The 72,089-nt window shown below is 34.1% G+C and overlaps 5 protein-coding genes, 1 long non-coding RNA gene and 1 other non-coding gene across 12 annotated transcripts in view; 4 read left to right on the forward strand and 3 right to left on the reverse strand.

Moving 5' to 3' along the window:
• The first annotated feature begins 2,355 nt into the window (after window positions 1-2,355).
• LOC105176060 (polygalacturonase-like) lies at window positions 2,356-4,123 on the forward strand. Its single transcript, XM_011098739.3, has 4 exons — window positions 2,356-2,504; window positions 2,603-2,917; window positions 3,006-3,524; window positions 3,627-4,123. Exons 1-4 carry the CDS (start codon window positions 2,379-2,381, stop codon window positions 3,870-3,872), a joined length of 1,206 nt encoding a protein of 401 aa, XP_011097041.2. The 5' UTR covers window positions 2,356-2,378; the 3' UTR covers window positions 3,873-4,123.
• Window positions 4,124-19,735: 15,612 nt separating this feature from the next.
• On the forward strand, window positions 19,736-22,202 carry LOC105176081 (transcription factor MYB114-like). Its single transcript, XM_011098780.2, has 3 exons — window positions 19,736-19,859; window positions 19,961-20,090; window positions 21,632-22,202. Exons 1-3 carry the CDS (start codon window positions 19,736-19,738, stop codon window positions 22,101-22,103), a joined length of 726 nt encoding a protein of 241 aa, XP_011097082.1. The 3' UTR covers window positions 22,104-22,202.
• Window positions 22,203-26,647: 4,445 nt separating this feature from the next.
• On the reverse strand, window positions 26,648-38,086 carry RUG1 (Regulator of chromosome condensation (RCC1) family protein). 5 transcript variants are annotated; one of them, XM_020698584.2, is made up of 15 exons: window positions 37,583-38,086; window positions 36,096-36,172; window positions 33,100-33,178; window positions 32,959-33,018; window positions 32,498-32,599; window positions 32,273-32,366; window positions 31,515-31,557; window positions 31,350-31,395; window positions 31,210-31,256; window positions 31,002-31,104; window positions 30,223-30,277; window positions 30,006-30,072; window positions 29,778-29,814; window positions 29,362-29,441; window positions 26,648-27,122 (listed from the first exon to the last, which is right to left on the reverse strand). In XM_020698584.2, the coding sequence occupies exons 1-15, from the start codon at window positions 37,899-37,901 to the stop codon at window positions 27,000-27,002; spliced, it is 1,332 nt and encodes a 443-aa protein (XP_020554243.1). In that variant the 5' UTR covers window positions 37,902-38,086; the 3' UTR covers window positions 26,648-26,999. The 5 variants fall into 5 exon arrangements, with proteins under 5 accessions (XP_020554243.1, XP_011097040.1, XP_020554242.1 ...); XM_011098738.3 differs by having other exon boundaries at window positions 26,648-27,333; XM_020698583.2 differs by having other exon boundaries at window positions 30,223-30,280.
• Window positions 38,087-49,478: 11,392 nt separating this feature from the next.
• Window positions 49,479-56,120, forward strand: LOC105176058 (protein ARV 2). 2 transcript variants are annotated; one of them, XM_088877273.1, is made up of 11 exons: window positions 49,479-49,780; window positions 51,663-51,818; window positions 51,910-51,957; window positions 52,064-52,153; window positions 52,260-52,305; window positions 52,407-52,498; window positions 52,604-52,698; window positions 53,470-53,607; window positions 53,825-53,891; window positions 54,080-54,155; window positions 55,386-56,120. In XM_088877273.1, exons 2-11 carry the CDS (start codon window positions 51,684-51,686, stop codon window positions 55,487-55,489), a joined length of 891 nt encoding a protein of 296 aa, XP_088733399.1. In that variant the 5' UTR covers window positions 49,479-49,780; window positions 51,663-51,683; the 3' UTR covers window positions 55,490-56,120. The 2 variants fall into 2 exon arrangements, with proteins under 2 accessions (XP_088733399.1, XP_088733400.1); XM_088877274.1 differs by lacking the exon at window positions 53,470-53,607 and having other exon boundaries at window positions 52,416-52,498.
• Window positions 56,121-61,951: 5,831 nt separating this feature from the next.
• LOC148784547 (uncharacterized) lies at window positions 61,952-63,622 on the reverse strand. Its single transcript, XR_016063569.1, has 2 exons — window positions 62,551-63,622; window positions 61,952-62,215 (listed from the first exon to the last, which is right to left on the reverse strand). It is a non-coding gene; the product is annotated as an uncharacterized LOC148784547 (long non-coding RNA).
• Window positions 63,623-64,175: 553 nt separating this feature from the next.
• TRNAM-CAU (transfer RNA methionine (anticodon CAU)) lies at window positions 64,176-64,263 on the forward strand. Its single transcript is given in 2 exon segments — window positions 64,176-64,213; window positions 64,228-64,263. It is a non-coding gene; the product is annotated as a tRNA-Met (tRNA).
• Window positions 64,264-71,972: 7,709 nt separating this feature from the next.
• The window catches only part of LOC148784549 (auxin-responsive protein SAUR32-like), a 720-nt gene continuing 603 nt past the window's right edge, over window positions 71,973-72,089 (reverse strand). The window contains exon 1 of the mRNA XM_088877275.1: window positions 71,973-72,089. This exon is cut by the window's right edge and continues 603 nt beyond it. The gene's annotated coding sequence lies outside the window, so the exon portion shown is untranslated.

Genomic DNA, 72,089 nt, shown 5'->3' on the forward strand with positions numbered 1-72,089 from the left:
CCTATTTTAATTTATTTAAAAATAAAACTCAATCAACTAAATTAGGGCCATTAGCTAAGGGTTGACTTCTAACTAAGGAATGGAGGAGGTGCTTGAAAAATTGACATGACCGAGTTGCACTTTCAAAACATGCAACTCGGCCAAATATGGTGCCCCCTCCTATATGGTATGATTGATTTATAGCATTTAGAAGAGATCTTGACTTGTGGCATTGAGTCGATTATATATATACACATTTCTACTCTCTCATATAAGCAAAATATAAAGATATTCATATACACCATACCTCACACAACTCAACCTACAACAAGCCAATTCGTCCTATCTTCCTCTCTCTCCCACTTGTTCTCCTGCTATATTTGATATAGTATCAAGCGTAGAGTTATAGAGAATCTTGATAGATACAAAATTAAAAGTATCGTAGTTATTATTATTGTCTTGAATATTAATTTATGTATTATCAAAACTTTTATATAAACATATGAAGAATTGTAGTGTATAATTATTGTTATTGTTCTTATTATTATTTTTGTCGCGGTTGAACGAGATCTATATGGTCTATATACGTATAAGGCCAAACTCGATTCCCAAACTGCAATCATTTTTTTATTAGTCCAAGACCAACCCAATCCATCCTTGACCCGCCAATTGAGGTATGGATTGGATTGGCATGATTGGTCGGCGCGTTCAGCAATTTTATTAAACAACCCTACCTATAATTAGTTCAAGGTCATGGTTGCAAGCCACCAGATGCATAGGTGTTTATCTTTCTTTATGTGTGTAGATTGTGATTAATTATTTCATAATTTTTAGTTATATTGATGTAAATATAATAATTGAGCCAATATATTACTCAGTTGCTTAATTTAGTGAAATATTAATATAATCATGTACCACTTATATCTAAATAAATATAATTCAATAGATAATTATTAGAAGAATCTAATTAATAGTCTTATATTGTAAATTAGACTAGGGGTATAAATGAGTGGAGCTCGAATGAATTTGCTCGATTGACAAGCACACAGTATTTTGCATCTAACAAAAATATGTTCCTAATTTTCTTCAACTACCATATAATGTAAAGAATAAGTAACTAACATAGCATAAAAATATATAATTATAATAGTAATTGATTATAAAATACAAATCATATATTTACATTAAATTAATCTAATATTATGAATATACAACTTCATATTATTTTCTAATATGTCTACTACTAGTTTAGTGGTAACATAATTAGTAAATATATTGAGAGTTTACATAAAATTATCCAAGTGCGTACACATAATCTTGGTACAAATAAATACTCCAAAATAAATATATAAAATATCAATTGATATTAAAATATAACAACAAATTCAAATGTATAATATATATATTAGATAGTAATTTAGACAAAAATACATAAAATACTAAATTACTGATTATGCTTATTTTATATAGATATTGAAATACCAAACTTTTATGATGATCTAAAGTTAAAATATGAGATCGGCTTGAATATAATTCTAATATATTATAAATATTTGTTTATTAACCTAATATACTATTATAGTGTAGTTAAATATATAATAGTATTTAAAAATTAAGAAAAAAGTAAAAAAAGACTCACGAGCCGGCTCTTAAAATTTTGAATAAAAATACATTGGCATGAGCTCGGCTAATAAAGAAGCAGGAGGCTCGAGCTTGAAATGTTCGAGCTCTAGTTGAGCTTTATACGAGCCAGTTTGCCAAGCCTGGGAGCAGGTGTGGCTCATTTTCCACCCCATAAATTAGATATATAGAATTAGATTCATATCTATTTTGCATATCAGGCAAAACTTAGGCATAAAAAAAATAAATAATTAAAGAAACCTAATACATTTCATGTTACCCAAACTTTTATAATTAAAAAAATAAATTAGATACTAATTAATAATAATAATAATAATAAATTTCTATAATATAGTATAATATGAAAATAGATATAAATTAATCTATATTAGTTTATGTTAGATTCCTACAAAAAGCTAAGTTTGTTCAAAATTAACATATGATATAACACTAGCCTTAAGTCAGTATATGCAATTAAATAAATTTTTATTTTATTATAGGACTTTAATTTATATATATATATATATATATATATAACAGTAAAATATTAGGCAATGTAAAAACTTTATTCATAGAATTGTTAGTTACATGTGTTCAAAGATGGTGCTTTGTAGGTACGACAAACTTGTTCAAAATAAAGTAATCTCTATTCCTGAAAAATAGTCATGATCAGTAACCGGTGGCTCTGAATGGTCTACTATTACTATAAATTCATAATTGATGTATGCAAAGAACTCAATTATTAACTATATCAACATCAATAAAAACTATAGAAGGCAATGGCAATAAACTTCATTACAATTCTCTTCTTTTTGTCTTTGTTGGCAATAAATGTTAATGCTCAGGGGCCAATGACATATGATATCACAAAGTATGGTGCAAAATCTGGTGGAGATATCAGTCAGGTTTAACCAATATTATCTACCTCATTTATGTGTTCAGTTGATTCCGCTTGTTTTTATGTAAATATATTTGTTGAAAAAAATACCCATTTGCATGTTAGGCTCTAATGGACGCTTGGAAGGAGGCATGCAATTCAACTTCCCCAAGCACAATAGTGATACCACAAGGAACCTGGTCTCTTAGTCAAGTGAAATTATTAGGCCCCAATAAGGCCCCTCTCGAGCTTCAAGTCCAAGGAACCTTGCAAGCCAATCCTAATCCCGGTCAATTGCCTAATAAAGAAGGTGAATGGATTACTATCAATTATGTCAATTATTTCACCCTATCAGGTGGTGGAGTTTTTGATGGTCAAGGACAAGAAGCCTGGAAGCAAAACGACTGCCACAAAAATAGAAATTGTGCCAAGCTTCCCATGGTAAGACCTACCTCCTTATATATCCTCAATTATTTCAAGTAGAATAGGTATACAAATTAACAACCCATAATCACATGCATTTGTGCAGAATCTTAGCTTCAATTTCGTCAACAACTCCATAATTCGTGATGTGACCACAAAAGATAGCAAGAATTTCCACGTGAATTGTATATCGAGCCATAATGTCACATTCCTCCGATTCACAGTTTCAGCCCCTGGAGATAGCCCAAACACTGATGGTATCCATCTGGGTCGTGACACGATGATCAATATCAAAGATTCCATCATAAAAACAGGAGATGATTGTGTCTCAATTGGAGACGAGTCCAAAGAAATTCACATCCAAAATGTAACTTGTGGTCCAGGACACGGTATTAGCGTTGGAAGCCTTGGTGGGTATGCAGAAGAAAAGGATGTGCAGGGGATATATGTGACAAACTGCACCTTCATTGGCACACAAAATGGCGTCAGGGTGAAGACATGGCCCTCTGCCCCAGCAACATTGACTGTCAGTGATTTGCATTTTGAAGATTTAATCATGGATAATGTTAGCAGTCCCATTATCATTGATCAAGAATATTGTCCACACAATCTTTGCAAAAAAGATGTAAGTTTCTCAATTTGTGATCCAAATTTTCTAACCCTTCATTTTAAAATAATTTAGACTCTTAGTATACTGATTATATTTTATTTGTTGATTATTTTACAGAGACCATCATCTATCAAGATCAGTAACGTCAGCATTAAGAACGTACGGGGCACGACAAATACTGCAGAGGCGGTGACGTTTATTTGCAGTGGTCTTAAGCCATGCGAGAATGTAGAGGTGGGTGACATTGATCTTACATATAATGGAAATCAAGGTCCTATCACCACCAAATGTGCCAATGTCAAACCCAAATTTGTCGGCAAGCAGAATCCACCAGTGTGTGCCACTACTGCCAAGTCTGCTTAATTTGTTTCTTGCACATCAATTTCATATATTTTTTTAGTTGGGATTAAAATTTTGGTTTTAATTAGCCTTTTAAAGATTAACTACGATTCGTTAGGGCCTTAGGCCTAAGAGATGTGACCCTCATTTTTTTTGCCCTTGGCATGATCAAGGACGTAAAAGTAAAAATTGAATAGTTCTTTAAGCTGTGAGTTCCGTAGATGCATCTTTTCTATTAAGTAAATTATTGATGTACAATAAATATGTGTGACAAACTGAAAGTAATATTAAATTTTTTGATGATTAAAATATTAGGCACCAACTTAAACAGTATAATTATGGTGATCAAATTGTGAGTTTCAGTTATTCAAATAGTTTATCAACATTGCGTCCCTAATTGCATTATTAATAAAGCAATTATCCATAATTGGTAATCAAGAAATTATACTAATGTACCCACTATATTTTCAGAATACTCATATGGCAACATCAACTAGTAATCTTTTTTCTTTTAAAAAAAAAAAACAAGTATAGTGTCTATTTGTACAATAAATAAAGTGAAAGCTTTCTTTTGGTGTCTCACTTAATCTGTACTATAAATTAAGGGAAAGCGTCTCTTTAGTATCTTCCTTATTTTTGGTCTTTTCCTTTTTGTTTTTTCTTTTCTTTTGAATAACCTAACTTCCATGTATCCCTAATTATATACAAGTGGTAAAAATAATTTTTTTAAATAACTAGTTATTTTAGGTAATTTTTTCTCTTTTTCCTACTCTAAATATTCTCATTCAAAATTATTTATTTTTTATCGTAATTATTTTTCCTAAAACTATATTTTTTTATTAAATGATATTTAATTATTATATTTTTTGTCATGCATCGAATGTGCCTTATACATACAAAATAAGGATCAGATAGTACAATGATTTCATCAAAAGAAGGCAGAAAAAAAAACAAGATATGTGATCTGCTGCCGTTAGGGCAAAAATATTAGCAGCTCGATTGGCTTCCGTATCATTAAAAGTGCCAATAATCGCAAAGCAAAGATATTAGAACCTCGAAAGTTTTGTCTTTTCTACATAAAAGAAAGAAGCAGAAGTTTAGAGTTTGTTTCAATTATCAGTTTCTTAATATTTTGAAATATGCCACCATAAGGCCATTCCGTAAAGTGCAACATTCAGCAATATTATTTGTGTTCATGCTTATGACTGCTGAAAATGCAATAACAAACCCAAACTAGGAATCAAGAATGATTCCAACACAACCCGAAGGTCCCGGATTTCCAAGGGAAATCCCATCAATATGAAAGGGAGTTGATCGATCTGGTGGAAGCGCAAAACATAAAAGAAACAAAAGACGTTCAAGGGGTGTATCCTTGAACGTTCTTGGGCTATCGGTGTATCAAACCAGAAATAAGAAAGTAAAGATCCACGTCATAGGCTATGGAGAAAACGAAAAGTAATATTTAAACGACAAACATTACTCTGCTCATTTTCTTTAATTAAGTACATGCATTGAACTCCTTTCCAACGTGCGTCCACGTAAGATTCTAACATAGGAGCCATCTAATATTCCCACACCACCACCAGGAATGTGAAATTTGTCCTCGTGCTAGCAAGAAATAAATCTAGAAAGAGAGATTGAAAAACTACACTACTGCTGAGTATATTTCTCCGCTCTATCTAATTCTTGACTTGGTTGTAAATGAAGAAGAACATGAGAGATAGGAGACAATGATGAACAAAAAACAGCCCCTTAGGGGAGCAAGAATTCGGCTAACTAGTATCAAATAGGGTTATGGAAAAAGTTCGCATTAAAATGGGAGTAAAGGAAGGATTACCTACTCAAGTAGGTCACTTCCTTATCTCTACCCACTTCCTATGACTCCTCCACTATTCCTCACGGTCAAAATGATCAGCCCCAATCAAACCTTTGCAACCATTTTTACTCTCCATATAAGGTAGGTTGACCTAGACAACATCAACATGGGCTGCGCTTGGTGCATTTAGATGGACTAGATTAATTTGTCCAAAAAATTAAATTGAGCCCAATAACAAACTGTCGGACTTTTTATTCAATCTAATTAAATAAAATACCAGATAAAAAAAGCCCAAAATGCACTTAATTAATTAAATGGGAAAAGGAAGATTTGATCCCCTAGGTTTGGGGTAGTTCTCACTTTCGGTTCTTTAATTTTTAGACCAACAAATTTAGACCCGCAACTTTCGTAAAAATGATATATTTAGTCCAATTTCATTTCTATTTTTATCCTAACTCCATGCTCATTCCAAATGGTATCAGAGTTTAGGCTTATTGAAGAAATACTTGTTTATATTACATATTGATATATTGACTACTATGGATGAGACTTTCAAAGTATAGAATCGAACAAAGGTTCAAGTCACAATGACAATAGTGAATATTTTCAAATTTTGGAAATATATAGAAGGAATTTTCTTATGAAAATTCTTAAAAAGAGTTGACAATAGTTCGATGATAGAATGCCATTTATCACTCAATTACATGCTTAATTCAAGTATTTTAGAACTAGTTCATAGCATTGATAATTGAATTATGCATCTTTTGTGTGAATGATTGATATCAACCCCTTTTGAAGGAAAGAGAGCCAAAAATCCTCAAATGGAGCTGAAAATTATCAAGGAAAGTTGGGACAGAAATAGACTTTAACATTTGTTAGGGCGTGATCACGCCCTATTCTATCTGCAAGGTTGTTTGATGGGAGAAACCAATTTAGAAAGTTTCTAGAGAATATTTATTTGTTAATTGCTGGAAAAAACTCAAAGGGACAAAAAAAAGAAAAAGAAGGCCCAATTGCTGCAGATGAAAAGGGGAAGAAGGGAGAAAGAGCCATTCATCGTTTTGGAGCTTGGGAGTAAGGAATCAAAGGACGTCGGTGTCCTTATCAATCAATTTTTCCATATTTTTAGCTTATGTTTTCGTTTTGGATTTTTAATTTTGCTACGAACATGTTGTGTAGCTAAACCTATTTTCTAATTCAAAGAAAAAGTTGAATCTAATCGCTATGTTTTGAGATCTTAATTCGTATCTAATTTCGCCAAGTATTACTTACATCTTATAGAATATTACAATTCATAGATCTGACAATTCGATATTAATTATTCTACGGCTATCCATGAATTAGTGATCCGTAATTGTCATGAATGAATGGTATGAGTAGCAAGAAAATTTATTGTGTGCTTCACATGATGTATTTGTAGGGACAAGAAAACTAGGTTAGACGATTACAACTATCTCAATTGTTTGGTCTAGCTTCAACTGTTTTCACTAATGCAAATGTTATTATTGAATTGAGATGAAACACTATCGTGCCCAGTTATGAGATAATAAGTTTTGATTTAGATGCTTGAATCAAATCAATTACAATAGAAAAAAGGAATTTATTATGGCTATCCTAATAGATTTCGAGGTTGAATGCTTGATTGTGAAATTAATTTTGTGCAATCAATGATCAACATAATGATTGGGTGAAACACTTCCTTGGGTTAGAATCCTTCCTATGGATTTCTTGCTAATAATTTACTTTTGCGTTTTATTATACTTCTATTAATTATTATTCAAATTTCCTCATTTGGTTACCGCAACTTGACTAAGAAATTAAGTCGTAGTTCCCTAGGGAACCGACTTGGTTCGACTGCTGCTATAGTTATAAAATCAGTAATTAATTTTGATTGTCTTGACAATCGATCATCCGAAAAGGATTGACTCAAGTCTTCTAGACCAAAAGAGAAAAGCGATGGAGATTCCGAAGTCAAAGATCCAAGAGGATCTAATCCTTGACGGCATGAAATCCATGAAATAATGGAGGTATGAAGGGTAGATTTCCATGTTTATAAAAGTTAACATAATCCTTTACCCAACTTGGGATTGTGGATTTGGTCAATGTCCAAACTAATGAAATCATTCTAGCAGTACCATCGTCCGGGGGAAATACAGGTTCAAATGATCCTCTACTAGATCATCCAATGAGAGAAAGTATAGATTTTTATACCAACGCCACCCCGATGTTTGTGGGAGACATATGGATTTCCACACCAACAGCCACCCCGACATTTGTGGGAATCGAATTAAGAGAAAATCCAAGATGGAATTCTATAAGAGTGCCGAAAAATATACCTTAGGCAAGGACAATGCTCCAGCCCTTACATCCTTTTGGTATTATACTCAACATTGATGTTATTGACTTCTGAAACATCAAGAAGTTGATTGACGAATGGTAACTATGAATACAGCAGCGACTACGTTCAAACTCAACAAGGAAAACTTCGTACGACTATCGGACTTAAGATTGGAGGGTCTGTAAAGATCATATGACATAGTACCCCTAAAAACACCAAAGCAAGTATCCTAGTTGGAGAGTCCAAAAGTGAAATTGCTGAAAGACTAGGAAGGCTCATCAAGGTACATTTTATAAGAGATAGATACTTTGAAGGAAACAAAGCTGAAAAGGCTAAAGAGTACTCACAATCTCTTTTTGGCCTCAAATTAAGGAATATTTGTGAAATAGATGAATATATATCTACTTGTTTTGCATGTATTTTTTCTATAATGTAGTACCAATAGAAGTAGCTTCCCCTATGTTCTTTGCAAAGATCTGTAGTCCATGGTAGGAATGTTGATCCAATCATACAAAGCAGCCAAAGGACAATTGGATTCATTATCAAGGAGAATGTCTTTCCTCAAAGACGAACTAGAGGATTGGTGTTATCAAACATCCATCCAAAAGAACATGAAGAGACCGAGAGGTAGATCAAAAGAACCTTTCTCTATTCCGATAATAATGATTTTCCAATAATTATAGGAGAATCGAGCGAGCCAAGGAAGAGGAAGAATCAGAATAGTGACTCCTACCCTGGGAGTGTCCAAATCAAAGGCCAAATCATACATATCTGGATAGAAAACAGGACCAACAAGGGTTTCATCTCAAAGATCTGGACGAACAAAAGCTAGATCCAAGGAAAGAACCACCACAAAAGAACCTTCATATGAGCCCATTCTAAAGCGAATGAAAGTTTCAGGAACTGTAATTGCTGGACATACGGAGTGAAAGGACATATGTCTCCAGACTGCTCGTAGAAATATAGTGGATTATTATAATCCATGGACAACACCATATGCAGTTTACTATAGCGATTTGGATGACCTTCTTTCAGACAGAAGCATCTATAAGGAGTAAATAGAGATTGATTCAATATGATATTCAATCGAGTCAAAATAATTATAACTAAGGGGATAGGCTTCAAACCTCTAAAAGCCTGTTAGAATTCTTTCCAAGAATGACAGTGTTAAACAAACCATGATAGGATCATACGTCAAGACTCTAATCTCAACTCGTACGATGGATTCAGAAGTGGAGGAATTGGAAGATCCTCAACCAAATAGGGCTGAGCCAAAGAGAAAAATCACTTAATCTACAAAATAAATTCAGGTGAGTTTGGTAATCCCATGGAATTTACTCGTAATGTGATGGAAATGCAATTTATAAATAAGGACAAAATTTTTGAAGAATTAAGTAAGCTAAGAGAAGAAGTAGTTGTTAGTATGAAATGGATCCACATAGGAACTATTGTAATAGTAACACAACAACTTTTAAGGAATGAATTGATTTAGAAATACATTTATCAATAATGGATAAAAGAATCAATAGTTTAAGAGATGGATGTTTTGGAACAATGTTAGAAAATTTGTATACAGGAAAATTAATATTTGATATTCACCCTAAAATTGCATACAACCTAGCTAACCAAGATTCCAATCATGTCTTAACCCTTCATCGAAAAGAAAATAAGTTGTTAAAAGCTTTAACTCATCAGACAATTAGTGATTTATAATGTAAAATTTAGTTTACCTAAAGTGCAACCTGTTGTTGGTAAATACAAAGGCATGCTAGAAATAGCAGGGCATGAGATTGTGGTTGCAGATGTTGGAGGGCATGAGAATGGGAGTATGACTTTGAGATTAACCTTTCTCGAAAATCATAAATCATGGGAAAGAAAAGGTAACAGTATGGAATACTGTTTAGATGTTGTTACCATAAGAATTGAATGACTAGTCCATTTTCTATATACATATCGACAGGTATGTTATATAAGCAATATAAGTCGGATTATTTTGCAATTTATATTTATTCAGGATTAGGAATTTGTTACTCGTTATTGCGGGAAAGGGTTTTTCACAAGAAAATCCTAGTACTTATTATAGGAATTCGAGAAGCAAAAATCATGATGGGAGGAGCATTTGTTACACTTTAGTTCAAGGTAAAAACGCTTTCGATGTACTTTAATGATACGGGAGCAAATATTTTGCTAAGTAATGAGTTTATCTAGACCTTTGCAAAATATGTACAGGATAATCATAGAAATCTGTTGATTTTTACTACTAACTGTGGTAGTAAGATACATGTTTTGTGAAACGATTATGCATTTAACAAGATAATGGCCATAATATTTTGTAGCAAACAGGTTGATTATGATGCCAAATTAACTCATCCTAAAATGCAAAATAATAGAAAACTTGGTAAGGTTCTTTTATCTTTCAATCATAAAGCAGTGGACTAAATGGGAGAACGACCCTATTTAATGGGATGAAATGTATAGTTAAACTTTTAATTAATTGAGCCCAATCAAATATAAATAATCCAACTAATTATTTCTAGGCCATTTTTAATTAATGACTTCAAATTAAATCTGTGGGAGTGTTTGCAAGCGCTTCATAAAAGCATTTTTCAGCTTCTAACTTCAAAACATCAGTTTTAAAGTGTTTGTGGTACCAATTTCTACTTCTAAAACGGCTAAGAAAAGCGCTTTTAGACCAAAAGTTTGAAGCACCTTGGGGGTGCTATTAGCTGCTTTGGCTTTCGGTTTTAAATAAATCCAATTTTATTTTTGACTACCTTATCCTTATTATAATAATCTTATTTCAACTTTATCGTTTTAATTTATTTTTAAAATTATATATTTTAAGTGGATATCGGAGTTTTTAAATAATTTAATTTTATTAATAATTAAATTTACACATTTAATATTTTAAGTTTTTATATTTTATGTGCTATATTATCTAATTATGTTATTTTGTTCACATATTATTATTTGATTAATTGATATAATATTATTTTTTATACTCGTGCAAGTTTGGGTATTGTGTGTGAATCAAAAATTATATTACTTAGTGGGAGAATTATTAAAATTTTAACATATTTTTTTAATACTCTTAAAAATATAAATACAAAATACTAATTGAAATAAATGTTTTGTGATTTTTCCATAGTGACAAACAACAAGTGAAATACTAAGCGAAAATCATTAATCGAGTTTATTTTAGAAGTTATTTTTCTCCAAATACTATTTAATTTAGCTTTTATCTACTTTTCACATTTTTTTTAAACATTATCCACTTTTGATTCTGCCACAACTTTTAATTTTTTCTACAAAAAACACTTTTTTTAAAAGCAGAAGTTTTTGCAAACACTCCCTATCTACTAATTAGTTAATTAATCCAAACCACTAATTAATTAGCCCAAGTCTCTTAAATAAATTCAATTAATTTAAAGGCCAATTCCAAAATTTAATTAATCTAGTCAATTAAATTTTGGATCATCCATCTAATGAACAAGTCCACACAAATAATCCTATCAAGTCTCCAAGAATTTAATATAATCCAATTAAATTAATTCTCCTCTTTCAAAATTGATTCTAAATTAATTCTATCACTTCCCAGTGATTTGTATGTGACTCTTTAGGTTCATCATCTACTGGACTTACACTTGTGTATGATGCAATTAATTAAGTTTAATTTAATTAATTATTTTTTATTAACAAATAATTAAAAATAGTTTGTTACCACGGACAGCCATCTATCAACGACACTAGAGACTACGTGAATAGTGGTGTAAACATTTAGTCTCTAAGTTCTATATAGGTATGGTCCTACTGCCCCAACTTCCATCCCTAGCTTAGGGCATAGAATTAGGCATCTATTCTTCATAATTGAGATCTGTTTACTCTACTGAAAGTCATAGAAATTCCCTTCCCAATCAATCAATTGCTATGGACATAGATTTAGAAAGTTTAAAACATTTCAGAGGACATTAGAGATCTCGTTGTTATTTTAAATTTAAAATTAATAAAATATAATAGATGCATTTGATTCAAGAAATTTGTTGGCGGGATACTTTGCTCTATTTCTAATAACACAGGGGGGTAAATTATTGATTTAGTTTTCACAGGAGGGTAAATCGCTCAGTTCCCTTAACATAGAGAAGTAAATTACATTAAACCCCTTGTATTTTGAATAGTATAAAGGAATTTATCACTATGAAAGTTATGCAGTTAACTCCTGCCAAGGCAATATGAGATTAGTCACATGATATGTACTCTTATAAAACGAACATAACTTGTCTTTTTGAACTATATGAGAGACTTTTTTCCCTCAAACAATTCCTAACTATTTTTCCTCATTTAAGGGGACGACTAGTGAAATTATGTTATATCACCCATTGAGTTGTGATGCTTAGACTAGGAAGTCTCAGAGGAAGTTTTTTGGTGGTGAAGTTCTTGTCTATCCTCGATAACAATCCAAAACTTGTTTGTGGTCATCTTTTAGCCAATTACTTGATCTCTACATTATCCAATGCTCTATCCTATGTCCTCCTTGTTGCAACTGGTTCTTTGAATCTTCCTCTGGTACAACCACTGAATCCTTAGCTATGGCAGTTCGTAGTCGGGGTTGGGGCTCTTCCCAAAGATGTGGTGGTCATGGTCGAGGCTCCAGTGCTTCTACTAACTTTTGTTACTACACCGACTGTGGTCTACAAGGGATTGCATCTTAAGTCTATGCTCTTGTACAGACGACCCTCCAGTCATATTGGCTCCGAAAAAAGCCTTCGCCGCAGCATATCTAATATGCCAGTACAGAATTGCATAAACTTCTTTCACGCAAAGATTATCGAGGCAACATCGTCCAGCCTATCGTACTACTTTTGTATCTCATTGATCATGAAAGTAAGTATGACTCCATGGACCTTGCGATTGTGAACTCGGAGAGAGATGATAGTGTCTTGAATGTGGTCATTATAAGTCGTATCTAGTATAGTCGGAATATGTAGTGAGGGCAATGGATTCCCAAGTAAAATCTGTCACCTGTTAGTATATGATAGTTAGGTCTCCTATGTGCTCTGAGATTATTTAAGTTATATGGATGACCACAATGATTGATCGAATAAGAAATGATTTCCTATGTCGATCATAAGAGTAAATGCGTCTCACGCTTTGAGCATAACTATCTAGTTTAGGGTGGGAACCGACCTCCAATTCCATGCCCTATTATTAGACTGAGCAACAGTTGATGGAAGGACCATACTGTATGGTAGTCGGGAGTCTAAATATTCCCACTAATATTTACCTAATCTCTAGTCTCATAGATTATTGGTAGATAGTCACCCATGGTGACGAACATTTCTGATTAATGATTAATTAATTTAATTAATTAATTATGTTGGACACAAGCCCAAATTTAGTAGAGAGCGAACTTAAAGACTTACACAAATCCTTATAGAAGTGGTAGAATTAATTTAAAATTTATCTAGAAGAAATTAACAAATTTAATTCATGCAGAATATAAATGAGTGGAAAATCGTAAAATAAAGTACTAGAAAATAAGAGTATAAATGGGTGAAATAAAAGTGTAATTTCTAGGTTTTTGTGTACAAAAAGAGATTGATATTAAAGTAAAGCTCTAATTACGAAATTGAAGTGTTTCTTTCAGCTAAAAACTTAAAGCATAAAGGTGAAAGTTGCAGTATGAAGGTCCTAGGTCAAAACATGTTCTCTTCAGCTGAGGGAGCTCTCGATTTATGGACAACCACCATCAGTTAGTTGGAGAAAATCACGAATAGGGGGAGTAGGATCTCATAGTGATTAGATATGACTGAACGCAACAAGGATGTGGTGGAGGGTCCCTAGCGGTTGCGGGATCCCCCTCAAGATTCGGCAAAGAGTTATCTCTTAATGTTTGGAGACCTACCATTCCTATTGGAGTTTCCCGAATTAATTAACAAACAAATACAGTTGATGCTGTATTATATATAGATCTGAAAATATACTAAAACTCTTAAACTCATTAAAATTTTGCATTAAATAATTTTCGATACAGATGGTTATCCATAGCCGGTAGACTTTCGGGAAGAACAACAAACGACGCAAAGGACATCTGGAAACTGCCACACTGGGAAAACAGGGAGGGAAAGTCGAAAAATCCATTACCTCTTAAGACCAAAACCTCGAATTCCTTCCAACTTCCTAGTACATTGATTGAACTTATACCAAAATTAAAAGTTCAGGTTGGACTTTTAGGTACAAGGATTGTTGGGTGGCATAACCTACATATTCAGCTGTTCATGCAAGGACGGCTCCACGTGCAAGAATTGAAGTACCTTCCTAACACTCGGTTGCGGCTCTCACCTCCGAATTGTCAGATTCCCTTCTACAGCTTGTCCTTTGTGCTTAGTCTGGCAGGGGAGGGAAGGAGTGAAGGCTTAGGTTACTTTTGCTATAGCAGTCGGGGGGTTGAGGGGTCGCCTTAGTAAATTTTGATATGCAAAAAATTTCACCAACTAATTAGTGCATGGCTTTAGTCTCACTAGAACAAATATAGTATTTTGTTATGTTTATAATTATTATGGACAAAAGTAAAATAGTTATATTGAAATAATTATTATGGATAAAAGTGAAATAATTATTATGGCATAAATCAACTTCTAAGGGTTGGTGTGAGATGTTACAAGTCGAGTACCTTAAGACAGGGCATCGAGAGTCTTAAAAAAACTTGCACTAAATATTGCATTTATTGGATGAATGTCGTATTTCATCACCGACAGATGTAGGTCATCAATGCAATTTTAGTAGGTTAGTCGACATAGGTTGCCAGCTGACTGAACCGACCCGCGCAAATCGGTAGAAGGATGGAACTTGTATAGAACTTGGTGACTAAGTTTTTACACTAATATTCACCTAGTCTCTAGTGCCAAGCACCGTTATTAAACACCCACCCATGGTGACGGGCGTTTCTCATTAAATGTTAATCATAAATAATTAATTAAATATATTTAATTAATTAATTGTATTGGACACAAGCCCAAAACTAGTTGAGAATGAACCTAAAGAGTCACAAACAAATCAATGTGCAAGTGATGGAATTAATTCGCAACTACTTATCAACGAAGTGAATTAATTTAGGGTAAATGTTACATTTGGTTCCTTAAGTTTTGATTCAGAATCACTTTAGTCTTTAAGGCTCTGTTTACTTTGAGAATGGAATTAAATGAGTGATAGGATTATCCTTTACTAAATGAATGATTAAAAGCCCTGTATTAACAGTAAGGTGTTTACTTATTTATTTTCCTAAAGCCATCACATTGGCTTAGGAAGGTCACCATTGTTTCCGGCACAAGAAGAAGGTAAGAAGATCTTCAAGTATCATAGAAGAAGGAGAATAAGAGTCGGTGCAGTGAGAAGAGGGAAAGAGGAGAAATGAGCATTAGGTTTAGGGTTAGGGAATAAGTAGTAAGAATCCAAACGAGGTCGGGGCAGAGCGGATCGGTGATTGGGCCATCCAGGTCGGTCGGGTGTGGGCTTGCCAAGTGGGCATTTTAATTAAGTTATTGCCCACATAATACAACACCATCCTACTCATAATTAAATTAAAGATTAATGTTATAGTTCATGGCAGGAAGAACTATGTCGACATAAAAACATACCACCGCAATGACTCTCATTAAGCACTACTAGTTGTGATTATGAAGAGTCGTGACTCAATGAAAGATTGTGACTCAACTGATCCAATTGGTCCTCTCTCTACCCTACAACATAACCTCAAATATACTAGAAAGAATCAATCATTCAAAATAGGAGTCAAGGGAGAGAAAATAACATTCTTCAAAAGTTCTATGCCATATTCTAGAGCTCAATATAAGTGAACAATTATGGAGAATGTATGTCTTCTTCTTTTATTGAATTATGTGAAATCATGAAGTTCTAAGATCGTCTATTTATATATGTAAATAATATATTGTGGATGAAATATGATTATTGGTATATATTACTTTTTAAATTTATTGTAGTTGCATGACGAACATTTGTTGGTTGGTGCAATTGCATGAGATGTATAGTACTTCATATGTGTGTGTGTGTGTGTGTACAAGCTAGTTAGCTTATCTATACTTATTGAATAGCAACTTATTCTCCTTTTCGTACATTTTTCAGCAAATAATTCACAGAGCCGAATTGAATGATAAACTGTGTCGTCAGTCTTATAGGTGGGTCAACAGTGTTATCTTGAGCTTGAAATTTTAACTACACAATTATAGAGTGTTAGACTTTGACTGAAATTGTATTTAATGATTTCTTATATAACTAGAACTTTTACTTTTTTCCTGCTGCAGGGGTCCATAAATACTACTACTCAGCAGTAAATACAATGTTTTTATAATGCTTAAATATATTTTTTGTCTGTAATTTTGGTACTTTGGTACTTTTATCTTTATCTTTCTAGGGATTGCAAATAATTCTGTAATTTTTTGATATTTCACGACTTTGGTCCTTCAGGCGTTGCATTATAAAAGTTGTCGGAACAAATCATGTGCCCTTCTCGATTTCTGTATTTTTTATCCTTTATTTTTTTAGGAGCTGAAAAAGGGTCTTATAACTTTTCACATTTTTCCATTTTGGTCCTTTCAATGTCGAATTTTGCAAAAGTTGTCGAAATAAATCTTATGCCACATTATTCACTTTTTAATTTTTTGTTTATATTGGTAAAAGTGAACCAATCAAAACAAAAACCTCAATTTAAATGAACTACGTGACGAGCAAATAATTTATTCTGATGAATTTTAGAAAAATCCAGCAATAGAAGAATCAAAATTGTGAAATGTCAAAAATTAACAAGAGTTTTTTGCAATCATGGAAAGATAAATGCCAAAGTGCCAAAAATAGAGGATCAAAAGTACATTTAGGTCTTTTTTATAATGTTTTTAATTACTTGAGGCATGGATAATATATTGGTTAAAGTATAGGATTTTATCGTATTGATTTTATTTGAAATATTTTATAAAATGAATTATAGTTATGATTAATGATATTAAAGCATAGTAACGTAATGAGTGCGACAACAGTGCTCATAAAACTCAATTTTTATAATTTTTATAGTTTAAAAATTGTCACACACGCCGATTAATTAGGAAAAAACTCTTCCCCAAATAGATTCGATCGATCCAAATCAATTACAAAATAAGTGTATCATGCATGTTATGCAGTTAGTCACTGTTTTTGAATTTTACATCAATCACACGATAAATATATTATATTTAACATATATTTAATCCAAATTCAACCGATCGACACAAGTTCACATCTGAATCTCCCCACTACTTACTTGATGAAAATTTTTGCATTTCAAAATTTACTAAGGCGACCCCTCAACCCCCGACAGTGGATAGCACAAGTAACCTATTATAAGCCTTCACTCCCTACCCTTCCCTGTCAGACTAAGCACAAAGGACAAGCCCTAGAGAGGTGAAAGCGGAAACCGAATGTTGGCAAGGAACTTCAATTCTTGCACGTGGAGCCGTCCTTGCATGAACAGCTGAACATGTAGGTTATGCCACCCAACAATCCTTGTACCTAAAAGTCCAACCTTAACTTGTTTGTTCGTCCTTGCATGGGGGTCCGACCTTCGTGTCGTTTATTGTTCTCTTCGGAAGTCTACAAGCTACCAATGAAACGTAGTATTTCTTTTCATGATTTTATATACGGGTTATGATCAAAAGTAAAAAATTAATATTTTGATGAATATTGTTAATTATAATTAACTATTATTGTTGTTTTTATAAGTGAGATCAAAAAATAATGACAAATATTGATTAGTTATAGTTAAGAATTTATGTTATCACATATGTTTTGTCTGGTTGTTATAAAAAGTATTACGCTATAGAAGAATAGTTCAGTAGCTACCGAAAAGTTTGATACTAATTAAAATCATCATTAGCAAGTAATTTTTTTTATGGAATAATGCAAATTAACAATGAGAATTTTATTTATTAATTAACTCGACACTGATTTTTTTCATAACTATTAATTGAGCCGTTTCTTGTATTTTGAATTTATTATAGTTTTTAAACAATAAAATTTGTAATAAAAATAATTTATTTTTTTTATATTGCCTGCGCATGCCCTTCAACATTTCCACTTCATGCAATCAGCTTAGCTCTATTGAAAATTTTGTTACGCAATGAAAAATTAAAAAATTGTAAATATTAAGTTGCGTGAGCATTATACAATTCATTATTAATACGACAATTTTTTATTATTTAATTTATACACAAAATACAGAGAAATATACCTAGGACCAATCATTTAATTCTGACCTGACCAATCATTTGATTTTGTAAGTTTTCTACTGTCCGTAAGGAACTTTCTTCACCCACTGTTGGTCTGTTGTTGCATGCACGTACAGTTGAGTGACAAAGGCTCACGTCATGGTTGTTGCACATTTTGGTCCCATAGGATATAAAGTTGTTTTTATTTTGTGGAATCAAATGTACCATAAGTTTCATGTTATGGGATCAAATATGCTAATTTTTTATTCTGTGGGACCAAAAATATTACAATATTTATCTTATGAAACTAAATGTGCTAAACCCGTAAACAATAGGACCTAAAGTGCAACTTCTCCTGTCCCACTGCTATCAATTCCAAATGTCCCTCATGGTTTTACAAAATTTTCGGTAGAAAAATATGTGTTTTCATTTTCAGTTTTTAATTTTTAGTGAAAAATATGTGGTTTTAATTTTGTAAAGATTTTGGTTCGAAATGAGCATATGGTTGAACTAATTAATAAAATTATATTTCTCATTGAACCGTGGTGTTAAAGTTTTATAAATCAAATGAAAATACATAAAAATAAATATATTTTTATTTTAGTTACTGTTTTAAAAACTGAAAATTAAAAACAAAAAACACCAAAAATTACGTCACATCAGCAGTAGAACTGATAACCTGATAAGGTTCTCATGGTTCGACATCCTATAAAGTTATGTTTTAGCGTACTCTAATCCAACTCATCATTTTATGAGGGTTGCTTATTTCAGTAACTATGATAGGTGCTCATGGACCTGTCAACTATTTCATAAAAAAATAAATCAACAACAACTAATTATACCTGTTATTGTATTTTGGAAATATTTGTGTTTATATATATGATTAATTAATCAAAATAGCAGATAGCCAGATTGATGTTTGACTAACCCGGCGTTTGGCAGAGTTTATAAGCTCCTCAATAAATCTTATGTGATATTTGAGATTGTATATGAATTTATAAAATTTTAAAATAAAAAGAATTGGATCTTATAAGTTTTTTCAGGAAAAAGTTAATTTTCCCCGACTTTTTTTAGAATATTTTTAAGCGCTTTAATCTTAATATCCAATAAACAAAAATACACTTATATTCTGTTAGTATCCTTTAAATAACTAGCATTTTTCCCTCCAAAACAAAATGATCTATTTATATATATAATTTTAAATTCTAAAATTTTGATGGTTTTTTGGTTCATTATTATTATAATTAGCATGAAGAGCTTATTGCATGCGCCGAATGCTCTATAATCTTGTAAATTTTAAATTCTTATTTATCCAAACACTTTAAAAATTATTAAAATAACTGTAAGATGTTTCAAAATAAATTTAGCCAAATACCCTTTTTCACATGCTTAGACGTGTCAAATAGTTCTATATAAACCATACGTCGTAGATCCCACAACATAGAGAGTTGCAGAAGCAGCAAAGAGAGGTCTAGAACACAATATGAAGAACAATATGTCCGATGGAGTGAGGAAAGGTACTTGGACCCCTGAAGAAGATGCCCTCTTGAAGAAATGCATTGAGAACTACGGAGAAGGGAAGTGGCATCTCGTCCCTATAAGAGCAAGTAATTATAGTTTTGTGTCAATTCACTAACAATTCTGCATGCTAAAATTGCATATTTTCTTGCATGCAAGCCCAAGTTGCTAGTTTGGGTTGAATTTGCAGGACTGAACAGATGCAGGAAGAGTTGCAGGTTGAGATGGTTGAATTATCTCAAGCCAGATATTAACAAAGGTCGATTTACAAAAGATGAAGTTGATCTCATTATCAGGCTTCATAAGCTATTAGGCAACAGGTAAGTTACTTACTTAATTTGAGTCCACTGTCCAATTTTTATTTTAGGTTGCATTTGGATTTACGGATTTAAAATCATAAATTTTTTGTATATGTTTGGAGAATTCTAAATTTAAAGGATTTCAAATTCTTTCGTTCTGATTCTGAACTATATTATGATAAATATGTATGGATTTCAAATTGAGTCGTTTGAAAAAAAATTTCTAAATTTTTCGTTCAAATTCAAATACAGTACCCTTAGTTTATTTTGGGTTCTAACGGAAATTAAATATGACAAAACAAAAAGGAAAAATAGTATTAAATAAGATAGTTATGAACATATTTAAAATGAGGAAGCATTATCATAATTTTCAATTTTCTCTATAATAAGCACTTTCTCAAAAGTAGAAACCCTCAATGGAAGAAAACACATAACAATAATTTTTGTTTTCTAATAACAATTAATTAGAACTATTATTTTATCACATTTTACCCCTTTTAATTATGTACATATGATAATTACAGAAGACAGAGGTACTATGATTATAAGTAGAACATTCTCAAAGAGGGTTAGGGGTTATATAAAATTTAAGAGTTAAAGTCTAATTACATTATTTCCAAATTTGTCCAATCTTTTATAAATTTTTAAATTAATTATTCAAATAAATACAGTTGATATTGTATTATACATAAATTTTTAAAAAAATACTGTAACTCTTAAACTCATTAAAACTTTGCGTTAATAATTATCATGGATTTAATGCAATTTACCTCCCAATGATATTGTAAATGAATGAATTACTCTTTTATAAAAAAAAATAAATAATAGTAATTTGTCCCCCTATGTTTTTCAAAAGGAAAAATTACACTCTCCTTTCCTGAGGTTTGGTGTAATTACAAAATAGACCCCCTGTGGTTTGCGCAATTACATTTAACACCCCTAAGGTTTGCGTTCGTCTAACAAATGAGTTCTTCCATTAGTCAAAATTCATTAAATTTGCTGATATTAACAACAACAAAAAAAAAACTGAATGAAATTGATATTTATCCTTGATTGACTTATTGCAAGTCAAATAATTTTTTTCGGACTAAACTACCCTTATAACGGTGAAGATATACCTTGTCACATGCATTAACGTATGAAAACATATAAGGGTAATTTGATCATAAAAAAAATTTATTTGATTTGCAATAAATCAATCAGGGGTTAATATAATTTTTTTTTTCTAATTTCTTTTGTTAATATTAGCAAATTCGGTGAATTTTGACTAAATAAAGGACTTATTTGTTAAACATAAACAAACTTCATAGGTGCTACATGTAATTTCTCAAACCACAGGAAGTCTACGTATAAACCTCAGGGAAAGGAAGTGTAATTATTCCTTTTTAAAATAAAGCAATTTACAAAAGTCAATTACTTCATTTTAAAAAAATACATAGAGGTAAAATAGCTGCATTTTCTTAAAAACAAGGAAGTAAATTGTTGTCTTTTTTATGAGTAATAATGTACTCATTTGTTATATTACAAAGAAATTGCTTGCATATTTTTCCTTTTCAATATAGATGGTCGTTGATAGCTGGTAGACTTCCGGGAAGAACAGGAAACGACGTGAAGAACTTCTGGAACAGCCACATTAATAAAACGGGGAGGGCCGAAGTCGAGAAAACCATTACCTCTACCAACATCTTAAGACCCCGACCTCGGATTCCTTCCAATCTGCAAGTGCCATGGCCCAGGGAAACAAGAAAAACAGTACCTCAATCCAATAATCTTGTCCCGACAACTGATGGAGCTCCTGAAAACAAGCAACATCCATCGACCAAAGTTGATGAATGCATAAGGTGGTGGAGCAACTTGCTTGAAATGACCAATATGGAAACTGTGGTGGTTGACGATATCGAGAAACAAACAGGGGAGACGTCGACGGTTCTGCATGATCTTGCAGTGCCGTCGCCGAAGGTGATGGATGAGTCTGGTGATATGAACGTCGATGTGGATCTCGGGGAACTTATGCGCTTTTGCGACGAATGGTAATTCGTGTTGCATGTTTGTCGCTAGATTGAATTAAATGTCTTTATTACAGTAATTGTTGAGTGCCATAACCTATTCAACAATGAATTAATGTTTCTTTCTTTTGTGGGGTATGAGTACAAAGCTTAGTGAAAAGCTGTATAAGTTGAAAGCGAACGACCACCTCTCCTTTGTCTGAGATGATACGGAGACAAATATTTCTATTTGTTTACATCTCTACTTTTATTTTTATATTAGTGAAATATGTATTTTTGGGGAAATAGAAGTTCCATAAGTTAAGTTCATGTCAATTTTGGTTCTATTTATTATGAGATTAGCACTTTTAGTTCCATAACTTACAAAAATTAGTATTTTTTATTCTCATGCACTTTTCCATCTACATTTTAACAATGTAGGTCACATTGCTGTTAAATATTTTTGGTTAGAGGAAAAATTTGTACTTTTTTCAATAGTAGCATATGAGTGCTTCATTTAGCCTATTTGATCCATTTGTGGAAGACATGATTCTTTGTATTGCTTATACTTGACTTCAACTTATAGAAATATGAGAAGGATAAGATTCAATTTTTGTGAAGAAGAGATGTTTATTACCCTAATTTTCTTTAAACTTTATTTTTTCCCTCAAATATAGTTATATCTTTCCCCAAAATGGTCTCAAATTGGACAATAAATCAAGTTTCTCTCCAGCCAAAAATACTTAATGATCACACGCTAAGTACGTGAGCTACACCGTTAATTGTGGACAAAAAAATGGATGATGACCAAAAGTTGTATTTTTTTTAAGTTACAGAATTAAAAGTGCTAATCCTGTAATGAATAAAACCAAAAGTAAAACGAGCCTAACTTATAGGACCAAAAATTTTATTTCTCCTGTATTTTTTAATGCAGTATAAGTATGTGCACATTACTTAAGTTATATTTTTGTGAGCATGTATTTCCGTAACAATGTTAAGATAATTGCAAAAGTGGATATACGAGATAAATCTACCGAAAAATATAGGTATAAATTGGGATAAAAATTAGCATGCATATATGTTGGTGAAAAGTAGATGTTCATACAGTAAGTGCAAAAACGTAAATTCAAAACCACATATGAGGTTACATCCAACCTGTTTAGAAAAAAATTTGTGGACAGTTCACTGTAAAAAAAATTAATTGTTTGGAATGGGTATTTGGAACGGGTGATATATAATTTGGAACAGGTGGTCAATATTTGGTACGGATTTTGTAATGTGAAAAACACCCATAACACGTATTTTCGTTACAAAAAAATTGTAACGGTGTCAGAAAAGCCGTCTGAAATTAGGGCCGGCTCTTGTGACGGTTTGCCGTACCCGTTAGAATAGTTGATTGATAAACGGAATTCAAGTTGTACCTGTTTCTTAAACAACATTCTCGCTATAAAAGAATGCGATATTTGTAACGGCTCATTTCGAACGGCCGTATGCACTACTTTGTTACATATTTATAACGGATAGGATATGATGACGTCATGTAAGGGTTGGTAACAATTTAAGTTATTTGTAACGGCCGAAGCCATTATAATATTAACGTATCCGTAAAGTCGTTTAAAGATTATGGCCATTACAATGTGTAATGATTTTTTTAATTATTTGTGAAGTTAGGGATGGCCATCTTTTCGTATAATGTCAACTGTCACAAAACACATTACATATATTTGGCTTTTACTATTTTCATATGAATTCTGTAACGACGCGAAATATTTGTAACAGCTCCTGTGAAAAATGTGAAGTCGTTACAATGATCATGGAAAAAACCACGAGAAAGTGTATGTTGAAAAGGTGTTACAAAAACTGCGTGAGTATCGACAATTGTTTTTACCAGATAGTATTACAAAAACTGTTCCAAACGCGAGCATTAATATGATGGCTATATTTTTTAATGGCTATATTTTTCATTCCAAAGGCCGTCACAATAGCCCGTACAAAATAGCTTATATATGTGTAGCAAGTTGTTTTTATTTTACTTTATTTGTTGTAGAATTGCTTATTAACCACACACACTCTCAATATCTCTTTGATTTTCGTGCATATACACTTGATCAGTTAGATTATTGCTTAATTTTTGGACCGGCAACTGCTAATTTGTTGAGCTTGTTGATCAAGTAACAATGACTAATTTACCCCTTTTGTTAATTAAATTATAGTTTACTTATTTTAATTTTGTGATTTTTTTAATCTTATATGTTATGTATTCTTAATTAGTGTAATGTAATATTTATAAATTTATAGGTCGGATTATATAATGAAATATATATGTAAACATGTGAATATGCAGTTATATATCATCATGTTACGACAACTGAGGAAATGGATGTTGATAAGAACCTCCCGAGGAGGGCAGGTCTTACACCATAGTTTGATAATGGGGTCAAGACTTTCATAGAATGGGCCAAGTGTCAGCATGGACATATGGATAGAGACAAAATTAGGTGCCCTTGTCGGATGTGCAAAACACAAAGTTCTGAATACCCGACGATGTCGGTTATCACTTGTGTATGCGGGGGTTTATGCCAGAATATTATAGTTGGACTTCGCATGGCAAGGAGAGAGTGTAGGAGTACTTTAATGTTGTGACTGCCCCTCTAGTTCAAGCGGAGCAAACCCCAACTGCCGATGAGGATGGTAATTATTCAGACTAGGGTCATGAACAATAAATAGATAGGGTGCAGAGGATGGTTTTTTATGCAGCCGGATCGAGTTATTTTTCTTCTTACCACTATGGTGTGCTTGATGATGGTACGAGATCCTACCCTACTAATGCCGGTCATTGTTCATTTTATTACGGCAGTTGCCCCTTTAATTATGTGTCAGGGTTGGCAGACCGATTTTATGGTGTAGTGCATGCTGCTAACCAGTCATTGTGGGATGATTGCACCGAATCTCAATTGACATCTGTTGCTAAGTTGATGAATATCAAGGCGGACGACCATATTTCTGAGCGATCATATGGTCAAATATCCCAATGGGCTCATAAAATATTGCCCCCGGTCACACCCTATCAGGAGATTACTACAGTACGAAAAAGTTGATAAAGGATTTCGATTTACCCATTGAGAAGATTGACTGTAAGAATAGTTGCATGTTGTACTGGAAGTACGACGTTGATTTGGAATACTACAAGTTTTGTGGATACACTAGGTACAAGCAGACACAAGAGCGAGACCCAAGCCGCAAGAAAAGTACTGTTTTGAGGTATCTACCGCTTACTCCCCGTATGCTGTTCTTATATGCTTCGAGAGCAACTGTGGAGCACATGACATTACAGAGAAATATACCTAGGACCAATCATTTAATTCTGACCTAACCAATCATTTGATTTTGGAAGTTTTCTACTGTCCCTTAGGTTCGTAAGGAACTTACTTCACCCACTGTTGGTCTGTTGTTGCGCATGTACAGTTGAGTGACAAAGGCTCACGTCATGGTTTTCATTTTCGGTAGGAGAATATGTGTTTTCATTTTCAGGTTTTAATTTTTATTGAAAAATATGTGGTTTTAATTTTGTAAAGAGATTGGTTTGAAATGAGAATATAGTTGAATTAATTAATAAAATTATATTTTATATTGAACCGTGGTGTTAAATTTTTATAAATAAAATAAAAATACATAAAAATAAATATATTTTTATTTTAGTTACTGTTTTAAAAACTGAGAATTAAAGATAAAAACACAAAAGATTACATCACATTAGCAGTGGAACTAAAATTAATGTAAATTATGAAATCACCGTTTCTATAACTAAAAAAAAAAAGAAAAGAGGATATATTTCCTATTAAAGAAGAAAATCGAAAGTAAAATATAAATTGACTCACTAATCTTTAAAATTTCAAATAAAGTTGATAAAGTAAAATACATCAAATTGATAAGAAACATGATGCAGTATCTTGAAGAAGATGAAAGTAGTAAAAGAATGAATAAAAAAGATGACATTAAAATTTAAACGCCAAACATCGGGAGATGATTAATAATGTCATCTAAAAATTCCAAAAATTTCATGAAACCAAATAAGATAATTTCTTCCACCAACAAAATCAGACAAGCAAATAAATAACAAAACTATGTGTTAACATAACTTATTTAGTCATTGTTATTTCGCTTTTGAATTTTCATTGAATGGAAGCTTTTACAATAATTTCTAAAAGTTCATATTCACTTAACTTGATGAATAAGATGTTTTTTATTTATAAAGTACCTATTAAATTTCAAAATAATGATATGAATTACTTTATATTTTTGCTTAATTGAACTTTTAGAATATTATTGCTTAATGAAATACCAACATCTTGTCGAAATAATAAGTATCACGTTCAATGCATATGGTTCCTACTATTAATAATGAAAAAGTAACATAACATACGACTTTTTTTCCTCTCATCTAAAGTTCTACATCAAATCAAACAGATGCAATGCGTCAACGACTACCTCATTTAAAAGCTTAAGCAGAACTTTTGGATCAGTCTGGGATTGATGCACTTGAACAACAATAAATCCAGGGAGAATGAAATAAAACGTACAACAAATTCCCAATAGCATAAAGTGAGGCCATCAACCATATTCAAAATAACTAAGAAATGCTTCATATTGTAAATTAGAAAGGTTACATTACAGTACCAGAATGTAACAACCATAGAGACCGGCGGGCAGTGCTTAAGCCTTACACCACAACTTATTCTTCACGGGTGGAATATTAAGTATGATGACATGTCGACGAGCGAGCTTAATGGTAAAACAGTTCTAATGTTCAACAAAGTTGCAAACGCAGAAAATGGTAAAGAGTCTCCAATCTCCATCACACTGTGTTCTTCATGCAGTGAAAGATACATAATGACGTCCCATAAAATATATACAACAAAAGTATACACGAGCATAACATCTGGGCTCAGAATTTATTCACTAAACTATATTCGAATGATTTAATCTGGAGGAGTATATATGGAGAAATAGCAGTTACTGACCTCATATTGTTGAGAACGCATTCACACGTTTGCAGATTTTCATAAACCTTGAAAGAATCAAGCAGAAATGTGGTACGACTTATCAATCTCTCTGATGTTTAGTGAGGAACGGAACAGAACAAAAATGTCGGTCTTGAGTCAGATACATTGGAATATGGCAGCTGTATGATTAAATCCACAAGATATTTGTAATGCTTTAAGGCTCTTGTTAAAGTCAAGCAACATTGGTTCAGTGTAGTCAATATCGTCACCTTGACCCTTCAAATGGCAATATAATTTCGTTGTAGATTAGTGAAAATGTAGACATAAATCTAAAGATGAGATCAGTACATAGTGGAGTAATACATCATGGAAAATAAAACAAAAAATCCCTTTTGCGGTTTTTCTTTCTATAGAAAGGATGAGAAGAATGACAGACGTGATGGGCACCACAACCGTCTGAAGTGGGAAGCAATTTTGACACATGGAAATTGGACGCAATCTCAAACAACACATATGATCATCAATTTGGACTATTTATTTGGTGTATCCATTGCATACTGCTGCACAAATCAATCCTATCCTCATCTAAATTACGAATCGTCTCTTACTAGAGTTCTGTCGATTTCAACTTCAGGCTAATCCAAATAGCTCTTTGATAAGAGGCAATTTGCTTGATCCTACAAACTCCTTAAAATATTTTATAAGTTGTTTTGTTTAACAGCTCATAAAACGTGGTAAAGTATTCGATTTTTTCTTAAACAAAGTAGCTTATAAAATCCAAAATGTTAAAATTTCGCAAGCTACTTTATGAAAAGGAAAGAGTTCCTAAGTTATTTTTAAGATCTTGACAAACTTCTTAATTGTATTAATTAAAAATTCGTCATCAGTAATGACTGACATCTTTTAATTTTATGATTTTATTTTATCAAAACACTTCAAATGCTTCTTTTTTTAAAACATTGAGCATCTTAGAAAATGTATTAGCTTATAAGTTCTTTTACACAACCTTAGCTGAACACCAACTGATTCTGCAATTGACTTTAGTTTATAAATCAAATGGGTTTTTAGCACTTTAAGGAACATCAGTGATAAACAACTCGGCTCTTACCCTCCAATGATCTTGGTCCTTAAATTTTAAGTCAATGTTCATCTCAACATATACTTTTTAATCACCTATATTTTGCTTTGCACTGCAAACACAAAGGTTATGTTTCAACCTATTATGTTAAAGAGGAAAAAGAAATTGATCTTAAATATATGAGAGTGTTGTACGGAGATAGAGATTAGAAAAGAGGAAAAATGTACTGTTTTCTTGAAACTGTTAAAATGGCTGAAATGTAAAGGAAGAAACATAGTGCTTAGCTCCCACCTGAATTCTCACAGAGAAACCAGAAGGAAAGCTTGTGCATGTATTGGTATACTACCCAAACTACTATTTTAATATTCTTTGTGTGTTTATTCCATAAGATAGATCTCGGAACGTGAAAGAAAACGGTATCAGCCTGTGTACCAACAACTCAGAAATAGCTAAATCTCATCATCTACCTATGGGCAGTAGTGAGAATATAAGAAGACAGTTCCCAGTTTTTAATTTTCGAAACACATGTTTGGAGTGAAAACATATTTGTTCATATATATTCTTATTCAAACCATCATTATATATATACATGCATATATCATTTTTCTCTGTCATTAACATAATAAACTAATAATATAGTTTTTCATAATGCATTAATATGACATCACTAACAATTCTATATAACTAATTAATTTTAATTAAATAAAAAATGTATAGATGTCACACTACTAACAATATAAAAAAAAACTATTAAGTTTATTAAAACAAAAGAATATATTGATTTGACACCACTAATAATATAAAAATACAATCTAATCAATTAATCCAATCATTTTTTTGTTTTTCCTACAAAAGATTAAGTTGTATAAGCATCTTGAGAACGAATGACCCTCTCTAAAATAATGTGTTTGGATGCATGAATTTGAATTTTATAAAAAGATTTAGACAAGGTACTTCAAATGTGTAAATAAAGTTTAAAACCCATCAATTTCACAAACATAGTTCTTGTTCTAGATGAGAATGGAATCATTTGTCATCCTTATAGAGTTATCCAAACGTATCCAAAGGATTTGTTACTAGGAATTTGAAATTCAAATTTTAAATCCATCAATGCAAATGTAACTTAATTATTTTCACATGGACAAATTCTAAAGGCTGAACAGAATCAGATATAACTGAATAGAGAAGAAATTATGCAACGGATATGAAAGAAATAAACGGCTAACCAATTGTCCGCCTGGTGAATGCCCGTCTTCTTTAAATGTTCCATTTGAACCACCCCAGCCCCACGTGTAAACATCGCCTCCTACACATCAGTAAATAATTTGGATCACTAAGAATCAGACCATACATATAACAGAAAACTTGTTACTTCTCCATCTTGGATTGGGAAGAGAATAAATTATATAAAACTATAAACCATATAAAGTGTTCATGATAGGAATTAGTGGGGTTGCAAATGTCTTTCACAACATGCCAGTAAACAATAAAGTGCGTCTGGTTTAGGAATTACAACAGGATATTCACTATACATATGAACATTATTTGCATAGAAAGTTGATCAAGTTGTATGTTAATTTTGCAAACAATATAGTAGACAAAGTATACCAATATTAATCAGAATACTAGTCAGAGTGTTTACCAGAAATTGCTGCTGTATGCTTCCAACCACAGGATACCTGGATACAATAAAATTGTAAAACATATAAGATAGAGCGTGACTATTCTTAAATTAGAAAAACATCTTCGTATATATATCATTATTGTATAAAGAGATAGACTCAATTATGAGTTAAAGAATGGCATTTCTAGCAGAAGGAACGCAATAACATATGCACCCAAAATTTCTAGATAAGTTGTCATTACAAACCTTGCTAACAGGCTGCCTAGAGAATGGACCTTCAACTCTTTCAGGTGAATCATTGATATCTGTGCCGCTGATATATAATGTCAACCAAATGAGAAAATAAATAAATAAATAAAAAATATGCCAACCAAATGACTACATGAAGTATCTATTGTTTGCATGCAGAAAAGGTAACATAACCAGTTACTTTTAAGAAACACCTATATGTAAGTGCATATACCCGATACCAAGACAACCATTCTCATTGGAGCCCCATGTGTACAGTTCTCCACCGTCTGCTTGATAAAAGATATTACATACAGGAATCAGCTTTCCAGAAAAGAGCAGGCTACAGATGCACAACAAAGTAACATGTTGAACATAGAATCAACAAATGAGAAGAAACTTTAAACATCTCAATAAATCTGAGGATGGTTTCTTCAACTATCAAACGACCTATGAGAATTGGTTAAGATGCGAAAAACAGATTTCTTTTACATATATAAAGTAAAATAATGGGATGAAAACTTTCTTTTTGCAAGTATGACAAGATAGAACAGGAAAATCTCAAGCTCTCTCTTAATTCCTCATAAAGAGTAATTGCAATTTAAAATCTCAGTTTCCTGACGTAGGGAAGAACTGCTCCCTCTGAACTAACATCTAGGATGAAACAAGAGTGGCATCCAAGGGAAGTTTTGAAAAAAATAAGATCCATGCATCTGTCTGTGACTGAAACAACCAAAACAGAAATGTTACATTAAAAAAAACAAGATCAGAAATGTTAAATTAAAAAAGGAAAAAAGAGATGAGAAATGTGAAAGTAAATGTGCGTACTGGATATTAGTTCTAAAATGCATAGATGGCATAAACCAACCAGAGAAGCAAAATATCAGTACAAAATATCTCCCTAGGCTGTCCTACCCAACATGGAGATGCTCCAGCTACATGAAATATTTCTTCATTTTAGACATGCTTGGAAAGGAAACTGAAGCGAAAAAATTACTTAGGCGAAAGGATTACTTGAAATAACACAGGTGTGGTAACCGCCACAGGCCACCTCTTCTGAAAATGGGAGTGCACTAATTGCAGCTGGAGTTGTCACACTCTTTGCTTTGCCAAAACCCTAATGGTCAAAAAAGATATTAATATCTGTCAGACTGAAAACAACAAGAACCGTGAGTTTAAACAAAATGTAGATTGCTCGAAAACTGAAGGATTTAAATGTTACCCATTTTCCTAATTCTCTTTCTCCAAAGAAATACACGGAACCATTTTCTGTGAAATTCAAACAAATGTGAAGTCAGGATTCAGTGTTTGAGATGTTCAAATCAACAGAGCACATTAAACATAAAAGCATAAGTGATATACCACAAATGCAGGCAGAATGCATCATTCCAGCAGAAACACTTTTGACCTAACATTGTAAAACCAATATTGTGAACATCTGGTAAACAAAATGTGCTCAGACTGGAAGATTTCATCAAAGTGATATATGGAACCAAATCACGAAAAATGATGCCAGAATACATGTACCTTGACTCCCTCAAACCCCTTGATTAGCCGTGGTGTATACTCACTGCATTTGAGACCAGAGACAGAAAGATTTAATATAAAAATGGGGATAAACAGAAAGCTGATAGCTGATACAAATTGCTTCATAGAAATAATAGGGCTTATTTCATTATCCCCACTTTGAAATAGCTAAATTCCATGTCCTCCTCTTCATCTTTCATAATTACAAAAACCTGCCCTTGAAATTTGCTCCATTACAAAGGCCAGATGCAAGTCAAATTATCAGTTATAGAATGACTTTCTGCCTCTTTGTGTCATGGTAATTATTTATGCATCCTAAAGAGGTATATCTTTAAATACTTTTCCTGAAGGTGTTTTTGCAATGAATCCCATACAAATGTCGTAGTCTTCAAAGATAAAAGTATCAAAAATATAAATGTCATTTTGTTCCCCAACTGTACAAAGAGTGTGGTTAGATCTTGAAATTAAACCTTTAGAACACACTAAATTCCAACTTTTACTATTCTGAATTACTTTAAGGAGGTACAATCCTATAAAACCTAAATGGACACTATCACCCATCCATCCTCTATCATGTGTTCCTCCCTCTTCCTCTCCAATTTTTAATCTTTGCTCTTGCTTCGTTTTCAGAAACCAAACCTCTCTTTATAAGGTCTGCAAGTTGTAGTCTGGTAACAAGCATTTAACGAAACTTAGGAATTTTCAGGATCATCTAAAAACTCTAACTATCAGTTGCTAATTTAAAGATACAAAAGAACCTGCCACTTTTTTGAAATCCCAAAATGCTTGATTCATGTCCATGACCAAGTCGTCCAGACTCACCTCCTCCCCAACTCAAAGCTTCGCCGTTATCTGGGCAACAGATGTATAGTTGAGGACAATGTAAAACAATTGTCAACAGAGCAATAAACCAGTAACTGTGAAGTCCGAAGAATATAACAAGGTGAATTCCTCATAAGTACTTCCAGATATTGTATCCCGACCTGTAACAGCAATTGAGTGTTCAAATCCTAAAGATACCATTTTAATGGCAACTCCATCCAAGCATTCAACTTTACGGGGAAGAGGAATGATCTTTTCTGCCTCTGCAGATTGTTACCAAAATTGAGTTGTTATTATAATCAGTGGTTGACACAACATTATCGCAGCACTACCAAAATGAATTGTATTACAGAATCAACACTTGATATGAGATACGGAGGAGAAAATTAATGAAACAATCAAAGAGCAATCTGTTCGGGAGGAGGTAGTCAATCATTGTTCTCATTGTAATTAGTATCATTGATGATGATGAAAAGATATTTAGTCTATATGGATTATAAGGGACCCAAATGATTTTTATTCAAATACTTTAGCAGGGCTAATTATGAATTACCATTTGCAGTCACTTAAAAGACCAAAAACCATAAGACAGTATCAGAAGGCCCTAAGGCCGTTTGCTTACTTTTTCCAAGGCCAAGCTGTCCATTTGCATTTTTCCCCCATACATAGAGTTCTCCATCAACTACAACAGCACAAATAGACTATGATGAAAGGGGAAAAAACATGAAAAGGATTCTACAACATAGATTAGAAAATAACACACCCGTAATAGCAGCAGAATGATGGTAACCAGCTGCAATTTTGATAATCTTTTTAGGAATACGTGAAACCCTGTGAGGCTCCTGCAATAATTATTTCCAAATGAACACAATTTTTTTCAAGTGCAGCATCTACTCTAGGCAAAATAATAAGTTATTCCACTTGTCAGAGTATTAAATACATATGAAAAATAAAATCAGAAAAATTTCATTAGCAAACAAAAGCACAGAGATTTAGACATCATATATAACTTACTTGAGAATAAAGATATACGAGCAATCAACCATTACAATAAGAAGGATTTCCATTATGTTTCTTCCACCTCCAATCTATCTATACAAGTTTTGCACATTACTTCAAGAAGAAACCAGATGTGGGAGAATATGTTTCTGAGAAAGTAGTACAATCAGGAAGAACAGAAGCCTGAAGAAACCATAATGAATTATCTCGTGCATTGTTCCTTCTCACAAATGGAGATGAGATATACAACTCTTGTTTGACAGCACAAACTGAAGGATGTAAACTCCTCTCACGCCTTCTAGTCAACTAGATTTATAACCTTCCACAAGCAGTTATGCAATATCTTGTAGGGCATAAGCAGCATTGCCCCTTGAAATAAGGATCTTTATTTGAGTTTTTACATGTATCTGCTTTTTAATTTTAAATATAGCAAACTCCATAATTAAACATTATAGGAACTAATTGAACCTTTTAATAGCCCAAAGTGTCAATCAGTTTCCATGTCTCATCTATGCTGAATAACATCCCTTTCTCTTTGTTCCGTGTCTCTCACACGGAACCTACCATATAAAAGCTTTCCTATGGAGAACTCATTAATATCCTTAGAGCATAATCGTTGTAGTAGAGCTAGAGATAGTAAATCCTATTTAAATGCATATCCTAAAGGGCATGTTGGTGAATTTGGGGGGAATAGAATAAACTTAGGAATGGAATAAAAATATGAATGAAATGATTTTGTTATATCATTTCCATGTTTGGTTACCAAAGGAATGAAAAAAAGAATTGAATCAAAACTTTCCAAATTATCATTTATATGTTTTGTAAATAATGAAACTTAAAAATTAAAAAATAAAAAAAAACAACTAAGCAACATTGCATTACAGAAGAAATATTATTTTGAAGTGTAAAATTAATTATAAATTTATAACATATATTTTTGGATGTTTTCATATATCTAAATTAGTCTAATAAATACTTCTTATTTATATACTTCAACATACATATCGAAAATATAGAATACAACAATATATGGTATATATGATATTATATAATACTTTATCCATATAATAATATTTGGTAAAATGCATATAAAGATGTTACTAACTTTATATTATATTTAATAAAATATTTAAAAATTTAAATTTTTATATTTTATTTTTTATTTTTGGTAACATATATTTAAATATTTTATATTGATATTATTTTACTTAATGTATTCAAAATAATTCATAATTTTGTGACTATAAATCTTGCAGGTATGATTTTATTAAAAGTTAGTTTAGCAATATATAAAAATAATCTATTCCCAACCTATTGGGAATAGCTAAACCCATGGGTAAGTAGGGGAATGCCTAATCCCATATTTATAGGAATGGCCAATCCTAACGGAATGAGTATTGATATTCCTAAGTTATACCAAGCATGTGTTTGGAATGAGTTTAGGAATACTCATCCATTCCTTACCTATTCCCTCGTACCAATCATACTAAAAGATCAAAATATAACGAACAATGTTTTGACACTTTAAGCATTTGCGTATAAATTAACACTGCATATCCGCTATTTCTGGCAGGAATGGGTTTGACAAAACCAGGATATGACCGGCCAAAGTTCCATGTTGGACCCCCTAGAGCCACCTTATAATTATAAAAATACTAAAAAGATAAGGTCCCCATTGTTAACAAAGGACTAATTACTTAAAATTTTATATGTACATGTTCTAGGTTTTGAAACACTAAAAATACAAACATATTGATTATATTCATATACATTAGAATACAAACTATTATCAGATTTTATCTTGTGACTTCGATGCAGAGAGTAATGTATTTATGATTTATATGGGAGTATGTATATAATGTATGCATATATGGATATATACATGACACAAAAATATACATAGTAGACTTTAAAAATGTATGATATTTTAATTCAACTGGGTCAGGCTCCAAAACTAGAACATAAGACCCATTCTAAGACCCTTTCTATTTTCAAGATTAAGGGGGTCCTGAGCCTGTTTAGACCTCCCATACCTATTTCCATCCCCAGTTCTTCTCTTACTTTAGAAAAGGTACTTTAAAGCATGAATAATGCGAACAAAAACAAAAGCTGCTATGAATCTTCATGAACTTAGCAGCAATTGCAATTGTTTCTATTTCTCTTGGTTCTTTACAAACTTCTTACATTCATTGTTATAACTCCATTCCATCTCTCATTGTTACTCGAGGAATTTTCAGGCTAATGTAAATTTCTCTTTTGGTGGTCTGCAAGTGCCAAGTTGTCCTGCTTCTAACCCACTTGAAATCTCTTTACATTAATGAGTGGCGATGTAGGGCTAATGCATGTTTCAGAATTGACAGTCAGAAGAAGCTGTTTTCAGCTTTCTCCTGAGAAAAATGTTGATAGAGAGATAGAGGGGGACTGGAAGGGAAGGAAATACCTTCATAGAAATAGAAAATAATATCAGCCAAAAATTGACAAATAATACTACCAGAAATTCACCTTCAAGTGCAACAGATTTTTCTACCATATATCTAACAACAAAACCACAGTATAAGCAATGTGGCAGCAAATGTTTGTACCAAGAGAAAAGACGAATCAAGTTAGGATCAAGGAATTTATTTTGAAGCACTATAAAGCATCAAAACCATTGAAAAGAAAACACTGACTCAGACTTAGCGAACCCAAAAGGAAATGGACCATCAGATGAATAAGCTCCAAATATAAGATGGTCAAGCTGTGATCTTTGGGATATCATACAGTTGTATAATTTTGAGAATCTGATATTCCTAGCTGTCCGAAGTCATTGAGACCAGTAGCATATACATCTCCAGTTTCTGCAAATGCAAGATACTCGATTTTATGAGCCTCATGAAATTGAAAGAATTATCCATATCTAATAAAATATTGAAACTAGTTGTCAATTTGCTTTGCAAAATGACTAGTGGAATCCTAGAGTATGCTGTATGCATCTGGAATAAACATGAAGATGAAGTAATGAAGGATCTGACCAGGCTTGTCAAGGCCTCATTCACTCCACGTAAAGCATCACATATACATGAATAACTGAGAAATTCTAGTAAGAAAAGCTAGAATTTTGCTGGTAAACCTATTCGTTTTCACTAGTAAGCTAGCAGCCCAAATTTTCTCTTTTCCTCATAAAATTTTATAGTATTTTATGCAGAATCGGAAGTGCAAGATCATTAAATTTTCAGAGCTCGTAAATGCGTGTCCAACAAGTGAAATCTTGGCCAAGAAACTATGGAAAAACTCTAATCCTACTAGCAAACTTTCTTATGTTAAAAAGCCAGACCAAGTAGTGGTGATAGCACAATAATAGAAAGCATCAGGCACAATTTTACGATGTTGTACCAAATGCTCCAGAAGGCGTCCTATCATTACGCATAATCACAACAAACAAAAGAGAAAGCTCCAGTAATACTGCAAACATCGTTAACTTATAAGCCATGGCATACAAATCTATAAATTCTCAGCAACATAGGTTAACAAAACATTGCAGCCTGCACCTAGAGGCTGATGATAAACACCACAAATATTCTCATTTTGCAGCATTGTAGGTCATTGTAAATTTGGAAGGTCAAACATCTACAGTCAATATGAGCGAGGCAAATAAATGCCTGGTGAGACCTCATTTATAATGCAAAAATAGTATACAATTGGCACAAAGGGAAATGAGTTGGCTGTGAAATCTATTGATCCAAAAACTGACCACCTTTTTTCCAGCAAACCTACCAACCAATTCAATATTCAACAGAAATTTCTCTTTTCATTAGAAAAAGGCTTACTCCAGAACTGCAAGCTTATGATCCTTAACTCATTTAAGCCTGAACTTTGCGTTGGATCGGAAAAACTAAAGTACAAAAATCTTTGCGTTGAAGCAAAAATTTGCACCAGAAAGTAAGGAAAATAATATAGCAACTTCCTAGTTGAAGAGCAACATCAACCGCAGGTAAACACAACATTCTAAATCATGTCTATCTACAACTTTTTCCATGTGAAAAACACATGCTTGAAAAGATGCCTAGATGTCAGTCCTGAATTCCTGACCACACACACAAGTAAGCAGTCCATTCAGAAATTTAAAAAATCCTTAATCGCATGTATGTCCAACCAAAGACTAAACCTGCATTAATCTTTCAGCAAATAAATCACCAAACCTAGACATAAAAAACGAATATCCAGAGGATAAAATCAGAAAATAGAAAATCGTGGAATACGCAATTCACCAGTTAGAAAAAGAGTGTGAGCACCCCCGCAAGCGACCTCCTGCAAACTCTGATCATCAAAAGCAGATGGAAAAATAGGCTTAGGCCTCCACTGCGATTCCAAATTGCCTAATCCCAGCCTGCCAAAATCTCCATTCCCCCACAGAGCCGCGAACTGCTTCCCATTACTCAATTCTTCAGCAAAACCTTCGCTCCTGCCACTTTCAACGGAAGCCCGTCTTCTAAAACTTGAACCGAAGGCTAATCCTTCTTTCCTGTTCACCAAATTTGACAACCGAGCGAGATTTTTCATGCAAGCACGACTTCTGAACACTATCATTTTTCAGAATTTGGAGGAGAACCCAACTGGGGCTCATGTAAAATTCAAGAATTTTGAGTTCTTGCTTTTGCTTTTTGATGATTCTCAAAGGTTGTAGAAGATGGAAGATTCGAAGGAGTGGGTAATAGCGATCGATTGATGGTTTGAAATAGCGCAACGTAACGTCTATGTTTGATGTTGGGGCGTTGGACACTTCAGTCTTCACTAATGAAGTTATTATAGTTGGAACTAGGTGGACTAAATTGCATATTTGGTACTACAAAAAAGGGTCGCTGTCATTTTCGATCCCATATTTTACAGAAATTTGTTTTTAGTCCCAAAAAATTATAAATAGTTGCAACACTCATTTTTAATTTTCCATCAATATTTGATAGAAAGTTGTATGCTCAGTGCGTGTGCCATTAATTCAGCTGGGGTCACGTTTTTAAATTACTAAACTACCATGTTTTAAATTATACATATCTTAAAAATATAATATAGAAAATATAATTTAAGTTAGATGTATATATAAAGAAATTTAAAAAAAAAAATATAAATTGGAAAAATGATGATAACTTGCCGACAGACAGGAGATTGGCGGTGGATGTGGTATCAAAATGCTCGCCATCGGATTGGCTTTCCAACGATGGTAGACTCAATCGAAAGGTGGTTGAACGGCGGAGAAAAAAATGATAGAAGATGGGGACAGAGATTAGAGTTTTTTGAGAAAAAAGTAGATATAACTTGCCAACTGATTAGAGATTTCCAGTGGGTGAGGTATCAAAATGTTCATCGTCGGATGGGTTTTCCGACGATGGTGAGCTTGCATCGAGAAGTGATCGGACAGTGGAGAAAAAAGCGCTAGAAAATGGGGGGCATGGGTTAGGATTTTTTGAGCAAAAAATTGAGATATCTTGCCAACGAATTGAAAATTTGCGGTGGGAGGGGTTTCAAAATGCTTGTCATTGGAGGTGCTTTCCGAGGTGGTAAGCTCGCGCTGAGAAGTGGTCGGATGGTGGAGATATGGGAGGAGAAGAAAACTAGATTTAGGATCTATATATTAAAAAAAAAAATCATTATCTCTATATTAAAATAATATATTTGAGTTAACGGCACTTTGACACTTTTCGTTAAATATTGACGGAAAATTAAAAATGGACCAACTTTGCAACTATTTTAATCTTTTGGGACTAAAAACAAATTCCTGTAAATCATGAGACCAAAAAGGGCACCACCCTCCTTTATAGGACCAAATATGCAATTTAGCTGAACTAGGGAGGTATAGTATAGTTCGTGTCGTAAAGTTGCTAAGAGTTTTACAGGCATAGTTGAAAATAATTTAGCCGTGACTTTATCATGGCCTCCACAATTCTTTTGTTGTTATTGATATATGATATCTGTAGGAAAAAAATATTTACACTTTTATTATAATATTACAAACAAGTAAATTACTATTCTATTAAAAAAAATAGCAATTCATCCGTCGGTATTTTTTAAAATACAGCAACTTACCTTTCTGTGTTTTTCAAAATGAAGTAATATTTACGTCCCCGTCTAAGGAGGTGAATTGCTTCATTTTTAAAAATATAGGAGGTAAATTACTATTTTTCTATCATATGAGGTAATTTACTCATTTACAATATTATAGGGGGATAAATTGTATTAAGCCCTCTGTATATATTACGAAGTTTGATCTTGATGATATAAAAAAACAATATATGATAAGTCTGTATATATAACAAAGTTTGACCCACTATATATTGATTATTTGCATATGTACGAGGGGCCGTATGAAAAAATTATATAGTGTCATTATTTTGTATTTAAATTTTTTATATTCTAAAGATAGATAGTGATGCATGCAACTTTAGCACGGGTCCAAAGTTCTTGAATCTTAATGTTGGATTTGGACTAATCGAGTGAAAATACTTGAGAAAGAGGACCTGCAAAATAATGCGCTAGCAGTTCGATGTTTAAGTTAGTCTCGAATTTAAGAAGAAATAAATATAATGATAAATTGTAACGAGAAATTATGAGAGAAATGAGAATTTTGTAAGCAAGAATAAGATATTTGAAAGAGCAGAGTAACATCAGGAGAGTTTTTTCGAGTGTGGAAGGGGCTGCTTGTTGAGGGGTGCATCCCATATTTAATAGAGGAGGAGTCCTCCTATAGCAAGAGTTCTAGAGGAGCTACGTGTTTGACGACGAGGGTGGGATGCTGGGGGATAAGGTTGCACCTTATCCGCTCCTTGAGCAGCCAGTTTTCGGATGAGAAAGGAGTCCTCCTTTGGTGAAGACTCCTACCTGGTGGAGAGCCCTCTTAGGCTGAACAGTCCGATTCCTTGAGGGTAGCTTCCTTCCCTCGGGCTGGCCTTGGGAAGGTGCAATAGGCCTTCGTACTAGACCTCTTTATTGGTCCAATTTTGATGGAGCAGGCTTCCTTCTTGCACAGGTTCTGGTGTGGTGGGCTCCCTCTTAGGCCGAACCCTGCAGGGTGCTCCTTCTTGGGTTGAACCTAGCACCCTTGGACGGACTGACTTTTTCCTGAGCTGTCGGGCCTGGCTTGATCTTGGCATTTCTTTTTGGGTCAATCTATCTTGGACCATACCCATCAGATACTATTTATCTTTTCTCGAATCCACAACGATTCATTATAACGAGTTCAAAAATTCATTCCACTTCTCAACTCTTTAAAGTTCATCGTCTATGGCTACTTTCAATGAATGCATTTAAACCTCAAACGAAACTCCACATCTTTGCAAATGCTTGCATGCAATGGAGAAGTAAAAAATGTGAAGTGTTGAAAATAAATGACACAAAGAATTTTTATGGTATAGTAGTTCAAACAATTCTATAAGCTTTCTACATTCATAGCCACTTGATTGGAGGAATTATACTTATAATTCATATCCTATGCAGGATTTCTGAGTATAAGCTCCCCGAAAATAGTCTTACATTTATTTGCAATCAGCTAGAGCACACAAGGTGCATACCATTGGGAAGGATAACAAGTGTTTGGGGCGGACACAATATAGTGCAATTTAGTTCTTTGATCACTCTGGCCCCATTTACTTCTAGAATTTGAGTAAATGCGTGATAAGACTATTTTTAATTAAATGGATGCTTAAAAAATCCAAATTTATTTATTAGGTGTTTACATGCTGCATTTTAATTGTTGGATTAAAAATCATCCAACGTTTACTTTGGTTGATTGTAGTCCAAATGACGAGTATGCCCTTGGTTGGCCAAATTTTTTTTAAACAAATTCTTAGAAAAATTGGAGCATACAAAGACAACCCTATTTTCTCCAAATTTGGATGAGCCCTAGAATTGAAGACGACTATACCAACGGTGAGGTTGCACCGCTAAATGCTTTGTAGGTCATCTGCAATTTCTTATAAATACTAGAAGCTTTTTTGTGTTTAACTCTCTTAAACCATGGATTCAAATAAAGGGGCGCCTAGTCACAGCTGGTCTATAGGCAATCTTCACTCGGAGAACTTTGGTAGTGGCAGACGTCGACATAGTGCAATATTTGCCACTAGATTGGATGCTGTCTGCCGAAGTAGTTATTATGTTGTTACAAAAATATCATGGACTACATCAAATTCTGGACGGAGGTTCCGTGGTTGCCCAAGGTCTAATATTAGTTAATTGAATGTGAATTATTATATTTTATCATTTTTTATTTAAATTATAAATATATACATATATATATATATGCGAAGTCATGGTTTATTTGGCAACAATTAATGTGATTTTCACTGTTTTATTGTGACAACGCAGGGTACATATTGTGCGATGTTTGAATAGATTGATCCTCCAATGTGTATCTGAAGTTTGGTTGTGATTCCTTGAGGAAGTTCCATTGTTACATGCCAAATTATGCAAGGTATATACTGTCAAGTGTATGCTTTATATTATATTTGCAATATTCCTGATAGTATTTATTGTGATGCTATTTATGGTTCTAAAGCACCATGACAAAAAATCCACTAAAATGTATAGTTAGGGAGGTAGATGTGTTGAATCATTGTAATTGGCCAATGTAAGAAAGTACTTATTCCATCATGTTTTAGTTTATGCAATGTTTATGATGTAGTGTTTTGGTCTTTTGTGCAATTCAGTATATTCCTTTTCTGCATACATGGTATTGTACTTAGCTACTAAACTAAAGGTGAACAAATATATATAAAAAAAAACCATAATCTACACCCCGACCCCTTCGTCAGTGTCATGCTCCGGGTCAAGGTCACTATGCCACCAAGTCCATAGCCATAGTAGCATGAAGCCCTCACTACTGAACTATAATCCAAACTCAACTATAATAATACTTAAGCAATAAAATTTGGATACATATTTACAGTGGAAAAACATAAAATTTAAAATCTTGACTCTAGCACCAAGTCCTAACAACTAAACAGAAGTAGAAATAATTCCAATAAATAAAAAATTGTCCACAAAACTTATTAATCGATGCCACTTGCATCCCTTGATTAGCTACCAACCCCAGTATAGCTCCTCCTCACACATCCTCATACACCTCATCTGCAAAATATGGTAAGTGGGATGAGCGACTACTCGCTCAGTAAGTGATTCCTCTTACCATATACGGGCATAACATATTGATAATGCATAACTATCATTTGCCAAAATGTTCAAAAATAAATGATATGAATGAAGAGAATATAACACTTCAAAACATTTGCCAACAGAATGAGAATTCTCAACTTTCAACAAAATAAATGCGTACAACATAATCTTGTGTGACAACCACAATCTTATTTAAATAGTGCAAGCGCTTTCATAAATCAATCATTTCAGTTAAATAGACATGCTCTCGTGCACTAGCAACATAACAAACATCATACTTATTTATGACTATTATTATAGTTCATAGTCCAGGCCTCAATCTTTAACCCAAATTGAGAGGGTCAGATAAAAGTTCTCAATTTATAACTCCAACTGAAAGGGTCGGAAAGAAGTTCTCAGTTTATAACCCCCAACAGAGAGGGTCAGAAAGAAGTTCTCAGTTTATATGTAATGTTCGTAGGATTTTACACATAATTGAGAGACTAATTGGTAACTAAAAAAAAATTTAAATTTTATTATAATAAATTATAGGTTGAAATTGGAATAAAACTTGAACAGAGTAAATTAGAGTTTATTATAATATTTGAAAGCAAATTATATTAATTAAAAAATTAGGTAGGACGTAATGGATACTGATGTGCATAAAAATAGATTGCCTAAATAGGCCCAAACGATCCAAAAAGAAGAAAAAAAATGAGAGGTCCGTAACATCCTAGGAGCTCCAAGTCATGAGAGGCCCAAAAACATTTGATATGGTCTTGCAGGTGCCCCCTAGAAAACAGACAAGCGGGCAGTCTTGGCAGGTGCCTCCCAAAAAATAGATTGGGAGAGGGAGGAGGCTGAAGCATCCCCCTACTCGGACCATAATCAAAGCCCGACAAATATTTAACCCAAAAGGCACACACACATGGGTGCACACTTTCCTACGTTGCATTTGTCAACAGCTCCATTGGACCACATCAGCCTTAGGAGGATCCCCCTGGTGGATGAGACTCCTCACAGAAGAGGAAAGTGCCCCCAAAGCCCTAGACTCCTTGACAGCTTGGATTCCCTAGCAGTTAGGAGTCATTGCTGATGAAGAATCCCCCCAAACTCGACGATAGGATTCAAAAGCACTTCTAACAGAAGATAAGATCAAATTATGGCTTATCCGAACGACATTCATCCACTTTTTTTCGGAAATGGAGGAAATGTACAGTCCTATCGGAAGAGGGCACCCCCTATAAATATAGATTTACTCTTCCATGCTCAAGGCACTTCCAAACACCTTCATGAGACCCTCTAACGTCTCTCACACATCTCTTATTTTCTAAATTATATCTCTCACTCTCTAAACACTTTTTAAGTACTCTTTAAACATTTTCTAAGCACTCTACAAGCACATTATCATGTATTCTTGCATTTTTTACCGACTTTATTCATCATATCTCAATTTTAATTACATTAATTTACTTTTTAAATTTATTCTATCTCAAATCTAATACTAATTTGGGCGTCGGAGTGCTAGCGCCTTCTTTGCAGGTCCCCCATTTAGGATTTGCATTCACTTTAGCCCTAACTTTGAGCATAGTCCATATTAATTGGACCCATGCATTTTTTGAACTCATCAAATAATTTAAAAAAAAATTAAAAAAATAATATATATAATATAATGAGAGTGGGGTGGGTGGGCCATCACCCCACCACCTCACCACACATTATTATATATATATATATCTAATGATAACTTAACAACTTAAATTGATAAATGCACACACATTCTTCACATATACATACACTAAAGCGAAAACAAAGCAGGTATAAAAATTTTGATGTTAAGTTTTATTAATTTATATAATTATATTATTTAATTAATTTATTTGCTAAAAGTAATTTATATTATTCGATGTAATATTTAACTAAAAAATTTAATGAATTTGACTATTTAAATTGATATTGAATTAAATCTCACATTTGATGTAAAAATGTTATAGCTGATTAATTAAATTATTAAATTTGTTAAATTTAGTTATTATTATAGTTAATTTATTTTTTCATCAGACATATTAATCAAATATTTAATTATATTGATGTTAATTAAATTCTATAACAGTGAGGAATTGATAGAAAATTCATAAAAATATTTAAAAACTATATTTAAGAAATATTGAAAAATTATATTTGAGAAATATTATGGTTATTAGAAAGAAAATGAGATTCTCGTGATAATTCAATTTAGGGATGTTATTAAGAATGATAATTATAAAGATCTAAGGGGTTTGATTAAATGAATTTTTATGAGTTAGTTGATAAATTAAATATATACCTATGAAGTTTAGTTATTTAAAAAAAAATGGAACGGGGGTTTGAATTTCGAGACACGAAATATTAAAAGATTGGTGGAACGTACGGATACTATTTAATATCTCGTTAGCATTTATGATATTCTCAGTATATTGATTATATGTATAAAATTTTATTATAGGACATGACAACAAGATAGAATTGAGCAACTCTTTGTGTTAATTGAGTCATTTTGAGATTTGAGGTAATTATAGCTAATTGGATTTATATATATTTATATATGTAGGTATTATATATATTGATTGTTTATATATCTGATCGTGAACTTGAATTTATATATATATATATTTATGTATGTGGATATTATATATTGGTTGTTTACATATTTGATCGTGGACTATTTGTTGGGTTACCTTGATATCTGTAAAATTGTTATTATGTGTTTATATGTGGTTGTATCGGACGTAAGATGAATGATTAGTGATCATATAATTGACTGGTGAATAAAATCAAATGGGGAAACTATTGATGAGAAAATAATTATTAAATGGAATTTAATGATGAGTTAATGATATTATTGTTGTGAATTGGAATAAAAGATGGTTTACCTAATTAGGACGGAGTGTACCTTAACGGCTTATGATAATATGATTAATGACGAACTGTGTGCTGTCATTGATCAATGGAGATGATGTGACATATTATACGAGCTTTGTGCTATGTGATATGATATGTGATGGGATATTATACGAGCTATATGCTGTGTGTGGTATTGGTGATGTGGGTATCATATGAGATGTACGTTGTGTGATATCAAGAAAAAACGAAAAAAAAAAAAAAGAAATATGGTGATTGAGATGATAATGATAGCTGACAAAGACATTGAGTGATACACTCAAGTTTGGTAAAGTAGGGTCCTAAGAAAATTAACTGAAATGCCGCTATCATGTCATATGTTGATATATGATTATGAGCATATGTTATTTCTTATATGTTATGATGATATTTGACGAATATTGGTTGGTTGATACGATTGTATTATGTTTGACTTGCGGTGGATGTATATATAGATTGACTGGCTATAATTATTGAGTAGGCAACACATTCTTGCCACATACGTTTCAGGAGATAGGTCATACTGTTTAGCCACATTGGATTTTGAGCCATGCCGTTATTCTTATTAGGTGGTCAGTCGTGACACCTGAAGCAGAGACTTTTGGTTCTGTGATTATCAAATATACTAGTCTTTTGTCAGGTTGTGTTTAAAATTTTATACAACTAGTTGTTGCGTTATTTTCTTTTGAAATTTTGTATATGACGACATCTGGGAAGAGTAAATATTATCTTTTGACGATGCCTATTATTTCGTAAGACATTTATATATTATATGACTAATGAAAATATCTTATAAGAGGGGTGTAATTAAACAAAAAGTATGACAATCAGTGGTAATTAAGTATAGTGTTGTAAGGGATGCTACAGTATAACCCAACCGAGAGGGTCAAACAGAAGTTGTCAGTTTATTACCCCAATTGAGAGGGTAAGATAGAAGTTCTGAATTTTTAACCCTAACTGAGAGGGTCCAGAGCAACTCTAGTTTTTTCCCAGTTAACAGTGATTTCGTTAACGGTTGAGTAGGTTCCATCTATTAGTCGATGAACTTGAGTATGCTTTATCATTACTTAAAAAAAAAAAAAACTAACATAACATTTGTTACACGTGTCTCAATTTTGAAAAAGACTTCAAAAGTATAATAGACAATAGAATAATTTTGACACAACATACTGATTTTCAATTTACAAGATTTACAAAGTGCTTATATAAATATTTGACAGAAAATCCTACTACATGTACCTCATTTTGAACTTATAAAAATATCATATACTCGCATTGTATTTTGCTTTAAGTCCAAAACTATCATTTGAGACAAAAAAGTATTTAAAAAAAACATTAAGTAAGAGGGAAGAATCCACTTACAGAATATTGTAAACTCGAATTCACTTATTTGGTCACTTGTTCCAGGTTGAATCCTATGAATCAGTTGATATAATTCCTATAAATCAGTAACTAATTAAGTCACATTCATCCATAAAAATACGTCTTCAACCTATTTAATCCTAGAGAAACAAACTATGAGAAACTTTTATCTAAATTCAAACCTAATGATTTGACGAACTCAAATTCCTAATTCAATACAAAATTCGCCTTATAAAATTTGATACTCAAAGTAAATGAATAATACTTATATCAATTTATGATCCTAGCCACGCGATTATGCCCTAATCGATTCAAAGCCAAATAAAGAAACTAGACTAGACAGATAATAGGGTGATACCAACTGCCAATCTCATTCTATGAACATTTTAAAATTACAAACTTAGTGTACGGCTATGAAAATTTCAGAGAAAGTACTAACATATAAAAAACATGTTAGATAAAATTTAGTTGAACAAATAGGTGCAAGAATTTCCAAAATCTAGTTGAAGAATAACTATGATATAGACTGACAATTTACTTGGATGAATTTTTAAAATGCAATCCTACAAGAAAAAATTGTAAGACTTTTATATGTTACTCAAGGCTCGTATTAGTTTATATGAAAAATAATTAATGATTAGAAATACTTTTTAAAGTTACCATATAATATCAGATAGAGTAAGGTTCTGCAGAGAAGAGCACTTCCGTATATCATAACTCAAGGAATTTCATAAATTTACCCAAATTTTCAAAGAATCTGAAAATTAACAGATAGTATATATATCGTGTAATAAAAATTTATAAAAAGTTTTATAACTAAAATACATCTAGAAATAGGCTAAATATTTCTGAAAAAAGGGTCGCCAGATTCACGCCATTTTATGAAAAATTCGACAACTCAATGAGGTTCCATAAAAGAATTGTTCTTTTTTTTTGGGTGAAATGTAAGTTTCGTTCACTCAAGAATATTTACAATGTACTCCGGGCATACCTGGAGAGATACAAAAGCCCACGCTAAAGATTAAGAAACAATCAAACCATGTGGAAAAAGCGTCCAAAGGACCCTATACAATGTAACCTTGACTAAACTAATAAGCCCATCGGGACAGGCCGTTGAGCCCTCAAAGATGACTTCGTTCCGATGCCTCCAAAGTGTGTAAACCGTGCATGCCAAAGCGAGGTGTCGTGCTTTGTTCTGCACGGAGGAACCTGTTTTCTCCTTCTTGAGCCACTTGACAGCACTTTGAAGGGTTGACATAGTCTGGTTAATGCCAAGCCAGTGTCAGATGCGTGACCAAACGAAGTTGCTGAACGGGCACTCAAAGAAAAGGTGCTTGGCCGATTCCTTGGTGTTGATGCATAGTGAGCACAAATCCTCCTTTGGAGGAATCCAAGTTTGTCCCTTGTAGCTAGTCTACCGCGCAAGCCAAGCCACAAGATAAATGAGTACTTCGGCGGGATAAAAGCCTTCCATATAGCTGCTTTCCAAGGCTGCCTTGCAAGTTTCGGCCTGAAGTACTCATAAGCTATCGACGTTTGGAGACCCTTTTGGGTAGACCATCTCGTCATCTGTTCGATCGCTGCCTTAGGAGACCCAAAATCAGTGATCACCCTGTTGCGGATTTCGGCAAGCTGTTGAAGGAGTAGAGAATCCCCCTTCTTCGGTTGCCAGTCCCAGATTGATGCACCTCTAAGGTAGACACCGTTGACCCACTGCACCCACAACGTGTCTGCCTTGCGGTGGATGTTCCATAATACACGGGCAAGGAGAGCCACGTTCCAAGACTGTATGTGTCGAATACCGAGTCCACCTTCTTCCTTGGGATGACAGATTTCCTCCCAAGTGACCGGTGCCCTCCTAGAGTTCTATAGAAAATTCCTGCAAAGCCGGTGGATTTTCTCGATGACCGCCGCTGGAAGTGGGAAAACTTGGAGCCAAAAGCACTCCACCCCCTGAATAACTGAACGGATAAGTTCCAGTCGGCCTGCATAAGATAAGGATTTGCCCGTCCACTTCGAAATGCAGTTGACAATTTGATCCACAAGCGGTGAGTAGTTGGTGACCGAAAGCCGCTGTGCCGCTAGTGGAATGCCAAGGTATCTGACCGGCATCTCACCTCTTGCAAACTCCGTCCGAGCGAGAATCCCGTCAAGCTCATCATTTTGAATGTCCGCCTAATGTTCACATAAAACGAGTTTTTCCTATATTCAAAAACTGTTCCATCAGAAACACCAACAGGGCGAACCCTCCTTTGAAACTCATTCATAGTGTTTGGATTTGTGGTTTGAGTGTTTTGTTTTGTGTTTTGGGGATAGAGAAAGAAAAATAGAGATAAATAAGTGTGTGTTGAAATAGATGATATTTTTGAATTTGTGTTTTGAGGTAATTTAAGATATTTTAAAATAAGTGGTATAGGTTTGATGTTGGGATTTGGGAGACAAAATCACTGTAATTATCAAATCATATCTTTTTTATATATCTTTTTTTATATAAATACGTATATATATAAATATTGTATGTTTAATATTATTTTTCTTGGAGATAAAAATAACTGTTTATTGTCAAATTATATCTGTTTTATATTATATATATAAGTCTATATACATATTATATATAGAAAGTTGAAAAATAAAAAATACATATAAGATGTAAAAACACAAACACAAAAATTATTTTATCTTATTTTGAAAAATGCGAAAATATAAAACCAAAGATAGTGATTCTTTAATTAAATCTACAGCGGGGGAGCAACCTAGTCTTGTACATGCAAGAAAATTATCTGATTCTACTGTATTATCAATGTTGATTCGTTTCACCAAAATCGTTTCTCTTTTTAATTTTTATATGTTGCCCATTAATACAATCATAATATATTCCAAAATCCATTAACCAGAGAGAAAAAAGGAATTCCAAAATCCCAAACATCCCAGTTGGATTCCCAAATCCCACCGTACTCTGTCGGCCGCCGTCGCACTCGGCTACTGTCCTGATTTGTTCATCCTCAGCAGCATCAGTCACCGCTCTCACCACCTTGCGGCTTCTCCAGGTTGTTGTTTTCTGCTCTTCAGAAATTAAGATTGATGGTTGCATTTTTTTACACGCAATGTTCGCATCACGAAAAAAAAATAAGAGAATTTTTGTCTGACTTAATTTGGTCAATTTTTGTGATTTCCAAATTTTGTTCCAATTACCAGAAGAAGTTGATAAGCTCTGAAATCCATCCCTATTTTAGTAGGAGAGTATCTTTGGACTATTGGAATGTTTTGTCAGTTGAATTTCGACTAGGTATAGTTCGTTCTGTAAGTCAGAGAGTTCGACACTGGAACACCTACTGAATACAACTCTAGATGAAGCCTTGCCTTTTGCTGGAATTTCACGAGAATGTGAATTAGTTGGAAACATGATTATCTTAATGAAGAGGATTGAGAGTTGGGTGCCCCCGTTGTACTGGTTTTAATTTTGGCCAAGTAATAATATCATCAGAAGAATTTAGTTGAAGAGAATGGGGCTTTTAATTTTTTATAATAATTGTTTAGGGTGATTCCTTAATTGCTGACTTTTACATGTAAAAATGGGACAAGGAGCTCCCATGAGCGGTCACCATTAGGACATGCAATCAAAATCGCATGGGCTGGCTTTCATTCATGTAATTTGATTGCTTAATATGTTACCATAAATTCGAATTGTGATGGTGTTTTCTGAAATGAAAGAATCTCTGAAGATTGTTTAGCATATATAAAAATCAAAATGCTCTATCAACCTTGTTACAAAATTTCTGTGTTTCTTCTTGATCATTGACATTTATTACTTCACATGGTCTATTTTGATATGTTCTTTTCTGAAGCTGGTCCATTTTGATATGTTATTCAGTCATAATTGGGCAAAAAAACTTAAGGTCTTTGTTTCCTTTTGATGATTGATTTTTTGATTTCTCCCAATTTTTTATACTATTTGTTCATGCATTTCTAATGTAACTCTTGTTATTAGATTGGTTTGCTGTCAATGTTTTGGTGACTTCAATTGTTGTCACTTGTTGATTGTTTCCTCTAAGAGTCACAGGCAGAAATTATTTCAATCAAGGTTAGTTTCTCGATTTCTCATGGGAACTAGAAAACTTGTCCCAGATTTAGCGAAGCCATTAGGTGCTGATGTTATAAGAAGCTTTTAGAGTTTTGCCAAGATTGAAGGATTAGAATCAAGAAAATTGTAAACTGCCCATGTATCTTCTAGGTAGATTCCACCTACTTGATTTTGGAGTCTAGCGCATGCCTCAGAAGATGCTTCTGATGCATATGAAGGGCTAGATCTTGCTGATAGATGAAACTTTCAAAAGAAATCATTTGATAGGAATCTAGACTGTACCGGCTTATGTGAAAACTTTTTGGGATACTTTCATGAGCGTACATTTGCATTTTGGGTTCTCACTTAGTGGATAAAGCTAATAAACATAAGGTATTTGCTTAACTATGATGCTTGATGTGATATATCTTATTTAACTTGTGTAATCAACGAGTCCTTCATATGCATTGTCAATTTCTATGCAACCTTGTAGTGGAACTCAAACCTTAGTACTTTATGTCGTCTTTTCATACATCAATATAAATTGCACTATTTCTATAATTGACTGTGGGAGAAAAGAGTTTGATATCTACATGTATGTACGTGTGTGTGTGTGGGTGGGTGGGTGGGGGGGGCGGGGTTTACATGTAGTTACTAATAGAACATCAGGGGGTGTACTGTAATTTTGCAAAAGATAAGGTGTTTTTATAATTATACCTAACTTTAGGGTTTGTCAATGTAATTTTCCTTGGATAATATTTACAAATTACCATGAAAATAAATCTCATGCAAAAATCTTAGTTGCTATGGATATTGAGGTGCAACTCCTTTTACCTGCTTTTATCTTCTCTGTTACAACTCCTTCACAGAGAAATCGGAGATAAAAAAAAATGCAAAAAATGGATAGCTGTGGTACTACTAGCAAAGAGCGAGGCACCACTGACTTCCGATGCGTGCAGTGTGGATTCCCTATGAAGACACTCTACATTCAGTATTCTCCAGGAAATATTCGCCTCATGAAATGCGTAATTCTTCATCTTCTTCAACTTATTTTACCTAGTTCCATCTTTGTTTTCAGTTATTGTACTTCTCTCTAATGCCATGAATTTATTTTAGGGAAACTGCAAAGCTGTTGCTGATGAGTACATTGAGTGTGAAGTAATGGTAATAGAAACAAAGCAAACTAGAATCCACAATTCTCATATTTGATTGTTCTACCTTTATCTTTTATATAAGATTTTTCCCTTTTCTTTTCTTTTTAATTATTTAGATCCTCATAATTGATTTGATACTGCACAAGCCCAAAGCATACAGACATTTATTCTACAATATGTTCAGTAAAGAGACTGTCAATTTTGAGGTACAATTTTTATTCCTTGACATTTTCACTAATTTGATTATGTTTCTGCACAGATGTGGATTTAGGTTTACTTACAGCATGTGTAAATGAATTTTCTGTTTTGCAGAGCGTGTTGTGGAAATCAGTTTTGGCTTACCTTCTGTTGGATATCTGTATCCGTTGATTAAACTAAATTATCACTTATTTTTTTTATGATAATCTAAAGTTTCTGTATGTTTACATACATTTCAATGTAGTATATATATTGCCTTAGCTACCCTAGACAGAATGTGGGTGTTGAGAACAAATGAAAAGGAATGGCCTTCCCGTGCAAGCGTTGCTTCTTTGTTACTGGAATTTGGAAAGGTTTGGATTCCAAATTTTTTCTAATGGTTAGCCTTGCTCTTTCAACATTGACGGTGATTATCGATTTATAAATAAGTATGTATTTTGATGATGGTGTTATCACAGATGCTGGCTGGTGTTATCTTGGGGAACCTCATCTTTCTTTGTGTTGTATTTCAAGCCACCAGGAAGTTTCTGAGGGCATCAACTGGATTTTATGGGTAAGTCACTGATTTTCTGAGATATTTTGTGTCTTCTTCAAGGTACTTCATGCTTGGATGCATCACATACGCTCTTTTATTATGGAATTGGCAGTGGGTGGTGACGTTTCCTATATGGGATATATTTTCATCAAAATTGAGTAAAGGTTATCTTCACAATTTCTTAAGACCAGACGAAATATTTCCTATTTATTCTAAAATATAAGAATGGCATTGCAATCCACATTTTGAGGCGTCCTTTAATAAGCGCGCTTATTTTGGTGATAATTACATTTTGGCTCGTCATCTTTGTCATTGTTCCAAATTTCAGCCTTCAATCTCTTTGGTTTAGCATTCAACAATTTTGTTCCTTAGTCTTTCAATTTGTTGACAGATCCATTCAACAACTTTGTTCCTTAGTTTTTCAATTTGTTGACAGATCCAATGCTTGCTGTTAATTTCCATTCATTGCTATGTGAGAAACTAAAATTTTAAAATGTTAAATCTCATGGAACCAAAACTGTAAAAAGTTCAAACCAAAACTAAATATTTCAATGCTGATGTGCGTTGTGCATGAACTGTTTTATTAGGACTTAGCGGAGTTCAAATAGTCAGGACCATTTAAGAGGACTAAACTTGAAGATGGTTGCCTGAGGGATTGAAATTGAATGAAGGACACAAAAGGACGGAAAATGTAATTGCCCATCTGTTTCACTAAGTTCTTGTGATAAACTACTATTACTGTCACAGGTTCATGTGATTAAGGAACTCATTTAATTTGTTAATTTACAGCTGCTTCATGCATTCTGTGGCTTTTATTTCTCGAATTGGGAGAGATTTGCTGAAGGCAGCAAGTTTCGACTTGAAAACGTTCGCTACAAGGATAACTCACCAATTAGTCAACATTCATGTCTTCAGTTCGGTAACATGGTCATTATAACTTGCTATTGATACTTATTGAAGTTGTACTAATGTAGGATGTTACTGGGTAAACAACCTGTGCCACAAAGTTGTAGGGTGATTATTTGAGTTGAGAAAACGGCATTGATGTATCACCTCCTTCCCCGAGCTTGTCATTTTCTGATTGTTTTTGTCTTGCTAGAAAGAACTCTCCAGAAATTAATTAACTCATCTTGTAACTTGACAGGTGGAAACAGATAGTTCTTGTAGTCCTTGTTTCAAGTTACTTCAAGATCTTTCTCATGGCCATGATGGTATGTTCTAGCTAATACTTTATCTTTTCTAATGGAAGAGCATTCAGTTGATATCTTTCCCTTAAGATTATTAGTGTCTACTTCTGCTCCTAAGACCATCATTTGTACTTTTAACGAGTTTTATGCCCTAGTTTTCATTTTCTAGCTCTCTTCTATTTTGTTTAATCCAAAATATTTGTATTTTGTAGGTCTGGGAATTTCCTTCCTCTGTGATCTTCATCATTGACATTTTTGTCATATCATCCAATATTGTGGCTTTAAAAGGTGCGGAATATGGATATCGATAGAGTTCTGTATGATAGAATGCTAGAAGTAAATACTGGTTATGAGTTGACAAATGAAAATTTAGTGTCACTATATGTTCCACTGTTATCAAACATGCTATGCAAATAATAATTTGCTTGTCTTCAACTTACTTATTTGTCACTTGGTGTGACATTGTTAATGTTTAATGCATCACAAACACTAGTTTTCTAAGTCGATTTGTAGAACATTGAGCCTACCATTGAAAGGTCAATGGAACGATTTTTGGTTTTTTTCTTTTGAATTTGGTGCATGCTACCTTGCATGTGTTTGATGAGAAGAAAGCGAGAAGGGAAAAAGAATGATGTATTTATTAGATTTTCTTCCTCTAGGCGCAAGCGAACTCGATATTCCTACCCTTACTGGTAATCAAAAGACATCAGTATGAAGCATATGCGATTTCTGCCTTAACCAAATGGAATTGGTATCACGCCCATGAAATAACTTTACATATTCACGTCATGTTTGAGAACTTTAATGCATACAACTTGATAGCATTTATAAAATGGCAACCAAGTTACATGTAGTGTGACTCCAAACATATGTCTTCCATCCTGCTAAAAAATCCACTGCTGTTGAAATTCGATGTTAATTATTAGAATGCATTTGGCCATCTAAAGGCTGAAGGTGTATGATAAGTACTTTCTTACTCAAATAGAAGTTGAGAGATGGGATTGTAATCATATATGAATCATAGATGAGCAGCCTAGAAAATCTGTATATTATGGGGCTTTGTGAACTAGTGGTTGGAGTTGATGCATTCCTTCTTACCTTAGCTTTACTAAGTAAGAAGACTGATGCTATATGATACTTAAGCGGAAATTAATTTAAGATCTTGTGCCAGAGCCAGCAGACGCTGTTTAAGACATAAGTTTAAGGAAGAAACTTTGTTAGCTTAAGGAAATAGGAATGAACTATATTTACTGGGTACATGGCCCGAGGGCCTCTAGGGTCGGGGGCATTCTTTCCTGAAACTAATCCTATGCTTTTCAAATATGTTTTATGCTAGAAATTAAGTCATTAATTGAGCTAGAAGTATATTGGTTAACTATGAAATCATGGTCCATGAAAAAAAGACTAGTAATTTTCATTGTCATCGCATGTCATGTTCATGTATACAATTGCAGATTATTGCATTGAGTTGCCGCAATCTTGCTATCAATACTGATTGACGCTCTGTTCTTTAACTAGTGATTACCAACTCAGTGATGATGAGATGCTTGGCAGTTTGTGCCATAGCACATGGTTTGAAGTTTTTAGCCAGTCAAAACAAAGCGTTTGTTCTCCAAAACTAAGTCATATATATACGTCAATGGTTCAGTGAAGCTGTGATATGGAACGGTATGGTCAAAATTCAACAGATTGCAGGTGTCTTCAACTTTGAGGTATAGCTGATTGACCTTTTCTCTGTCTATGACCTTTATAGATACTCTATGACATTGTGCCTGTTTTTCAGTAGTTAGTGGGAACAATGAATATATTGTACTCCGAAGATGGTTAGAAATGCTATGATCCAGGCTGAAGATAGCTGCCTGTAAAGTTATAAGCCATATCTGCGACTGCAAGTCAGTAGGTAAGGAATTTGGTAGCTCGTGAATTCAGAGGCATTTTCTTTTACCTAGATCTGCTTCGCTAATGATATGATAACATAATTTCTCCTTAGGATTAGATGTTGACTTGTTCTGATTACAGTGTTGAAGAGAGCAATTTTTTTCCTCTGATCTATTCAATTTCTTTCTTTCCGTTTTCTTCTTTTCCTCTCTTTTTGATGATAGCATATGCTGCACATGCATGTATCTTAATATTATGAGGCCTATGCTGTATTTCCGTGCCTGTTTCTTGAATTGTAATACCAAAGCAAATCTGTAAGATGTACATTGTCATAGTACTCTGTTGGGTTGAATTCAGTTCTTGATTTATGCAATATCCAGGATTAAATCGTCATCTAGTTAAATTTTGGTATGGGGTATTCTTCTACGCTTGACGTGGTTTCTGTTATCAATAATATATGAAATTTGGTGAACTTGTATGCATAGACTTTGTCGAGCAAATTACTGGTTCAATTCCTCAGCTTTTGCCAATAAAGCAAGTCCAGTTTGCATCGTCTCACAGGCAACATATTCAGTTCCTATATTTAAACTGGTGACCGCGGTTTTGTCCTTGCTGTTCGTGTGGACAAGGGCTTGGAATCTGTTCACTGTTTGAACAGAATGGCAAAGATTTGTTAGCAGAAAAGGTCCTCTCCAGGGGAATGAAAAGCGCCAATTAACCCGGCTCAGTAATTCATTTCATTTTGTTGGACTAGTTCGCGATTTATGGGGTGGCCTGGTACAAAGTATGATATTAATCAGCCTAAGACAATTCAAATTAGAATACTATAAGGGCCATATTGTTCCTTTGTCCTGATTAGCGGGTGGTTAATGTCCGGAATCCGTTTATGGAAAAATTAAAATTCTCCTTGATGAGTCCAATTAAGGCACTGACAAAGATGAAAATCAGCTTTCTGTGCCCTCCATTGCTGCTTGGTGGGGTTTGAGGTGGGCGACCACCTCATCCCTCTAGGGAAGCCTATATTCTTGTGGCCATTTAGCATGGGAAGAAAAAAAGAAGAAACTTTAAGGGTTCATATGCTTAGTTGGAGAAGCACATATGTTAGATCTCGACTAATTTAATGATTAAATTAATTGGATTATTTCAGTCAAATAACTATTTAATTCAAGGTTGAATTAAATGGTATAAAATATTAATTAACTATAGTAGTTAGTTATTCATGAGCTTAATTAGTATAATGTTATTAAATCAATAATATAGAGATATTTAATTGAGTTAAATTGGTACATGTCTAATTTGATTAGACGAGCTCAAAAGAAAAATAAAATAAAATTAATTAATGTGATCAATTATAATTTTTCTTAATTAGTTTTTGTGGGACATTAATTGATGGAATTTAGAATTTCATTGGGAAGATTAAGTTGTATTTAATTTTTCCACGGACCAATCCCCTGATAACTTTATAGGACAAGAAATTACCTTTGTAATTAAATAATTAAAGAGAAAAAGATGGAGAGTTAATCATGGAGAAAATACAAATGCTTAATGGTTAAGTAAAGGAGTTTGAATTGAGGTAGAATTTTGATTCAAACTCCACGACACATTAATCTTTCTAGATAAAGGACCCCACCCCTATATATATATATAGGGTGGATGTGGCCAGCCAAGCATTTAGAAGAAAAAAGTTTTGGGGCCCTCCCGATGTCTCTTCTATCAATCAAACATTGCTTGGGGTTTTATGTTTTTCATATATTAGATTTCCATCTTGTACTAATTAATAGAATGAAGATGGAATTTTACACAAAATATTCACAATTAGATTGTGGTAGGCATCTAATCCTTTGAGAAGTTTAGATGCTAGGATTTGAGATCTATTAGCATGAACTCAAACGGTGGTGGGTATCCAAGGTATGGATACAATTAGAGTAGCAACACTTGAGGCTTGCAAATTTGAGATGGTCATGATCGTGGATACATAATGCTTGCACGCATTTCATTACCGTCTAAATTAATTGGAGTGCAAAAGATATAAATTCGATAAATTCTAAAATCAACTCTCTACCACCGTAAATCAAGAACATATCTTTAGTCCTTCTTAGGTACTTAACAATGGTCTTGACCATAGTCCAGAGTGCCTCACCGACGTTACGCTCAAGGGAAGGCAACAATGGGCTTTGTGCATTGCATAAATACTGTATGTTGGCATAGGACATATCAAATATTTTTCTAAGCTCCCAATCAGTTTTAGGAGACTGCTTCTTGGATAGCTTAATCCCATGCCTCATAGGAATGAATCCTCATTTAAATATTTTCATTTGAAACATACAAGGTTTGGGTCATTCCTAACATCCTTTTAGATCTATCCCGGATAATCTTGATGTCTAGGATGTAGGAAGGTTCACCAAATTCTTCATGGAGAATTGTGTGGACAGCCATGCTTTAGTATCACATAACATCTTGACATCATTCCTAGTGAGCAAGATATCATCCACTTAAAGCACGAGGAATGCAATTAAGGTCCCACTGACATTCTTGTATGCATAAGGGTCAAATTCTTCTTGATGAAATCATAACTCTGTATGGCTTCATAAAAAAAGCAGATATTCTAGCTTCGAAAAGTTTATTGAGACCATATATAGACCTTTGGAGATGACAGACCTTCTGCTCTTTTCGAACAAATGTGAAACCCTTTGGCCGATCTATATAGATCTCTTCCTTAACAAACTCTTTAAGAAAAACTGTTTTCTCATCCATCTGTCATATTTCATAGTCATACCATGCAACTATGACAAGCGCTATCCGAATGGATTTGGCCATGACTAAGGACGAATAGGTTTCCTCAAGATCGACCCAAGTCATTAAGTGTAACCATTTGCCATTGTGTTTCTCTCTCTCTCAACTCTCGATTTTCTCTCCCTCACAACAACTCTCCGTTGAGTTCTTCTTCCACTAGTTTAAAGAGAGAACCAAGATAATCTGATTCACTAATTTGATAGTTGAATTCAGATTAGTTTCTTCCGACAAAAATAATTTTCGTTGCAAGATCACCATCCATCTAGCAGTGGATTTGTGATTTCTCTTCCGATGTGTGGCGTGGAAGAACATAGAGGGAATCTATGTTGATCCCTACATGAACGGAGAGGGAATCTATGTTGAAAAATGAACAATGCACGTCGTCATTTAAAAGGTAATCGAAAAGATATAAATCGGATTTTATGTTGCATGCACCTCCTTTTGGTTTCTAGCCATAACCGCATAAACGGTTTTGTGTATGTTTCAAGTACCAAACACCAGGAAAAATCAAGGGGAACACCCCCTTATTCGATTTTAAATTTGATTTATTTTTCACTTACGCTACTTTCTCTAATTTTCGGGGTCATCCTGTTCCTTTCACTCATAAATGTGCTTAGCAAGGTCCGTGGTGCTATTGTAAGCAGGTAGGTGTGAAGGCGCCATGAAGTGAACAGAGAGCTCTTTTGCCATGATGTTTGCGTTGAATGGAATACTGCGCTCTAGTAGGTGGACCTCTTTCTTTACTTGTTGGCTGAGTTCCGCCACTTACTTCTTATGTGAACAACATTCGTAGTTGACCCCTTCCTTGCTGGGGGGATCAACTAGTGTAAGTCCGTCCTACTGGAGTACAACAAAAGTCGGCCCATCAGTTCTTTAATCTATTTGAGTGCCGAGTTTTTCCTGTTGGGAAGATTTTTTTGCTCCACTGGCAAAGGGGCTGTGGATGGTTAGTTGATGGTCTTCATAATGAACTGGTGGAGCTGCTCATAGAACAATAGGTTGGCAATAGCATGTAGGGCTGTAGGGTCAAGAGTGGGAGCAGGGGGATTGAGGTCCCCCGGTAACTATTCTGAAGGTGGAATTGCAGAACTTACTGCAGCGAGGAAGAGTGTTTCCCTAAAAAGAACCATTATTACCTTGTGGTTTGAGTTGGTCATTTCTCACGTCTTTATCAAATTTTCAATAGTCGACACCAATAATACACACCAGGGTCCAAGAACACCTCAATAGTCGAAGGGTTTTTCAATGAAATCCTAAGGTCAAATAAAGATTAAAATGTAAAACAGGATTAGCGCTTCAGTAATTGTTTACTAATAAAATAATTGGAAAACTTAAAATAACATTAGAAAAACGGTGAAATAATCGAATTCAATTAATAAAATGTTGAAATATAAGTTCAAGTGTGTGTATGGAGTACAAAAAGGTGCAAGAAACTTGTTGAAAATTGAGAGAAAATTAGAGTGAAAGGAAATGATGTTAGTTACCATTATGGTTGCACAGTAGTCTCTATTTATAGGCCAATGGAGAGTGAATCTCGAAAGTGGTTGCAACTTGTTATATACCATTAGAAAGCTATGCAAGTTAAGTAAATAAAAAAAATGAATTACGATTTGAACTTATCTTGGAGAAGTTATGACTGTTTGAATGAGCCATGCTAATCAAATTGAATTCCGAGGATCCCGTTTTACTTATTGCTACCAGGTATGCTTTTATCAATCCATGAGGAGTTCGTAGGAGATCTTTGGATATGATCTGTCTCATGATGTCAGAAGTACGAATGATATATCATCTTTGTTATCTGTTGAGTCATCCTGCTGGATTGAGCTTATTTTTAGGCCTACCAGGTTAATATAAGTGGATGGGTTATGGTTCCAATACCTTGTTCATAAGCCAACAATAATAAAATATAAAATCTAATTCATTGATTTTTGTTCTAAATCCATGAGGAAGACTCTTTTTTTTTGGGTAAACGTAATTTTCATTAATAAAAAAGAACACATAATAGTACAAAAAAGTTTTTTAGTTGGTTTCTCCCTCGACAGGCCAAGGGATACGCCATAATCTAAATAAGGCACATGTACTAACAGACGTGGCTAGGTTAATACTAAGGATGCTTGTTTGACATCTTCCACAATCAAGATGGCCAACGTGGCGGGAGTCCTCTCTTCATGCTCAAATCTCCTCAAGTTCCTTGCTCTCCAGATGTGATAAACACATGAGGCTAGTAAAGCTCGGTAAGCAAGATTAACAATGTGTTTTCCCCTCCATTTTCGTGATGCCCATTCGATATCAGTCGTCCAATCTCTGTTGGGCCATGAAAAATGCACCAATCTGCGAACCTCAGAAAGACATCATCTGCTAAATTGGCATTGAAAGAAAAGGTGACTGTGGGTCTCCGTCGCACCCACATCACACAAAACACAATCGCCTAGGTGAGAAATTGTTGGCAGTTTGCCCAAAATTGCCATCCATAAGATAAACGTGTGACGTGGGATCTTACAGGAGCCCGAAAGCAGTGAAGCCCATCCTACTTTCGACCTTGGTGGATCAAATAATCGGATAAGGGCCTGTGTCGAAGGTTTCCCGCTTTGAAATCGCCAAATGATACAATCCTCGCCTCCATGGATGTGGGCAATGTGTGTAAGATCTCTAGGCATTCAAAATCAGTGAAAGGAGGCCATTGCCAAACACCCTCATCTATGACGGCTGGTTGAATCGATGTAGGGATCATAGCTTGGTCGAAAAATAGTCAATGAGTGCGGGAATCTGTCAATGAGTGGTCCATAGTCACTGCTGGTTGAATCGATGTAGGGATCATAGCTTTCCAATGTAACAGGAATAATAGGTAATGGTGTATGAGTGGAGCTTGATGGATTGGTAGTAGACTGAAAAGGGAGGAAATTCTCATGCAAAACATATCGTGAGACAAGGATGTGTCTAGTATCTAATTCATAGATCTTAAAACCTTTCTGATAAAGACAATACCCAAGGATATAGATTCAACAGATAGGTGGTAGGAAGTAAGGCCTCACCCCAGAATTTTGTAGAATATAATGAGCTCGAAATATCACGGATTTAGCTTTTTTTAAGAGCCTCTCCAGTAACCCATTTTTTTGAGGAGTATATGGAGAATATTTTTTATGGTTAAATTCCGACGAGTTAAATAATGTGCCAGTAATTCCACAAGAACTCTGACCTTGTCAGTACGAACTTTCTTAACTAAACAATTGAACTAATTTTTTACACTCTCAAGAAAGATCTTTGAAAACGTAGGTGTTTGACTCTTATGCCTCATCAAATAAGTCCAAGTGACAAGACAATGAGGATTGATGATAAGACCTCCAAATGTCTAAATAAATGAAATCGCAAGGTTTAACACAGGAGAAATTGCTTTGTGGAAAGGGTAGACGATGTTGTTTAGCAAGTGAACAGATAGTGCATACTTCTTTACATTTTATTCCAGAGTTTCTAATAGGCACATGTTCAAGCACTTTATGAGACAGATGACCCGTTCTCTTATGCCACAACAGAAAATTTGGTTCTACAACTTGAGAAACAAATTTAGAATTAGAGGATAGAAAGCGACCAATAAAAGTTGGCCTGAAGGAATCTTTGTCCAATATGTAAAGATGCTTTGACTTCTTTGCTCTTGCTACAATGCCTTTAGTCAATTGGTCCTATAATATGCAATGAGATGGAAAAAAAAAATAAAGTGAATGTTAGATGTTGCAGATGTTTTACTAATAGAGATCAAATTAGCGTGGAAAGTAAGAACATAAAGAGTGTATTTCAAGCTTAATTTTCCAAACAAGTTGACAGGGCCAGATTGTCTGAGTTGTTTGGTGGTACCACCAGGTAGCAATGTAGAAGTAGCTTTGCAGTAGGTGTTTAGGGCGTGAAAGGATTTAGCACTTCTGCGCGCATATAACTCATTCCTCTAGAGTCTATTATCCAGATGTCTTTACCTAAATACTTATTCTGGAGAATGTAGAGTTCATACCTGCATACTTACCTGCATAGTTCACTTGAATAGCATCATTTGGTATCCTTTGTAGCACCTCATAAGCTCCATCACAACATTAGAAACTAAGGCTCTGTCATCCTTCTGATTCTTAACCTCTGTCCTTTGTACAACAAATGCCTTGTTGCCGGAACCAATTTTCTTTCGTTGATATATTAGCTCCTTATACCACTCTGGCGCCCTCGTGCAACTTGAAGCATGTTCTCCTATCATGTTGAGGTTTATCACAATTCTCACACTTGAGACCACATTTATTCAGCCCGGCCATTAGGAACTGCATAAGTTGTCTCTGCTAAATTATATTTGTTATGAATTTTGCAAGACCACAGGTGCATGCATAACCACAGGTACACTCTGGGAATGATCTCAACTGGCACTAGTTCATCCCAAAGTATTGGATTTTTGTGAAATAATCCCCAATAGTTAGATCTCCCTGAGTAATAGAAGCAATCAATAGTTCTAGTAGGTATAATAGTGGTCCATTACCTTCAGCATATCATTCATTCAAATTGATCCATAACGTTCTCGCAGATTTAGCATAAATGAAGGCATTTGGTAAGTTTTTAGTCATGACATTGAACAACCATGACGCGACCATATGATTTGGTAGAACAACCATTCACTCGTGTCCATTGCTCTACCAAATCAGGATCTCTAGTAGGTCTTGTACATGTAACAATAATAAAACCCAACTTCAAGTTCGCACCAAGCACACATCGAACAGATCTACTCCAAGCAAGAAAAGTTTTGTCATCAAGAGGTGAGGAAACATGTATCATACCTAGATGATCAAAGCTTTGAAGCTGCAAAGTCTTCGATCCATACTGTACGCTCTAGTCCCTGTTGAATGTAGACATCATTCGCACTATCGTTTACAGTAGTTTGTACCTCAGCTTTAGTTGCAATTGCAATTATTGATACAATCAGAACGAACAAAGTATATCCAACAGAAGTAGGATTAGAGACCTTCAAGAGAAGGCTCTGATACCATGCTGGGAATTCCGACAAGACATCTCCATTGTAGAGTTAACAAGAATAAAAAGTATTTCTGCATTGATGTTTCTCTCACAAACGAAAAATGAGAGAGATCTGTGTTAAATAGAGGATATGAGCGAGAAGGTTGTAACTAATTTACAACTAACTTGGCAGCTGGACACCTACTAAGGTGCCACACTACTAACAATAAATTAAAATTTCATATTTTGGTATATTTATAGCATAATATACATTATAATAATAATAATAATAATAATAATAATAATAATAATAATAAATCAGCTCGAGCTCGTCTCAGCTGGAGCTAAATTTATCTTGAGCTCATCATATAGGAATCGAGGAAAGGTCGAGTTTGATTTGTTTACACCCCAATCAGAATAGAACGAACGGGACATAAAAACAATTAAGACGGGGTCTGGTTCATCCAAACCTGGCCCAAAATAACTTCAGATTAAATTAGAAATATGTTTCACTTAAAGTGAAAAATACGTTTTCTAAAATCATGTTGCCTTAGTGCCAAGCATGCCGTTATGAATAAATCCTTCTTGTATATTAGGTTTCTGTATATTCCGCAGTAGTATAATTAGTTTAATATATTCCATTTAGGTATGTTCAAACATGGGGTGGTGGCGCAGTTGGCTAGCGCGTAGGTCTCATAGCTGTGCCTGAGTTATCCTGAGGTCGAGAGTTCGAGCCTCTCTCACCCCATCTTTTTCCTTTTTAAACTTTATTCTGTCTCCCTCCAATTTTTAAATATATTATTTTATTATTTATGTTTCTTTTAATGTTACAAAAGTATTTGATTTAGGAAAATCGTCCCACATTCAAATGTCCCTCTCAAGCTGATGTAGACAAAGCATTCTATCCAAGCCCTTTGTTTGGTGGACTGAAGATGTAGGCAAGTGTTTCACCTTGGTTGCAGACGAGGAGCCAGAGTAGCTCATAAGCTCCAAAGTCTCATTTATCTAGCAAGGCATCTTTTTAGAACAGATATATGAGACTTATACAAAATCAAAACGGACGATACCTCTCGCAATGAGACATCGATTGAATTGCAAGCCGCATCAACACTCTAATTGCACAAAGTATCAATTAGAAGCGGCCACAACGAGCAGTCAGAGCTGTTACGCTTTGTATTGTATAATTTTGACAAACAAAATATTCATATGTTTAAATACAATATAATATTTTATTTATATATGATAAATTATAATATGTAGAAATATTTATGTGTATATGTCAAATATACAATATTAAATTAATCGTTGATTCGAATAAAGTAAAATCTAAATCATTGATCTTTGTGTTAAATCTGAACTTTCAATCCAAATAAATTGAAACCTAACAATTTATTTTTATTTAAATTAAAATAGTTTATTATATTAAATATAGATAGTTTTAGAACCTAACAAGGCATTTTTATGTAAATTAAAAATTGCTGAGGCGGCAATGAGACTTAGCTCAATTGGCGAAGCTGAGGTTCTAAGGTCATGGGTTCAAACTCCATCTTATGCGTGGGATGTTGTTCCACTGAATAGTAGGTACATTTTTTCTAACTAATAGTAGGTATTATGATTTAGTATATTTGATATTGTTGATCAAAATGTGATTGTTGTAATGATTTGTTAGATATTGATATCTGATATGAATGATTGTAGTTAATTTATTTCTATTAATAATAATTTATCGGTCTTATTTCATAAAAATCTCTTGGGCAAATTGTAATCAACCCCAAAGAAATATTGTGTACTATTTAATTAGTTTTTCTAGTTTCTTATAATTTTATATGCTTGTTTGATATTTTTTTTATAGGTATGATGAGACAGTACCATCTGCCAGTTAAAATATTTTTTGGAATAATTCAAAGACAAAACCGCATACTAATAATATACATATATATTGATTCATAAAAAACATATTAAATTCTCAAATAAAAAATAACGTTTCTTAAATAATAATATATACCAATAATACTCAAATTTTAATTACAGCTTGAGTTGACACCAATATTATATAGATAACGTTGCACAAAATTAACCTTTTTAATTAGTTCTATTACACAGTTTCGATTCATTGACATGGTCATGTATATATAGAGATTTTAGTACAATTTAATGCAATAACCAGTTCATATATAGTTTCCAAACTTTAGACATGTATATATTGGTAATGATGGGGAGAACCCCATTTCATTATGAGATATCAAAAATACGTTAATGAAGGGTATTTTTGTCATTGCAAGAATAGATCCGCGCACCTTGGAAAGCGGGTCGGTGTGTCCGGCACTCGAATCTATTTTATAACTGAATTGAAGATCCAGGCAATGTGCAAGGTGGGTCGTCCGATCGAGGGTGCCCGCGCTCTAGATGTTGACATATGGTCCAAACAACAATAACCACTTGGGCCTTATAAATATCCCAACGCGATTCATTAGAGGTAACTTGCCTTTACCATTTTCGACCTTACTCGTTAGATCGCATATCCTTTCCTCGATCACAACTAATTTGAGTGTCGGAGGATCGTTGTCGGGGACAAACCCGATGAGCTTTACGTTCTTGTTTTATCCTCAGGACCCAATCACTCAATCCTGGAAGAGTATGTGGCCAATTTCGAGATCACCACTCGAGGTCGGTAAATTTGAACAAGATCAATTGGTATAAATCAACATGGAAGTGATTTGTACGTACAGTTCATGACAAGAAAATTCATTTCTTCATTGACTTTTAGGTGTTGTGTAACAAAGTATATATACACAAGTCAAAAGGATTTATTCCACGAATACCTCACGAATGATGCTGATGTACGTAGGGATTTCTTTATAAACGTGTTGAACGAATCGGCATAAGTTTGGAACGTAAAATATGTAAAGAAAGTGATAAATAAAATACTAAAACGGGATTATATTCCAAGTCAATCGGGCAAGTCCGCTCAAAAATACAAGTTTGTGTCTATTTGAATCTTGCTAGAAACTCAAGACAGTAAGATTGTAATAATACTTTGATGAAATAGAAAGTGCTTTAGGTTTCTTAAGAAAGCTTTGAATAAATTTCAAACTCTTAAGAAAAATAATGAAAGAGATACAACTCTTTAAGAAATAATAATAATTTAAGTGAGTGAGCGAGAGAAAATATAGATACACGCACCTTTTTATCTAGCACCAGAAATGGCCTACCACTGTCTCTGTATATAGAGGGAGTGGCTTGTTTCAAGTCAAGGGTAGGTGAACTCCAGTCATGAGGATGCAAGCCCTTAATCAAGGACCTTAAATATATAGTAGGTTCTTGTGGTTCCTGAGACTTGACCGCAATTTAAATTAAATATATTATGACTTTGGATTAATAATTATTTGATCCAATCAATTAATTATAAGTCTACATTAATCTTTATTTAATTCCTGGATCTAGATTAATTGATCTAAATAATTAATCGCAAAATCCAAACATGTAATCGATCCAATTCATCTGAATTTTGGGTTTTCTATCACATACGACCTGAATTGAATAATACAAAATTATTCAAAATAATTATTTAAACTCTTTTACATTAATCATTTATCTCATCCAAAATTAATTCAATAATTAATTCACATCCAAAATTATTTCTCCAATTAATTTTCCATAATATTGTGAGTGTTTTATGTGTGGCTTTTGTCGGTCCATTTTCAATTGAACTTGAGTTTGTATGACATATACAATTTAATACGATAGCTAACTTGCTCTAGATTAATTGAATCATATTAGATTAATCACTCTGATCAACTCATTAATCCAAAAGTACCCATTATCATGGATGTCCTTCTAGTAACGGTTCATAGCACTAGAGAATATGTGAAATTGGTGTGAACTTTTAATGGTGTTACCGTTCATAAATAGTCCTCCCATCAAGCTCCCAATCAAAATCTAGGACAAAAAATTCTAAATCGATTTTCATACTTGATTTTAATACCTATGTATCCATTCTTAATTGTGTTTCTCATTAGTCAACATAAAAAAATACTTTTTCATTTGATCAATAGCGGTCACCACAAACTTTCAGAGATTAACATAGTGCAAATGACATAGTAGATTATCCATGAGGGGCGGTGAATTTGATTTTTGGAACATAGCAACCTCCATGTATGTTTTGATTGTAAATTTATGTAATTTATTTGTTAGTTTTAGTATTTTTAGTCCAAATCATATTTTTTAAATCCGGACCCGATCGACCGGTTCGAACCGGACCTGAAGCTGGTCTAAATATGTGTATAAGAATTGAGATGGTCAAATCCAACATGAACTGGTCAAAACTCGAAAAAACCACCAAAATCGGCCAACCCGGCCAAAATGGCCAAAACGGCTTATATATTTTATTATTTAAAAAAAAAGAGAAGAAGAAGGGAGAAGACGGCCAGCGAGTAGAGCTGGTAGTACAGTGGGCGAGTTGCGGCGTCGAACGTGGAATGGGGAGAAGGAAAGAGTATTGGTGGGGTTAGGGGAAAATCAAGAAGGGAAAGGAAGGTGGAGAGTGGGGAAAAAGATGGGAAATGAGTTGGGGGGGGGGGGGGGGGGGAGAAGAAGGAAGGAGGGTAGGTGGGGGAGTGAGAAAGGAAAATAGTTGGTGGGAAATTTATATACATATATGTATATTAGTTTATATATGTTTGTATATATATTAGTTTAGTTTATATATGTAGATATATATATATATTAGTTAATTATTTTTAGTAATATATATGTATTCATTTTATAAAATTATTGGATTTTTTCTTGTGTTCTTATTAATTTTGTTTTGAAATTATTACTATTGTTTAATTGAATGAAATTTTTTAAACTTTTCTATTTAAATATATTTTATCTTTTTATCTTAATTAATGTATAAATTGTATTTATATGTTACATATATATAATATAAGTTGAGTCTATTGATTTTTTCAATACGGTCCAATCGGTCGAATCGTTGACCCAATAACTTGTCTAGTTCGATCTCCGATCTGTTTTTGAAAACATTGGTCTAAAATCTAATAGAAATGTGAAAGGTGTAAAAGAAAGTCTTTCAGATGGGATGCAAGTATAATTCCAAAACTTTTTTAAGAAAAAAGTATAGTTTCATATTTTTAAAGAGAGTGTAATAGTAGTTAACTCCTTTATTTATGTTTTCTTCTGATGATTTATAATATTTCTTCAAAATTTACAGATAAAAGTATTAGGAGTTTTATTTACTTTACACTAATACTAAATTCCAATTCAAACATATTACAAATTTTGAAAAATACATATTTATCTTTATTTTTTAATTTTCTATTTTTAAAAAATACTTAAATAAATCTAAACAAAGTCGATATCTCAATGGGACTAGGGCTGTCAACTCAAGCTCGATCATTGTTGGTTGGCTCGAGTTCGAGCTTGAATTTCATTTCTATGGCTCGAGCTCGAGCTCGTCAGCTCAGTTTCCATCGAGCTTGAGTCACCTTTGTTCAAAATAGAAATAGAAAAAGATCGAAGAGCAGCAAAATGAAACAACTTACTTACCTTCAGAGATGCAATGGAAACTTGTTCGCTTCGTGCTTAGTCGACACCATAGAGTCGCCTTTCTTATTGCAGACGGTGGCCTAAGATTCATACAAAAGGCGGAGGAAATGAGGTCGAAAGAAGGAGCTTGAAGAGGCAGACGTCGCTTGTCGTAGAGTTACCGAAATAGAAGATTGACAGCTCAAAATGTGCGCCGTGGAGAGAGGAGTCGAACGGTGGTAGTCCGCCAGCAAATGGACCCACCTCTTTTGGTTCCGTCTCCGACAACTCCGCACCCCTCCTTGTTGCATATTTTTGCTGGCACCTTGCTTGATTATTCTCCGGCGTCTGTGGTTGTTCCTTGTTGCACTGTGCCACAGGCGTGCTCTTCTTTCTCTCTTCTTTCTCGCAGCGGAATATAATTCTCATATATTTTTCGCCTGTGCCGTGTCTAAGGTTATGCCTAACCTTCGACCAGCTTTCGCACATATCAGAGTATAGCGACAGTCTGCCGCGTGTCCTCGACACTGAAACTCGCTAGCGCGACATCTGAGCACCTCCCTACGCTGCACCGTGTGCCAGTGCGCTCGCCTATCTAGAATGCCTATACTCGCTGAGGCTCTCGGCCCTTGTGCCTTAGTGTTTCGCATATAGTCTCGGAACCTGCCAACGCATTGTTCAATGGCAAGGAACATCCTCGCTTCGCCTCGGCATTAGGATGCTACTCATGCGCCCGCAACGCCCATCCCATTCCCAACACTCACTCGGTACATCCAAGGCGCTCGCCCTCATCATGGCTGCCTTCCATGCTTTGCCTGAGTAGGACCGCATCATAAGTCCAAGGCCCAATCGATATACCGACATCTTGCCGTTATCTCACATGGCATGCCCGACATGCCTTCTTGCCTTTTGGCTTTGGCGTCACAATATGGCCACAGTGCGGCGTCGTCCCACGACCGTTCCTCTTTAGCCAACAGACCCCCATGGATGGCTAGAACTCGATAGCGCATTCCATGAGTTGGATCACGAGGTCTTAGAATGCTTGCCTCGATCACCCACTCGCACGAGAGACGTTGCCCCTAATATCTCGCAGCCCGCGGGGCAACCTTGTGCATCACACGGAGCCTCTTGGCTGTATCGGCGCCCAACGTAGGCCATCTTGGCCCTACACTGCCCGTCAGGTTTCCAAGCCCTTCGGGGACTCTAGCGCTCCTCTTTGAGCCGCCTAGAGCCGGCTCTTGAAGGCCCTCATCATGCCTCCAAGAGAATGCTCATTTAGTGCAGACGTCTTCTCATGCTACTGCCATCGTACACAGGGAGGGCTGGCTGGAGCTCACCACTACATGCCCATCTTATAGTAGAACACTCAAAAGGGCCGAAGAGTGCACTTTTCAGCATTTCCTTTGACCGACGTCCAAATCACGTACCGCTTGAACCGTAGCGTAGCCTACGACTTGCACATCATCACGATAGAGTTTCAGCCTGATCCGAACATCAATGGCTGAGGAATTGTCTCCACAATACTCTGAAACTACAATCTCTCCTCTGCACTGGTAGACTCTATATATCGTCGTTGTTTCCTAACGGAACGGAACCGTCTACATTTGAAACAACTTGGAGGTGCTCCCAACACTTCAAGAATCTCGCCAATGAAACAATATTTCAAATCTCCAAGGATAAAGCCCTCTGCTTCACACAATTCTCTCCTGCTAGCGCACAGGGTGGCGCTTGATCATCTCCCTTATATCTCTGTGGCAAATCGTCCTCAGAATGACTTCATACTTGGCGGACAACATTCCCACACATCAAGAAAGTTTCCATACGAACAGTATTGCAATCTCCAATCGGTAACAATCTCTGCTCGAAGACCGTATGTGCCCTTGCGTGCTGGCCGATATCCCCTAGACGCCCGCACATTCTCCACAAGTCACTGCCGACCGTCTAGCCTAAGGTGCGGCAAGTGACACACTGGTAGGTGAATTTGGGGGTTAGGGTGAGATTTGAAAATTGGGTTAGAAAGATGGAAAGGTGGATTTGGGGTTAGGGCTGGATTTTGAAAATTGGGGAAGAAGGGAAAAGTTTGAATTTGAATTTGCGAATTTGAAACTGGATTTGCCACTTGAATCTTCTTGAGAATATATCTTGATATTTATATCGTTAATTCGAAAGCTTAGTGCCTATAATCTTGAGTTAAACACAATAATTTGTGGCACTCCTTCGACAAGCAACTCGATCTTCGTTTTAAACGCTTTGATTATTTTTGAACTCGAGGAATAAAGTAGAGAGAATTATATGGAATCCTTCTCTTGCGTAGCACTTTGAACTCTATGTCTGTGTGTTGAATGAGCTCTAGGGATCCTTTATATAAGTATCAAAGAGGTAGAGTTGTGATGCACTTGAACACTTTTTGTATGATCTCTTTATAATTTAATTTAAAGATAAATACATCATATATTTGGAGTGATATGATTGGTCAACTTGACATTGTCTCTTTAATATTTATATTTATCAAAAAGATAAATATCGCAAATATTCGTCTTGACTTGATTAGAACGTACATGCAATTGCTCCACATGGCACCGTCTGATTGTCTAGAATCTTTGAGTACAAAGCATTATTTGATTGCTCGAAATACTTTATGTGGACACTTGTTAGCCATTGATTTGATGACTAAATATATATTAAAAGCCTATTAAATTGACTATTTACATTTAAAATCATTTAGTAAATTTAAAATATAAATAGAAAAAAGGATATATAATTTAATTTGTTATGTTACACTTTTCATCATTCAATTCAACAAACACATCTTACTTGTCTACAAGATCTTCTGATAATTTTTTGGGGGGACTTTTAGACATTTTATGACAGGGCCTAAATTGTTTGTAACCCTTTTTAATATCTTGATTGTGAACTGGCAAGAGCAAAATATGGTTAGACTTGAAAGTGGTCATCATAAAGACTCGGACTATATACATTTACAGATAATTATATATTGTAATTGACACACTCACCATCTATTGTCACAAAAGCAACTATGCCTACAAA

Source organism: Sesamum indicum, linkage group LG13 (assembly GCF_026168435.1).
Source record: "Sesamum indicum cultivar Baizhima isolate 11 linkage group LG13, ASM2616843v1, whole genome shotgun sequence".
Lineage (NCBI taxonomy): Eukaryota > Viridiplantae > Streptophyta > Magnoliopsida > Lamiales > Pedaliaceae > Sesamum > Sesamum indicum.

Excerpts from the sequence above, each read along its gene's own strand:
- LOC105176060 (XM_011098739.3), top strand. The coding sequence starts at position 2,379 with ATGGCAATAAACTTCATTACAATTCTCTTCTTTTTGTCTTTGTTGGCA. Across the intron at positions 2,918-3,005 it reads ATTGTGCCAAGCTTCCCATG|AATCTTAGCTTCAATTTCGT; the intron begins GTAAGACCTACC and ends GCATTTGTGCAG. Across the intron at positions 3,525-3,626 it reads ACAATCTTTGCAAAAAAGAT|AGACCATCATCTATCAAGAT; the intron begins GTAAGTTTCTCA and ends ATTATTTTACAG.
- LOC105176081 (XM_011098780.2), top strand. The coding sequence starts at position 19,736 with ATGAAGAACAATATGTCCGATGGAGTGAGGAAAGGTACTTGGACCCCT. Across the intron at positions 19,860-19,960 it reads TCTCGTCCCTATAAGAGCAA|GACTGAACAGATGCAGGAAG; the intron begins GTAATTATAGTT and ends TTGAATTTGCAG. Across the intron at positions 20,091-21,631 it reads CATAAGCTATTAGGCAACAG|ATGGTCGTTGATAGCTGGTA; the intron begins GTAAGTTACTTA and ends TTTTCAATATAG.
- RUG1 (XM_020698583.2), bottom strand. The coding sequence starts at position 37,901 with ATGATAGTGTTCAGAAGTCGTGCTTGCATGAAAAATCTCGCTCGGTTG. Across the intron at positions 32,367-32,497 it reads ACACTCAATTGCTGTTACAG|ATAACGGCGAAGCTTTGAGT; the intron begins GTCGGGATACAA and ends TCTGTTGCCCAG. Across the intron at positions 31,396-31,514 it reads AGGGGTTTGAGGGAGTCAAG|GTCAAAAGTGTTTCTGCTGG; the intron begins GTACATGTATTC and ends TTACAATGTTAG.
- LOC105176058 (XM_088877273.1), top strand. The coding sequence starts at position 51,684 with ATGCAAAAAATGGATAGCTGTGGTACTACTAGCAAAGAGCGAGGCACC. Across the intron at positions 52,306-52,406 it reads TTACCTTCTGTTGGATATCT|CTACCCTAGACAGAATGTGG; the intron begins GTATCCGTTGAT and ends ATATTGCCTTAG. Across the intron at positions 52,699-53,469 it reads GCATCAACTGGATTTTATGG|CTGCTTCATGCATTCTGTGG; the intron begins GTAAGTCACTGA and ends GTTAATTTACAG.